Here is a 65,129-nt window from a genome sequence, read left to right on the forward strand (position 1 = left end):
CCCCTGATATCACTGGGGATAACACATTAACCCTTAATGATGAAGCCCCTGATATCACTGGGGATAACCTTCTAACCCTTAATGATGAAGCCCCTGATATCACTGGGGATAACCTTCTAACCCTTAATGATGAAGCCCCTGATATCACTGGGGATAACCTTCTAACCCTTAATGATGAAGCCCCTGATATCACTGGGGATAACACATTAACCCTTAATGATGAAGCCCCTGATATCACTGGGGATAACCTTCTAACCCTTAATGATGAAGCCCCTGATATCACTGGGGATAACCTTCTAACCCTTAATGATGAAGCCCCTGATATCACTGGGGATAACACATTAACCCTTAATGATGAAGCCCCTGATATCACTGGGGATAACCTTCTAACCCTTAATGATGAAGCCCCTGATATCACTGGGGATAACCTTCTAACCCTTAATGATGAAGCCCCTGATATCACTGGGGATTACCTTCTAACCCTTAATGATGAAGCCCCTGATATCACTGGGGATAACACATTAACCCTTAATGATGAAGCCCCTGATATCACTGGGGATAACCTTCTAACCCTTAATGATGAAGCCCCTGATATCACTGGGGAAAACCTTCTAACCCTTAATGATGAAGCCCCTGATATCACTGGGGATAACCTTCTAACCCTTAATGATGAAGCCCTGATATCACTGGGGATAACACATTAACCCTTAATGATGAAGCCCCTGATATCACTGGGGATAACCTTCTAACCCTTAATGATGAAGCCCTGATATCACTGGGGATAACCTTCTAACCCTTAATGATGAAGCCCCTGATATCACTGGGGATAACCTTCTAACCCTTAATGATGAAGCCCCTGATATCACTGGGGATAACCTTCTAACCCTTAATGATGAAGCCCCTGATATCACTGGGGATTACCTTCTAACCCTTAATGATGAAGCCCCTGATATCACTGGGGATAACCTTCTAACCCTTAATGATGAAGCCCCTGATATCACTGGGGATTACCTTCTAACCCTTAATGATGAAGCCCCTGATATCACTGGGGATTACCTTCTAACCCTTAATGATGAAGCCCCTGATATCACTGGGGATTACCTTCTAACCCTTAATGATGAAGCCCCTGATATCACTGGGGATAACACATTAACCCTTAATGATGAAGCCCCTGATATCACTGGGGATAACCTTCTAACCCTTAATGATGAAGCCCCTGATATCACTGGGGATAACACATTAACCCTTAATGATGAAGCCCCTGATATCACTGGGGATAACACATTTACCCTTAATAATGAAGCCCCTGATATCACTGGGAATAACCCATTAACCCTTAATGATGAAGCTTTTTTGTGACATAGAAAGTAAGTCTCTGAATCGTTCATTAACCTCTCTTCCCCTGACCACACTTCAAACTAACAATGTTCCACTGACCACAGCAGCAGAGTACCAAGGTGATTAAACCTCCTCATCAATATAAAACAACAGGCTGATTTATCTGCTTCCTGTCTCTAGTGTCCGGCTACACTAAGAGTCCTGTCAATAACAGCTAACAGCCTCATTAGGGTTTAGAGGCTGTTTACAGGACGAAGCAAGAAGAAGCTGTTTACAGACCGTAGTACGAGGAAGCTGTTTACAGGCCGTAGTACGAGGAAGCTGTTTACAGACCGTAGTACGAGGAAGCTGTTTACAGGCCATAGTACGATGAAGCTGTTTACAGGCCGTAGTACGAAGAAGCTGTTTACAGGCCGTAGTACAAAGAAGCTGTTTACAGGCCGTAGTACGAGGAAGCTGTTTACAGGCCATAGTACGAAGAAGTTGTTTACAGGCCGTAGTACGATAAAGCTGTTTACAGGCCGTAGTACGATAAAGCTGTTTACAGGCCGTAGTACGAGGAAGCTGTTTACAAGCCGTGGAAGGAGGAGAGGACCTAATAGAGACGGGACTGTAGCGTCGGGGCAGAATGGCAGCAGAGTGGCCTGGTGATGAGATGAGACAACATTACTGGCTCTGAACAAACATGTTCATTGGGATGATAGAAAGAGGTCTGACCTGAAGATAAAACACCTCCTACAATGATCAAGCAGCCCTCCTAGTACTAGTACAGCTATAACAGCCCTCCTAGTACTGGTACAGCTATAACAGCCCTCCTAGTACTGGTACAGCTATAACATACCTCCTAGTACTGGTACAGCTATAACAGCCCTCCTAGTACTGGTACAGCTATAACAGCCCTCCTAGTACTGGTACAGCTATCACAGCCCTCCGAGTACTGGTACAGCTATAACAGCCCTCCTAGTACTGGTACAGCTATAGCAGCCCTCCTAGTACTGGTACAGCTATAACAGCCCTCCTAGTACTGGTACAGCTATAACAGCCCTCCTAGTACTGGTACAGCTATCACAGCCCTCCGAGTACTGGTACAGCTATAACAGCCCTCCTAGTACTGGTACAGCTATAACAGCCCTCCTAGTACTGGTACAGCTATAACAGCCCTCCTAGTACTGGTACAGCTATCACAGCCCTCCGAGTACTGGTACAGCTATAACAGCCCTCCTAGTACTGGTACAGCTATAGCAGCCCTCCTAGTACTGGTACAGCTATAACAGCCCTCCTAGTACTGGTACAGCTATAGCAGCCCTCCGAGTACTGGTACAGCTATAAAAGCCCTCCTAGTACTGGTACAGCTATAACAGCCCTCCAAGATGTGGTACAGATATAACAGCCCTCCTAGTACTGGTACAGCTATAACAGCCCTCCAAGTACTGGTACAGCTATAACAGCCCTCCTAGTACTGGTACAGCTATAACAGCCCTCCTAGTACTGGTACAGCTATCACAGCCCTCCGAGTACTGGTACAGCTATAACAGCCCTCCTAGTACTGGTACAGCTATAGCAGCCCTCCGAGTACTGGTACAGCTATAAAAGCCCTCCTAGTACTGGTACAGCTATAACAGCCCTCCAAGATGTGGTACAGATATAACAGCCCTCCTAGTACTGGTACAGCTACAACAGCCCTCCTAGTACTGGTACAGCTATAACAGCCCTCCTAGTACTGGTACAGCTATAAAAGCTCTCCTAGTACTGGTACAGCTATAACAGCCCTCCTAGTACTGGTACAGCTATAACAGCCCTCCTAGATGTGGTACAGCTATAACAGCCCTGCTAGTACAGGTACAGCTATCACAGCCCTCCAAGATGTGATACAGCTATCACAGCCCTCCAAGATGTGGTACAGCTATAACAGCCCTCCTAGTACTGGTACAGCTATAACAGCCCTCCTAGTACTGGTACAGCTATAACAGCCCTCCTAGTACTGGTACAGCTATAAAAACCCTCCTAGATGTGGTACAGCTATAACAGCCCTCCTAGTACTGGTTCAGCTATAACAGCCCTCCTAGTACTGGTACAGCTATAACAGCCCTCCTAGATGTGGTACATCTATAACAGCCCTCCTAGATGTGGTACAGATATAACAGCCCTCCTAGTACTGGTACAGCTATAACAGCCCTCCTAGATGTGGTACAGCTATAACAGCCCTCCTAGTACTGGTACAGCTATAACAGCCCTCCTAGTACTGGTACAGCTATAACAGCCCATCTAGATGTGGTACAGATATAACAGCCCTCCTAGTACTGGTACAGCTATAACAGCCCTCCTAGTACTGGTACAGCTATAACAGCCCTCCTAGATGTGGTACAGCTATAACAGCCCTCCTAGTACTGGTACAGCTATAACAGCCCTCCTAGTACTGGTACAGCTATAACAGCCCTCCTAGATGTGGTACAGCTATAACAGCCCTCCTAGTACTGGTTCAGCTATAACAGCCCTCCTAGATGTGGTACAGCTATAACAGCCCACCTAGTACTGGTACAGCTATAACAGCCCTCCTAGTACTGGTACAGCTATAACAGCCCTCCTAGTACTGGTACAGCTATAACAGCCCACCTAGTACTGGTACAGCTATAACAGCCCTCCTAGATGTGGTACAGCTATAACAGCCCACCTAGTACTGGTACAGCTATAACAGCCCTCCTAGATGTGGTACAGCTATAACAGCCCTCCTAGTACTGGTACAGCTATAACAGCCCTCCTAGTACTGGTACAGCTATAACAGCCCATCTAGATGTGGTACAGCTATAACAGCCCATCTAGATGTGGTACAGCTATAACAGCCCTCCTAGTACTGGTACAGCTATAACAGCCCTCCTAGTACTGGTACAGCTATAAAAACCCTCCTAGTACTGGTACAGCTATAACAGCCCTCCTAGATGTGGTACAGATATAACAGCCCTCCTAGTACTGGGCTATAACAGCCCTCCTAGTACTGGTACAGCTATAACAGCCCTCCTAGTACTGGTACAGCTATAACAGCCCTCCTAGTACTGGTACAGCTATAACAGCCCTCCTAGATGTGGTACAGTTATAACAGCCCATCTAGATGTGGTACAGCTATAACAGCCCTCCTAGTACTGGTACAGCTATAACAGCCCTCCTAGTACTGGTACAGCTATAACAGCCCTCCTAGATGTGGTACAGCTATAACAGCCCTCCTAGTACTGGTACAGCTATAACAGCCCTCCTAGTACTGGTACAGCTATAACAGCCCTCCTAGTACTGGTACAGCTATAACAGCCCTCCTAGTACTGGTACAGCTATAACAGCCCTCCTAGTACTGGTACAGCTATAACAGCCCTCCTAGATGTGGTACAGCTATAACAGCCCTCCTAGATGTGGTACAGCTATAACAGCCCTCCTAGATGTGGTACAGCTATAACAGCCCTCCTAGTACTGGTACAGCTATAACAGCCCTCCTAGTACTGGTACAGCTATAACAGCCCTCCTAGTACTGGTACAGCTATAACAGCCCTCCTAGTACTGGTACAGCTATAACAGCCCTCCTAGTACTGGTACAGCTATAACAGCCCTCCTAGTACTGGTACAGCTATAACAGCCCTCCTAGTACTGGTACAGCTATAACAGCCCTCCTAGACTGGTACAGCTATAACAGCCCTCCTAGTACTGGTACAGCTATAACAGCCCTCCTAGTACTGGTACAGCTATAACAGCCCTCCTAGATGTGGTACAGATATAACAGCCCTCCTAGTACTGGTACAGCTATAACAGCCCTCCTAGTGGTACAGCTATAACAGCCCTCCTAGTACTGGTACAGCTATAACAGCCCTCCTAGATGTGGTACAGTTATAACAGCCCTCCTAGTACTGGTACAGCTATAACAGCCCTCCTAGTACTGGTACAGCTATAACAGCCCTCCTAGATGTGGTACAGATATAACAGCCCTCCTAGTACTGGTACAGCTATAACAGCCCTCCTAGTACTGGTACAGCTATAACAGCCCTCCTAGATGTACAGCTATACTAGTACTGGTACAGCTATAACAGCCCTCCTAGTACTGGTACAGCTATAACAGCCCTCCTAGTACTGGTACAGCTATAACAGCCCTCCTAGTACTGGTACAGCTATAACAGCCCTCCTAGATGTGGTACAGCTATAACAGCCCTCCTAGATGTGGTACAGCTATAACAGCCCTCCTAGTACTGGTACAGCTATAACAGCCCTCCTAGTACTGGTACAGCTATAACAGCCCTCCTAGTACTGGTACAGCTATAACAGCCCTCCTAGTACTGGTACAGCTATAACAGCCCTCCTAGATGTGGTACAGCTATAACAGCCCTCCTAGTACTGGTACAGCTATAACAGCCCTCCTAGTACTGGTACAGCTATAACAGCCCTCCTAGTACTGGTACAGCTATAACAGCCCTCCTAGTACTGGTACAGCTATAACAGCCCTCCTAGTACTGGTACAGCTATAACAGCCCTCCTAGTACTGGTACAGCTATAACAGCCCTCCTAGACTGGTACAGCTATAACAGCCCTCCTAGACTGGTACAGCTATAACAGCCCTCCTAGTACTGGTACAGCTATAACAGCCCTCCTAGTACTGGTACAGCTATAACAGCCCTCCTAGTACTGGTACAGCTATAACAGCCCTCCTAGTACTGGTACAGCTATAACAGCCCATCTAGATGTGGTACAGCTATAACAGCCCACCTAGTACTGGTACAGCTATAACATCCCTCCTAGTACTGGTACAGCTATAACAGCCCTCCTAGATGTGGTACAGCTATAACAGCCCTCCTAGTACTGGTACAGCTATAACAGCCCTCCTAGATGTGGTACAGCTATAACAGCCCTCCTAGATGTGGTACAGCTATAACAGCCCTCCTAGTACTGGTACAGCTATAACAGCCCATCTAGATGTGGTACAGCTATAACAGCCCTCCTAGTACTGGTACAGCTATAACAGCCCTCCTAGTACTGGTACAGCTATAACAGCCCTCCTAGATGTGGTACAGCTATAACAGCCCTCCTAGTACTGGTACAGCTATAACAGCCCTCCTAGTACTGGTACAGCTATAACAGCCCTCCTAGATGTGGTACAGCTATAACAGCCCTCCTAGTACTGGTACAGCTATAACAGCCTCCTCCTAGCCCTCCTAGTGGTACAGCTATAACAGCCCTCCTAGTACTGGTACAGCTATAACAGCCCTCCTAGTACTGGTACAGCTATAACAGCCCTCCTAGATGTGGTACAGCTATAACAGCCCTCCTAGTACTGGTACAGCTATAACAGCCCATCTAGATGTGGTACAGCTATAACAGCCCTCCTAGATGTGGTACAGCTATAACAGCCCTCCTAGATGTGGTACAGCTATAACAGCCCTCCTAGATGTGGTACAGCTATAACAGCCCACCTAGTACTGGTACAGCTATAACAGCCCTCCTAGATGTGGTACAGATATAACATACCTCCTAGTACTGGTACAGCTATAACAGCCCTCCTAGTACTGGTACAGCTATAACAGCCCTCCTAGATGTGGTACAGCTATAACAGCCCTCCTAGATGTGGTACAGCTATAACAGCCCTCCTAGATGTGGTACAGCTATAACAGCCCTCCTAGATGTGGTACAGCTATAACAGCCCTCCTAGTACTGGTACAGCTATAACAGCCCTCCTAGTACTGGTACAGCTATAACAGCCCTCCTAGTACTGGTACAGCTATAACAGCCCTCCTAGTACTGGTACAGCTATAACAGCCCTCCTAGATGTGGTACAGCTATAACAGCCCTCCTAGATGTGGTACAGCTATAACAGCCCTCCTAGTATGTGGCTATAACAGCTATAACAGCCCTCCTAGATGTGGTACAGCTATAACAGCCCTCCTAGATGTGGTACAGCTATAACAGCCCTCCTAGATGTGGTACAGCTATAACAGCCCTCCTAGATGTGGTACAGCTATAACAGCCCTCCTAGATGTGGTACAGCTATAACAGCCCTCCTAGATGTGGTACAGCTATAACAGCCCTCCTAGTACTGGTACAGCTATAACAGCCCTCCTAGATGTGGTACAGCTATAACAGCCCTCCTAGTACTGGTACAGCTATAACAGCCCTCCTAGTACTGGTACAGCTATAACAGCCCTCCTAGATGTGGTACAGCTATAACAGCCCTCCTAGTACTGGTACAGCTATAACAGCCCTCCTAGATGTGGTACAGCTATAACAGCCCTCCTAGATGTGGTACAGCTATAACAGCCCTCCTAGTACTGGTACAGCTATAACAGCCCTCCTAGATGTGGTACAGCTATAACAGCCCTCCTAGTACTGGTGCAGCTATAACATCCCTCCTAGATGTGGTACAGCTATAACAGCCCTCCTAGATGTGGTACAGCTATAACAGCCCTCCTAGTACTGGTACAGCTATAACAGCCCTCCTAGTACTGGTACAGCTATAACAGCCCTCCTAGATGTGGTACAGCTATAACAGCCCTCCTAGACACTGGTACAGCTATAACAGCCCTCCAATATGTGGTACAGCTATAACAGCCCTCCTAGATGTGGTACAGCTATAACAGCCCTCCTAGATGTGGTACAGCTATAACAGCCCTCCTAGATACTGGTACAGCTATAACAGCCCTCCTAGTATGTGTACAGCTATAACAGCCCTCCTAGTACTGGTATAACAGCCCTCCTAGATGTGGTACAGCTATAACAGCCCTCCTAGATACTGGTACAGCTATAACAGCCCTCCTAGTACTGGTACAGCTATAACAGCCCTCCTAGATGTGGTACAGCTATAACAGCCCTCCTAGATGTGGTACAGCTATAACAGCCCTCCTAGATGTGGTACAGCTATAACAGCCCTCCTAGTACTGGTACAGCTATAACAGCCCTCCTAGATGTGGTACAGCTATAACAGCCCTCCTAGTACTGGTACAGCTATAACAGCCCTCCTAGTACTGGTACAGCTATAACAGCCCTCCTAGTACTGGTACAGCTATAACAGCCCTCCTAGATGTGGTACAGCTATAACAGCCCTCCTAGTACTGGTACAGCTATAACAGCCCTCCTAGATGTGGTACAGCTATAACAGCCCTCCTAGATGTGGTACAGCTATAACAGCCCTCCTAGATGTGGTACAGCTATAACAGCCCTCCTAGATGTGGTACAGCTATAACAGCCCTCCTAGATGTGGTACAGCTATAACAGCCCTCCTAGATGTGGTACAGCTATAACAGCCCTCCTAGTACTGGTACAGCTATAACAGCCCTCCTAGACTGGTACAGCTATAACAGCCCTCCTAGTACTGGTACAGCTATAACAGCCCTCCTAGTACTGGTACAGCTATAACAGCCCTCCTAGTACTGGTACAGCTATAACAGCCCTCCTAGATGTGGTACAGCTATAACAGCCCTCCTAGATGTGGTACAGCTATAACAGCCCTCCTAGTACTGGTACAGCAGCTACATAACAGCCCTCCTAGATGTGGTACAGCTATAACAGCCCTCCTAGTACTGGTACAGCTATAACAGCCCTCCTAGATGTGGTACAGCTATAACAGCCCATCCTAGATACTGGTACAGCTATAACAGCCCTCCTAGTACTGGTACAGCTATAACAGCCCTCCTAGTACTGGTACAGCTATAACAGCCCTCCTAGTACTGGTACAGCTATAACAGCCCTCCTAGTATGTGGTACAGCTATAACAGCCCTCCTAGACTGGTACAGCTATAACAGCCCTCCTAGATGTGGTACAGCTATAACAGCCCTCCTAGATGTGGTACAGCTATAACAGCCCTCCTAGTACTGGTACAGCTATAACAGCCCTCCTAGTACTGGTACAGCTATAACAGCCCTCCTAGTACTGGTACAGCTATAACAGCCCTCCTAGATGTGGTACAGCTATAACAGCCCTCCTAGATGTGGTACAGCTATAACAGCCCTCCTAGTACTGGTACAGCTATAACAGCCCTCCTAGATGTGGTACAGCTATAACAGCCCTCCTAGTACTGGTACAGCTATAACAGCCCTCCTAGTACTGGTACAGCTATAACAGCCCTCCTAGATGTGGTACAGCTATAACAGCCCTCCTAGTACTGGTACAGCTATAACAGCCCTCCTAGTACTGGTACAGCTATAACAGCCCTCCTAGATGTGGTACAGCTATAACAGCCCTCCTAGATGTGGTACAGCTATAACAGCCCTCCTAGATGTGGTACAGCTATAACAGCCCTCCTAGATGTGGTACAGCTATAACAGCCCACCTAGTACTGGTACAGCTATAACAGCCCTCCTAGTACTGGTACAGCTATAACAGCCCTCCTAGTACAGCTATGGTACAGCTATAACAGCCCTCCTAGATGTGGTACAGCTATAACAGCCCTCCTAGTACTGGTACAGCTATAACAGCCCTCCTAGACTGGTACAGCTATAACAGCCCTCCTAGATGTGGTACAGCTATAACAGCCCTCCTAGTACTGGTACAGCTATAACAGCCCTCCTAGTACTGGTACAGCTATAACAGCCCTCCTAGTACTGGTACAGCTATAACAGCCCTCCTAGTACTGGTACAGCTATAACAGCCCTCCTAGATACTGGTACAGCTATAACAGCCCTCCTAGATGTGGTACAGCTATAACAGCCCTCCTAGATGTGGTACAGCTATAACAGCCCTCCTAGTACTGGTACAGCTATAACAGCCCTCCTAGATGTGGTACAGCTATAACAGCCCTCCTAGATGTGGTACAGCTATAACAGCCCTCCTAGATGTGGTACAGCTATAACAGCCCTCCTAGATGTGGTACAGCTATAACAGCCCTCCTAGTACTGGTACAGCTATAACAGCCCTCCTAGATGTGGTACAGCTATAACAGCCCTCCTAGATGTGGTACAGCTATAACAGCCCTCCTAGATGTGGTACAGCTATAACAGCCCTCCTAGTACTGGTACAGCTATAACAGCCCTCCTAGTACTGGTACAGCTATAACAGCCCTCCTAGATGTGGTACAGCTATAACAGCCCTCCTAGTACTGGTACAGCTATAACAGCCCTCCTAGACTGGTACAGCTATAACAGCCCTCCTAGATGTGGTACAGCTATAACAGCCCACCTAGTACTGGTACAGCTATAACAGCCCATCTGGATGTGGTACAGCTATAACAGCCCTCCTTGTACTGGTACAGCTATAACAGCACTCCTAGATGTGGTACAGCTATAACAGCCCTCCTAGTACTGGTACAGCTATAACAGCCCTCCTAGACTGGTACAGCTATAACAGCCCCTCCTAGATGTGGTACAGCTATAACAGCCCTCCTAGATGTGGTACAGCTATAACAGCCCTCCTAGTACTGGTACAGCTATAACAGCCCTCCTAGATGTGGTACAGCTATAACAGCCCTCCTAGTACTGGTACAGCTATAACAGCCCTCCTAGTACTGGTACAGCTATAACAGCCCTCCTAGATGTGGTACAGCTATAACAGCCCTCCTAGTACTGGTACAGCTATAACAGCCCTCCTAGTACTGGTACAGCTATAACAGCCCTCCTAGTACTGGTGCAGCTATAACATCCCTCCTAGATGTGGTACAGCTATAACAGCCCTCCTAGATGTGGTACAGCTATAACAGCCCTCCTAGATGTGGTACAGCTATAACAGCCCTCCTAGTACTGGTACAGCTATAACAGCCCTCCTAGAACTGGTACAGCTATAACAGCCCTCCTAGTACTGGTACAGCTATAACAGCCCTCCTAGATGTGGTACAGCTATAACAGCCCTCCTAGATGTGGTACAGCTATAACAGCCCTCCTAGATGTGGTACAGCTATAACAGCCCTCCTAGTACTGGTACAGCTATAACAGCCCTCCTAGTACTGGTACAGCTATAACAGCCCTCCTAGATGTGGTACAGCTATAACAGCCCTCCTAGTACTGGTACAGCTATAACAGCCCTCCTAGATGTGGTACAGCTATAACAGCCCTCCTAGTACTGGTACAGCTATAACAGCCCTCCTAGATGTGGTACAGCTATAACAGCCCTCCTAGATGTGGTACAGCTATAACAGCCCTCCTAGATGTGGTACAGCTATAACAGCCCTCCTAGTACTGGTACAGCTATAACAGCCCTCCTAGTACTGGTACAGCTATAACAGCCCTCCTAACAGCCCTCCTATACTGGTACAGCTATAACAGCCCTCCTAGATGTGGTACAGCTATAACAGCCCTCCTAGTATGTGGTACAGCTATAACAGCCCTCCTAGACTGGTACAGCTATAACAGCCCTCCTAGATGTGGTACAGCTATAACAGCCCTCCTAGATGTGGTACAGCTATAACAGCCCTCCTAGTACTGGTACAGCTATAACAGCCCTCCTAGATGTGGTACAGCTATAACAGCCCTCCTAGTACTGGTACAGCTATAACAGCCCTCCTAGATGTGGTACAGCTATAACAGCCCTCCTAGTACTGGTACAGCTATAACAGCCCTCCTAGTACTGGTACAGCTATAACAGCCCTCCTAGTACTGGTACAGCTATAACAGCCCTCCTAGTACTGGTACAGCTATAACAGCCCTCCTAGTACTGGTACAGCTATAACAGCCCTCCTAGATGTGGTACAGCTATAACAGCCCTCCTAGTACTGGTACAGCTATAACAGCCCTCCTAGATGTGGTACAGCTATAACAGCCCTCCTAGTACTGGTACAGCTATAACATCCCTCCTAGTACTGGTACAGCTATAACAGCCCTCCTAGATGTGGTACAGCTATAACAGCCCTCCTAGACTGGTACAGCTATAACAGCCCTCCTAGACTGGTACAGCTATAAGCCCTCCTAGAGTACCCTCCTAGTACTGGTACAGCTATAACAGCCCTCCTAGACTGGTACAGCTATAACAGCCCTCCTAGACTGGTACAGCTATAACAGCCCTCCTAGTACTGGTACAGCTATAACAGCCCTCCTAGTACTGGTACAGCTATAACAGCCCTCCTAGCACTGGTACAGCTATAACAGCCCTCCAAGATGTGGTACAGCTATAACAGCCCTCCTAGATGTGGTACAGCTATAACAGCCCTCCTAGATGTGGTACAGCTATAACAGCCCTCCTAGTACTGGTACAGCTATAACAGCCCACCTAGTACTGGTACAGCTATAACAGCCCTCCTAGTACTGGTACAGCTATAACAGCCCTCCTAGATGTGGTACAGCTATAACAGCCCTCCTAGATGTGGTACAGCTATAACAGCCCTCCTAGTACTGGTACAGCTATAACAGCCCTCCTAGTACTGGTACAGCTATAACAGCCCTCCTAGTACTGGTACAGCTATAACAGCCCATCTGGATGTGGTACAGCTATAACAGCCCACCTAGTACTGGTACAGCTATAACAGCCCTCCTAGTACTGGTACAGCTATAACAGCCCTCCTAGTACTGGTACAGCTATAACAGCCCTCCTAGTACTGGTACAGCTATAACAGCCCTCCTAGTACTGGTACAGCTATAACAGCCCTCCTAGTACTGGTACAGCTATAACAGCCCTCCTAGATGTGGTACAGCTATAACAGCCCTCCTATAGCTATAACAGCCCTCCTAGTACTGGTACAGCTATAACAGCCCTCCTAGACTGGTACAGCTATAACAGCCCTCCTAGATACTGGTACAGCTATAACAGCCCTCCTAGTACTGGTACAGCTATAACAGCCCTCCTAGATGTGGTACAGCTATAACAGCCCTCCTAGATACTGGTACAGCTATAACAGCCCTCCTAGATGTGGTACAGCTATAACAGCCCTCCCTAGATGTGGTACAGCTATAACAGCCCTCCTAGTACTGGTACAGCTATAACAGCCCTCCTAGATGTGGTACAGTTATAACAGCCCTCCTAGATGTGGTACAGCTATAACAGCCCTCCTAGTACTGGTACAGCTATAACAGCCCATCTGGATGTGGTACAGCTATAACAGCCCTCCTTGTACTGGTACAGCTATAACAGCACTCCTAGATGTGGTACAGCTATAACAGCCCTCCTAGATGTGGTACAGCTATAACAGCCCTCCTATACAGCTATAACAGCCCTCCTAGATGTGGTACAGCTATAACAGCCCTCCTAGTACTGGTGCAGCTATAACAGCCCTCCTAGATGTGGTACAGCTATAACAGCCCTCCTAGATGTGGTACAGCTATAACAGCCCATCTAGATGTGGTACAGCTATAACAGCCCTCCTAGATGTGGTACAGCTATAACAGCCCTCCTAGATGTGGTACAGCTATAACAGCCCTCCTAGTACTGGTACAGCTATAACAGCCCTCCAATATGTGGTACAGCTATAACAGCCCTCCAATATGTGGTACAGCTATAACAGCCCTCCTAGATGTGGTACAGCTATAACAGCCATCCTAGATGTGGTACAGCTATAACAGCCCTCCTAGATGTTGTACAGCTATAACAGCCCTCCTAGTACTGGTACAGCTATAACAGCCCTCCTAGTACTGGTACAGCTATAACAGCCCTCCTAGTACTGGTACAGCTATAACAGCCCTCCTAGCACTGGTACAGCTATAACAGCCCTCCAATATGTGGTACAGCTATAACAGCCCTCCAATATGTGGTACAGCTATAACAGCCCTCCTAGATGTGGTACAGCTATAACAGCCATCCTAGATCTGGTACAGCTATAACAGCCCTCCTAGTACTGGTACAGCTATAACAGCCTCCTAGTACTGGTACAGCTATAACAGCCCTCCTAGATGTGGTACAGCTATAACAGCCCTCCTAGATGTGGTACAGCTATAACAGCCCTCCTAGATGTGGTACAGCTATAACAGCCCATCCTAGATGTGGTACAGCTATAACAGCCCTCCTAGATGTGGTACAGCTATAACAGCCCTCCTAGATGTGGTACAGCTATAACAGCCATCTAGATGTGGTACAGCTATAACAGCCCACCTAGTACTGGTACAGCTATAACAGCCCATCTGGATGTGGTACAGCAATAACAGCCCTCCTAGATGTGGTACAGCTATAACAGCACTCCTAGATGTGGTACAGCTATAACAGCCCTCCTAGATGTGGTACAGCTATAACAGCCCTCCAAGATGTGGTACAGCTATAACAGCCCTCCTAGTACTGGTACAGCTATAACAGCCCTCCTAGATGTGGTACAGATATAACAGCCCTCCTAGTACTGGTACAGCTATAACAGCCATCCTAGTACTGGTACAGCTATAACAGCCCTCCTAGAACTGGTACAGCTATAACAGCACTCCTAGTACTGGTACAGCTATAACAGCCCTCCTAGATGTGGTGCAGCTATAACATCCATCCTAGATGTGGTGCAGCTATAACAGCCCTCCAAGATGTGGTACAGCTATAACAGCCCATCTGGATGTGGTACAGTTATAACAGCCCATCTAGATGTGGTACAGCTATAACAGCCCTCCTAGTACTGGTACAGCTATAACAGCCATCCTTGTCCAGTTTTGGTTTGGTGGTGTTGACTGCATGCTGTGTGGAGCGGTTGCCGTTTATTGGCTGAATAATATCTTCATAGATCCTCCCATTGTCTAATCGCATGCGCTCTGTAATTTCACAAATATCGCGTGCTATGCCTTTCACCTGTATAGTAAAATATAGCGTAACCTGGTCACAAGAAAACTATTCGATAAAATACTCCGGTTGTTTTGTGTCCCATATGTTATGATAGTCACGCTATAAACCCCAGGTGCTTTCACCTGAGAGAGGAGACAGAGGGGTAAACCGGTATATGATATTATTCTGATGGCACATCAGACCGAACACCTATACCTGAGGAATTGTACATCTACGAGACAGAAGGTAAAATATAATCTAATAAAATACATATAATTGTAAATATAAATGTGTATATTTACAGTATCATCCGATTTTGGTTTGACTATTAAGCCAGAAGATATATTCGATTTGGAATAGTTATTTTGATCTGATTTAGTGACTATTTTCCACTGGCCATCTCTGAGAGAAATGATAGACTGTCACATAACCATTTTATTCGATATAATTGATTTGACCCATCGACAGAACAGCATCAATTATTGCGGTAGGAAAACAGAAATGAACACACGTTTATGCACGAATTCTATCATCTCATATGTGTTTCCCGCGTTTACATTTGCACACATAATGATAGAGTAGGCATACATATGTTTTATTTTCATATTTTCATTGCATGAGCTGTCCTGGTACTTTCCTTGAGTTTGTTGAAAAGTTTCATTGCATTCATGCACCTGCTAAAAGGTGCTGCCCATGTTACAGACACGTGATTTGGGTTGCGGGCTCTGCTCGAGCCCCTTTCAGGTTGGAACTCTGCATCCTTCAGACAGTCTGAATGTTCAGGAAGGAATACCTGGAACTATAACTATACTATGTACATACTATAGCATAACTATAACGACCTTGAAGTCTGTAAAACAGAGATACTAAATGTCCTCTGAAATCTGATGCCGGCTGGGCGCCACGTTGTCTGTCTGTCTCTAATTGATTAATCTCCACTTAAACTTTCAGGAGTTTGTTTGCTGCAGCTCAAAGCAATTCCATGTGGAGTGGTGTTTTAATTATTATATAGCGAAAAGTCCATCAATAATTATTATGATGGTATATGGCTCAGTGAATCAGCCTTCTCTTTCTGTGGTTAAACCACTACTACACACTTATTCTCAAAAGAAACCAAGAGGCTATCCTTGCTTCATATATGGCGCCTCTAAAGATTCTATATAGAAGCCCAAAAGAAGCCTTTTGTATCTAAAAGTGTTGGTCCATAATAGTATGCTACCGTGTTGGTTGTCTAATGAGTTCCGTTAGGCAGCACCATCTGGTCAACAGTGCTCCTACTCGCACACTTTATCCTGCACTAATATAGCAACTTCAACAGACCTACTAAAGGCTGATTCAGATTTGATTTGTTAATTCAATTGTTCAGAATTGATTTGTGACCAGTTGTATTTTGGCATGTGCTTTGTTTTTCCCTCCACCTGCAGATTTCTGACTGAGAAACTCTCCTGCGTCAGAAGACGTTTTTCTCTCAACGTCAGGGAGAGGTAGAACTATGTATGTATTGTAGAATATAGCCATGTGATTTAGAGATGTGTTCATAACTAAATAAAATAGCCTAGATATACTGCACGTATGGCCTGACTTTGAAGAAGTACATTAAGGCTACATAATTCAATTCAACCAAAAGGTTTCAGTCCACTTCCAGATGTTGTTATTGTGCTCATGTAGCCAGCAGTATTTTTTTAAATAAAGGCATCATGGTTTTACAATTCAACATGTATGTTTACACACAAATCGGGATGTGTAGCGAGGCCACATCATGACGTCAGAGGCCACCACCACACCCCGTCATTTTATCTGATAGGCTACTTTAATTTGAGACCATAATCAAGCTATGGAAGAAGAATGGAAAAGGTTATTAGGAAACAACACTGACACTTTTCTCAATGAAACACAGATTAAATTAATCTAGATTATACTGCAGGGTAAATCTTCACAGATGAAGACACACATGGTCTTTTAATTTAGTGATAGACTGCAGCATTAAATAAGGATTCAAATCCAGGTCAATTGTGCTCGAGCATTAGCAATAGCCTATGTCACTTCCTAATCTACATATAGCCTAGGCCTACTTGTGATATAACATCAAAATGGCAAAACAGAAAATCCATAGGTCTGCATTATAATTCTCGAACAAAAGCAAATGAAGCCTATTCACTGCTCCCACACGCCCTTCTGCCGCCAAAAGACATGCGGCCTCATCTCTGGCATCAGATGTTGATGATGTTATACTGGAGGAGATCAGATGATGTATTTCAATATGGTAATGACCCACCCCGGGCGCAGTTCATTTGTTGACTGATTTGAAGTTAAACGTCTCCGTATCACTTAGTCTTGTAACTCTTAATTTATAACGTTGTTTCGTATTGACCCTGCGAGGTCAAACAGCTATTCTGTTTTAAACGCATGATTCATTTCACAGTAGGGAGACCGTCACTAACATGACACGTCATGCATTATCAAAATGGACAATGAATTGATTTCGCACTTCAAATGGTCCAGTATAAAATATTGTATTTAGCTCATATTTATATAGTATAATTATCTTCCTTCCACTGGTATTTTGTGGCACACTTCACAGGCCCATCATTACTTCTACACTGGTGCAAAGCGTCCAAATTAAAGTTTCTTAATTGAAAGGAAAATAAACGTAGGCTATTAAAGTGTAAGAGAAATAATACATATTATTTTATGATATTATCTTGACTTAATTTAGCCTATACCTGTAAAATGCTAGTTTTAAATAATCCAATGCATTAACTAGTAGTGGATTGGTTTAATGAAATAGGCTATTCCTATTAAGTGTAGAACTATTCAATACTTAAACATGTATTCCTCCCTGGCTCAATAAATAATTCTCTCTTTTTTTTAAACCATTGTCATTCATATGCGTATACTCACACCCTGAGTGTGTTTCACGGTGTGACGCTACTATACAGCCTACTCTCCTATAGTCCTAGCTGTACTATTCTAACCCTGGACGGTGGGAAGCTCCTGCCGGTTGATGCTGCTGCCTGGCCGCGTGCTCCGGTGCCTCTGCGGAGGCGAGACAAAAGCTCGAGCAATGACATCTAAATTGGTCTAAAGAGAAACAGATGGGGCTCGCCCTGCGTGCTGCTGCCACGACGGTCCGGTTTAGGCCAAAAACGATCTGTTAATATTTATTAAGATGAAGGCAGGGAATATATACAAGCAAAATGATAATTCCATTCCGAAAACAAACGAATTGATTGATAAGTGTAGTATATTTAATATTACATTTAATGTATTTATTTAATAAAATGCTGAATATTATGTGTAATCAAAGTAGTCTAAATGTAAAGGGGTTTATTGTATTGACTGAAATCGCATTTATTTGTATTTATAAATATTGACAAATATTTTATTGGAATATCTAGGCTATATTATACCGTTCTACCATCCCAATGACTAAATATATCCAGTCAAACCTGAACCTCTTGTTGGTTATTCATCCTAGTTGTCGTTAATTAATTTAATTATAATCGGTTTGATCCAGTGTTGATGACGTCATCTCACTACATATCAATACTATTTACATCAATAAACTGTTTAGATAATTGATTAGGTGTTCCGGCTACAAACACTTAATCTGTTTCAGATGAACGGTTTCTCTCTTCCGCCCTGTATCGTTAGTGATGGGATACATGGTGAGACATATGCGGCCTTCTACAATGATGAAAAAATAGCCGCTCTTTATTACCTTTTCTCCCTCATCTTCTCCTCTCATCTCCGCTTGGAAACTTGATGGATGGATTTCTCTGAATGTTGTCTATGTGGTCTTTAACGGCCAATTTACGGAAGCCCTGAAATTAACTCTTCATGATGACGACAATTAGAAACTTGCTAAATACTCACGCCAGAATATATGAAACCAGTTAAGTGATTTTAACAAACTGCATAATTTACCTTACATGTTCACTACCCAGTCAGCTGACAGAAGGCATCACAAGCATTTCACGACACCCGCAATAATATCTGCTAAACACGTGAATTTGACCAATAAAATTGTATTTGATAATATGGCCAATCAAGAAACAGTGAACATTTAAATAACATTTAATTGCTTGGTTCCGCTAGAAGCCTATTGACACACGGTTCATTGTATTCCTGCATGGGAAATCATAAATGTCTTCCATGTATTTGTGAAACAATGTTAATTTACCAGTCATTCACAGGCCTATTCAATGTTGTGATGACGGCCCATATTTGACAAGTCGTACTGTAAATTGAAAACATATCTGGTAGCCTATAAAAGCAAAGTTCGCTGTCTTGGTAGAGAAACGTTTTGAAAGGCAAATATGCTTAGGACAAATAAAATGCAATGTAGAATTACCTGAAGGCATATTGATTAAATGAGTTATAATTGTTAGCCTATACGCGATTTAGGTTAACAAATTGTTTTAGCTTACTCCAGGTTATGTTTGAGTTAGACAGCGCCATGAGTTCTGTGATGTAGGACCGACACCGTGTAAAATAGGCCACAGAGGCATTTTAGTTAGTGACATCGACCTACTTATTGTTCATCTCGTTGTTGGTAAGCCTGCTACATATCTGCTGTTTGTGGATTTGTGAGTCAGAGTCCTCATTCAGATTGGAGGTGTACAGCCCGTCTTTAGCCCGGGGCCAGGCTCCTGCATTAGTCTCTTTAGAGTGTTGAGTGTCAGTTAGTGAAACGTCATTGGCTCCTGGCGGAAAGTATCGAGCTAAAAGAGGGGCAGAGCCACGCGCCAATCACGTCCCGTCCGACACCGCCTGCCTCTAGACACGCGCCTTGTCCTTTAAAGGGAATAAGCCAGAGCGCGCTGCGCACTTACTCATCACCGACTGGTAACTTTCTTTTATAGAACAACATATATTCTCTTCTATATTATTTTATAGAACAACATATTATATCTTCTTCAATATTCGGAATTAATTTACTTCAGTTTTGTAAGGCAGGTGGTTTTTAATGTATCGGTTGTTTTGGGCGAGAGATAAGGGATGTCTTTATTTTCGTAACATTTGGATTTCTGTCATCACGCTATAGAGGAGGTAAGATATCCTAATCTGTCCACAGTGTAACAATTGAGGTTTGACGTGTATTATTGTGTTATTAGCCTACATTATTATTTTTGATATTATTATAATTATTTTTATTATTATTATTATTATTATTATTGTGAGTAGGCCTGTTATTATTATGAGTCTTAATATTAGTTTTGTGGCTATCGGCATCAATGAGCAATAATTATTAGAATTGTGTTATGTTGAAAATGAATTCTGGTCTAAATCTGCTGAAAATCACTAGCATACCGAGCACATTTTGTGATATAATATAGAGCCTTTTATTTTAGAATATCTTGCACAGTAAAATACCTCGACCTTCTCACTGTACATCTTCTGTCAGTAGGCTATCATGTCGTTGACGTGTATCTTTTCTAGGCCCTGCCGGGATGACCCTCACATGTCGGTTTGATCTACAGGTCAACCTGTATTTTGTCCTATAATGTTACGCGTGCCAAATTACATTATTATTCAGCAGAGTTCACACCAAGCCAGGTCATATATTAATATCATACATACTATTAATAATTGGTAATTCTGCCTCTCAGAATGAGGTGTTATATAGCCTCCAGTGTTTTGACCAAACATTTGAAGTACAAAATATGTATTGACATCAACGAAATGGAAGTTCTGTTAAATTACTATTATTTTTATTTTTAATTTCGCCATGTTCAGTTGCAATTCTATATTTTTTTTATCAACGTTGTACATTTGTGGGCTATCAACAAATGACCCCCAAAGTAAAATAACTATTGATCTTTTTTTACGAGTAAAAGCCTAATGATTCTCTATAATTAGCCTCTATAATTCTCCCAGATGTGCATTGTTGAAAACAGTTCGGCTGCTTCTTGTCTTCGATGCGACTTCGTGTCTTTAAGCTTTAAAGTCGAATACGCAGCGGGCTCAGCGGGAGTTGCGTATAACTTACTCTGCAAAATGCGAGGAAATGTTGATCATTTGAAAGTTGAACATTTAGCGCCTACAATACAAACTTAATTGAATGTTTATAATAAAATAATATAAATAAGAAACACAAGAAATCATATGTGGTATTGCTATTCAATCAAGTTCTTCACCATTAGGCATATATTTTATTTTGATAATGGTAATTTGATATAATTAAAATAGTAATAATAATCATGATATTTATTTTAACTGAAAATCTGTCTGACTGATGTGCAGTTTGAACTTAATGTTAATGTGTGTGTGGTTTCCAGCAGAGTATCATCCAGACAGACAGACTGACAGGAGGACTGACTCCACGGTAACACAACCTACTTCCTGGTTACCAACACCAGCTCTACCATGACCACCCCCCCCAGCTCGTTCCAGCAGGAGCCCCTGACCCCCCCCAGACCCCCCCACTCCTCCCTGAAGCCCAACCAGGTGGGTCAAGTGGTTCTGTATGGTGTACCCATCGTCTCCTTGGTGATTGACCATCAGGAGCGGTTGTGTCTGGCCCAGATCTCCAACACTTTGCTGAAGAACTACAGCTATAACGAGATCCACAACCGCCGCGTGGCGCTGGGTATCACCTGTGTTCAGTGCACCCCTGTCCAGCTGGAGATCCTGAGGCGAGCTGGTGCCATGCCCATCTCCTCCCGCCGCTGTGGCATGATCACCAAGCGAGAGGCAGAGCGGCTGTGTAAGTCCTTCCTGGGGGAGAACAACCCCCCCAAACTGCCTGACAACTTCGCCTTTGATGTGTCACACGAGTGTGCCTGGGGTAGTCGTGGTAACTTCATCCCAGCTCGCTACAACAGCAGCAGAGCCAAGTGCATCAAGTGTTCCTACTGCAGCATGTACTTCTCTCCTAACAAGTTCATCTTCCACTCTCACCGTACTCCTGAAGCCAAGTACACCCAGCCGGACGCTGCTAACTTCAACTCCTGGAGACGCCACCTGAAGCTGTCAGATAAAACCCCTCCTGATGACCTGGCGTTTGCCTGGGAGGACGTGAAGGCCATGTTTAATGGTGGCAGCAGGAAGCGGTGTCTACCCTCATCTCACTGCTCCCCCATGGGGCCGGGGAAGGTTGTGAACTCTGGTCTGCCCCACATGATGACCCCTGACCTGGTCCAGAAGAGGAGCCGCTTCGAGGAGGAGGAGGACCTGGATGGAAGCAGCCTGTCTCCCCATAAGAACCCTCGCAGCTACCCGGTGATCCCTGTGCCCAGTAAAGGGTTCGGCATGCTGCAGAAGTTCCCCCCCACCTCCCTGTTCCCCAACCCTTACTCCTTCCCAGCCTTCAGCCTCTGTCAGCAGAAGAAAGATGACAGTGAGGTGGCTGGAGGACAGAAGAACACTGGTCTATCAGGTCTGCTGTGGCCCGGTCGTAAAGACACCTTCTACCCTCCGTTCTGCATGTTCTGGCCCCCTAGGGCCGCTGGGGGCCTCCCAGTTCCCACCTACCTGCAGCCACAGCCGTCCGTCAACACCCTATCCTCATTGGCCGAGAGCCCTTCCCTCAGGCAGGCCTTCCTCGACCTATCAGAGCCCTCACAGCCAAGGGCAGGGCCAGACATGAGGGCCACACCCAGGTCAGGCCTGTTTGACCCTGACTCCTCCCCCCTGACCTCTGACCTGCGCCCTGTGACCTCAGAGGGCTGGCTGAAGCTGCTGGATGTCCCGTCTCTCCAGGCCAGGAAAGCCTCCTACCACTCAGCCTTCCGACCCGTCGTCAAGGATGCAGAGAGCATCGCCAAGCTCCATGGAAACCTGGAGGAGTTTGGTTCGGATCGCCACCTGTCCCCCGCCACCAGCTGCAGCTACGCCTCTGAGAGTGGAGGAGAAGGGGAGGAAGAGGGAGAGGGAGGAGAGAGTGAGGAGGAAGGAGAGGTGGATGTGGAGACCAAGCAGGATGAAGAGGAAGAGGAAAGCTTCAACAGACCAACCCCACCACAGACACACAGCAGCCTGCACCTCCGAGGGCTGACCGAAGGATCAGGAACATGGGAGAGAGCAGAGAAAGAGGCTGTCACCTTCCCCTGCAGCCCTGCAGATCCCAGCCAGGACCAGAGCAGCAGTAGCCTGCCTGCCTCTCCTCCTGCTCCCCCTGCGAGCCTCACACTCTCTCTCCCCAGCCCCACACACACACCACTGCCACTGGAGGACCAGGCCTACAAAAATGTAAATATTCCCTTAAGGCACTTTAACTAATTATTATTTAATTGGCGCTGTAGGCTGGCTGATGTAATATGCATAAAGAGATTGATAGTGGCGTCTCCCTGAAGAAATGAAACAGCCACAGTGCTCTGATCCCTGATAATAAGAACAGTCCGGTATTGTTTAATGGTCACATTATATCGGTTCTCTCCTTGTCACTTTCTGCCTGTTAGCCTTTCTAATCTGGAACCTGTCGACTCCACATTAACAAGGCTAAGGGAGTTGGTCCCCAACCAGGGGAAACAGTCCTGTTGTACTAATACAAGTGAGGAGACATTCACAGTCTAATAACAACACTAATGAAGAGACATTCACAGTCAAATAGTAACGTCAATGAGGGAGACATTCACAGTCTAATAACACTAATGAAGGAGACATTCACAGTCTAATAACAACACTAATGAAGAGACATTCACAGTCAAATAGTAACGTCAATGAGGGAGACATTCACAGTCTAATAACACTAATGAAGGAGACATTCACAGTCTAATAACAACACTAATGTGGGAGACATTCACAGTCTAATAACACTAATGAAGGAGACATTCACAGTCTAATAACAACACTAATGAGGGAGACATTCACAGTCTAATAACACTAATGAGGGAGACATTCACAGTCTAATAACAACACTAATGTGGGAGACATTCACAGTCTAATAACAACACTAATGAGGGAGACATTCACAGTCTAATAACACTAATGAGGGAGACATTCACAGTCTAATAACAACACTAATGTGGGAGACATTCACAGTCTAATAACACTAATGAAGGAGACATTCACAGTCTAATAACACTAATGAAGAGACATTCACAGTCTAATAACAACACTAATGAGGGAGACATTCACAGTCTAATAACACTAATGAAGAGACATTCACAGTCTAATAACAAAACTAATGAAGAGACATTCACAGTCTAATAACACTAATGAAGAGACATTCACAGTCTAATAACAAAACTAATGAAGAGACATTCACAGTCTAATAACACTAATGAAGAGACATTCACAGTCTAATAACACTAATGAAGAGACATGCACAGTCTAGTAACAAAACTAATGAGGGAGACATTCACAGTCTAATAGTAACTGATGAGAGAGACGGTCCTGCTGTATTGATGCTACAGGTTCAGTATGGGAGTGAAACACTTGGAATAGTAACACTACAGGCTTCCCATTGGATAGTAACACTACAGGCTTCCCATTAGATAGTAACACTACAGGCTTCCCATTGGTTAGTAACACTACAGGCTTCCCATTGGTTAGTAACACTACAGGCTTCCCATTGGTTAGTAACACTACAGGATTCCCATTGGATATTAACACTACAGGCTTCCCATTGGATAGTAACACTACAGGCTTCCCATTGGATAGTAACACTACAGGCTTCCCGTTGGATAGTAACACTACAGGCTTCCCATTGGTTAGTAACACTACAGGCTTCCCATTGGTTAGTAACACTACAGGATTCCCATTGGATAGTAACACTACAGGCTTCCCATTGGATAGTAACACTACAGGCTTCCCGTTGGATAGTAACACTACAGGCTTCCCATTGGATAATTAAACTACAAGCTTCCCATTGGATAATTACACTACAGGCTTCCCATCGGATAATAACACTACAGGCTTCCCATTGGTTAGTAAGACTACTGGCTTCCCATTTGATAGTAACACTACAGGTATCCCATTGGATAGTAACACTACAGGCTTCCCATTGGTTAGTAACACTACAGGCTTCCATTGGTTAGTAACACTACAGGCTTCCCATTGGATAGTAACACTATTGGCTTCCCATTGGATAGTAACACTACAGGATTCCCATTGGATAGTAACACTACAGGCTTCCCATTGTTTAGTAACACTACAGACTTCCCATTGGTTAGTAACACTACAGGCTTCCCATTGGATAGTAACACTACAGGCTTCCCATTGGATAGTAACACTACAGGCTTCCCATTGGATAGTAACACTACAGGCTTATATTAAGAGTGTTCATGATAGACAAAATTAGAACAAAAGGAGAATTGTTCCACTCCATTGACTCTTCAAGTCTGTGAAGGCCAGAAGCTATTCTAGTGCACACCAGCATTCTCTATCCCAGGACACCAGTGGTTCTATTGTGGGTAGCATTATTAGACTCCATCTCGGTTTGATATGTACAAGCTAAAACCTCTGTCTTTCTCTGTGTTCTCAGACTCATAAAAGCAGAGACCATGGACTGCCTGTTTACACAACCAAAGAAAACTCCAACATAGCTCGTGAGTAGCATTACCTCCTCATCTTATTGGTTTGAAGACATCGGTTCCTTTCTACCAGTTTTCTGTGTGCAGGTGACCAAATCAACTCAACTCATAAACAGATGAATGAATGTCCTTCTACTCTCCTCTTCCTCTCTCATTCTCCTCTTGATGAAAACAAAGAGCCCAGCAGTTTCTTTGTATCAGAGACAGAATCATCTGGCCCAGAGTACTGGAGAGAGACGACAGGTAAAACCTCTACTATAATATCTAACTGTTTAATCAAGACAGATACAACCTCTACTATAATATCTAACTGTTTAATCAAGATAGATAAAACCTCTACTATAATATCTAACTGTTTAATCAAGACAGATACAACCTCTACTATAATATCTAACTGTTTAATCAAGACAGATAAAACCTCTAATATAATATCTAACTGTTTAATCAAGACAGATACAACCTCTACTACAATATCTAACTGTTTAATCAAGACAGATAAAACCTCTACTATAATATCTAACTGTTTAATCAAGACAGATACAACCTCTAATATAATATCTAACTGTTTAATCAAGACAGATAAAACCTCTACTATAATATCTAACTGTTTAATCAAGATAGATAAAACCTCTACTATAATATCTAACTGTTTAATCAAGACAGATAAACCTCCTCTGCCATATCTAACTTTTCTAACTGATTTATCAAGACAGATAAAACCATCACTATAATAGGACATTTATCTAGACAAGGAGAAGAGCAGACTCATTCTCCTCTCACAGACCATACTGTAGGTTTACGGATTACTAGAGATACATAAATAGATGGAATAGCTGATAGACTGTGCAAAGGAACATCGGCTGTTTCCAGTGTTCCAATGTGGTCCAGAATGTTTTGTAGATTGTGTTCTACAGGGGGCCATTACAGTTCTAGAATGTGTTCTACAGGGGGCCATTACAGTTCTAGAATGTGTTCTACAGGGAGCCATTACAGTTCAACAAGACAATCAGCTCAACACAGGGAAGGTGACAATCTCCATCTCAACAATATCAAACCCATATAATTGCCTTTTCCCTTGGCAAAACCTTTCATTACAAAGATCACATCTTATTGCCTTTTATATCTGTCACAGAGACATTAAAAGGGTTTTATGACATCTATGCCAACATTCTTATTATGTAGCCCATAATGATATCCTCACATAATGTAGAATTTATTTCAAAAAATTACACGAAACAAATTAAATGAGACCACCTTTGTCTGATTGCTAAACGTCTCCCTGGGCGATGGACGACGTGATTAGACGTTCTGATTCCAAAGACTCTCAGACTCTGTCTTAAGGAGAGGGCTGTTTCTTGGGAGAAAAATAATCTAATTTTCCATTTATGTAATGCAAACTGCCTTGGCTTTGACTATTCACGGTTAATTGACTGTCAAACGAGGTTGTTATCCTGAGGCACTGTCTGCTGATTTGCTTGTCAAATGAGACAGAGAGAGGAGAGGAGCGAGAGCGCGAGAGCAGGCCGTTCCAAATGAGGGAAGTGTTGGGAGGCTTAAGGAGGCAAGACATGAAATGACTAGAGAGGGAAAGAGAGAGGGAGAGAGAGAGAGATGGAGAGAGGGGGAGATTATACATACAGAGAGGGAGAGAGCGAGGGGGAGATTATATACACAAATGTGCTGGATCGCTTCATTTAAGCCATTTGATTTGCCACATTGTCAGAATTCAGACACAAACACACAAGACATTTTCAGGTTCATAGATGAAGAAATCAGGCCATAATGGAAACGACACTAACATTGTAGAAGAGTGATAGAACAATATGGTTATCATGGTTACAGGACTACAGTAATACAAATCCACTGTTAAAAAACGCAGCACGGCTACAGACACTATAGACTGCAGACAGAACAATAGCTTTTACAGGCAACATAATAACAAAAATATTGTTTCAAGTGAATGATATTTCAAGCATTTTAGGGAAAGTATTTAATTAACGCATTCACCAAGTGGTTTAATTAGTTATTTACATGATCAAGCATTTTCCATGTTTATTGATTGGTTTATAGCATAATGCAACAACATATTGTCTGATCGATATATTCAGTAAAATGAATAGCGGGCACGATTATAATGAGATTATTAGTGCAGTTTGACATTTAACATTTACAAACATGTGGTTCTATATGGAATGCAATGACCATTGAGAATGTAAATGACAGTAGTTCTCTGAGAACACAGCAGACAGGGCAATAGAAGATCAAAGCCCATCAAGGATCCAGACAGGTGGAAATACGCAGTTAGACTGACACCTACAGGCCAATGGTTACATTGCAATCAGAGGACTACAGCTTATTGGAGGGATAATATAACTCACTGTCCTATTGAGTGCTTGATTCATACTCAAAAGGTATTTTCTTTCCTCCTTTCCAGGGGATCAAACACAAGATGGAAGTTCCCCTGTTCCACTAAAGGAGGATGTTGAGAACATGGAGAAAGAGGAACTCCAGAAGGTTCTATTGGAACAGATCGATCTACGAAGACGACTAGAACAGGAGTTCCACGCTCTGAAGGGAAACTCCCCCTTCCCTGTCTTCCGTAGGTCTACCTCTCTGTCTCTACCCCTAACCCTTCATATCCTAACCCTTCATACCCAAACCCTAACAATTCATACTCTAACCCTTCATACCCTAACCCTTCATATCCTAACCCTTCATACCCTAACCCTAACCCTTCAAATACTAACCCTTCATACCCTAACCCTTCATACTCTAACCCTTCATACTCTAACCCTTCATACTCTAACCCTTCATATCCTAACCCTTCATATCCTAACCCTTCATACCCTAACCCTAACCCTTCATATCCTAACCCTTCATACCCTAACCCTTCATATCCTAACCCTTCATACCCTAACCCTTCATACCCTAACCCTTCATACCCAAACCCTTCATACCCAAACCCTTCATACTCTAACCCTTCATACCCAAACCCTAACCCTTCAAATACTAACCCTTCATACCCTAACCCTTCATACTCTAACCCTTCATACTCTAACCCTTCATACTCTAACCCTTCATACCCTAACCCTTAATATCCTATCCCTTCATACCCTAACCCTTCATACTCTAACCCTTCATACCCTAACCCTTCATATCCTAACCCTTCATACCCTAACACTAACCCTTCATACCCTAACCCTTCATACCCTAACCCTAACCCAAACCCCACATACCCTAATCCTTCATATCCTAACCCTTCATACCCTAACCCTAACCCTTCATACCCTAACCCTTCATATCCTAACCCTTCATACCCTAACCCTAACCCTTCATACCCTAACCCTTCATACCCTAACCCCTCATACCCTAATCCTTCATACCCTAACCCTTCATACCCTAACCCTTCATATCCTAACCCTTCATACCCTAACCCTTCATACCCTAACCCCTCATATCCTAACCCTTCATACCCTAACCCTTCATACCCTAACCCCTCATACCCTAACCCTTCATACCCAAACCCTAACCCCATCAAATACTAACCCTTCATACTCTAACCCTTCATACCCTAACCCCTAACCCCTCATACCCTAACCCCTCATACCCTAACCCTAACCCAAACCCCTCATACCCTAACCCTTCATATCCGAACCCTTCATACCCTAACCCTTCATACTCTAACCCATCATACCATAACCCTTCATAAATTAACACTTCATACCCTAACCCTAACCCTTCATACCCTAACCCCAACCCCTCATACCCTAACCCTTCATATCCTAACCCTTCATAACCTAACCCCTCATAACCTAACCCTAACCCTTCATACTCTAACCCTTCATACCCTAACCCTAACCCTTCATACTCTAACCCTTCATACCCAAACCCCTCATAACCTAACCCTAACCCTTCATACTCTAACCCTTCATACCCTAACTCCTCATACCCTAACCCTAACCCTTCAAACTCTAACCCTTCATACCCCAACCCCAACCTTGACCCCAACCCCTCATACCCTAACCCTTCATATCCTAACCCTTCATAACCTAACCCTTCATATCCTAATCCTTCATACCCTAACCCCTAACCCCTCATACCCTAACCCCTCATACCCTAACCCTTCATACCCTAACCCAAACCCCTCATAATCTAACCCTTCATACCCTAACTCTTCATAATCTAACCCATCATATCCTAACCCCTCATACCCTAACTCTTCATACCCAAACCCTAACCCTTCAAATACTAACCCTTCATAGTCTAACCCTTCATACCCTAACCCCTAACCCCTCATACCCTAACCCCTCATACCCTAACCATAACCCAAACCCCTCATACCCTAACCCTTCATATCCGAACCCTTCATACCCTAACCCTTCATACTCTAACCCATCATACCATAACCCTTCATAAATTAACACTTCATACCCTAACCCTAACCCTTCATACCCTAACCCTAACCCCAACCCCTCATACCCTAACCCTTCATATCCTAACCCTTCATAACCTAACCCCTCATAACCTAACCCTAAGCCTTCATACTCTAACCCTTCATACCCTAACCCTAACCCTTCATACTCTAACCCTTCATACCCCAACCCATCATACCCTAACCCTTCATATCCTAACCCTTCATAACCTAACCCTTCATATCCTAATCCTTCATACCCTAACCCCTAACCCCTCATACCCTAACCCAAACCCCTCATAACCTAACCCTTCATACTCTAACCCTTCATAATCTAACCCATCATACCCTAACCCCTCATACCCTAACCCTAACCCTTCATATCCTAACCCTTCATATCCTAACCCTTCATACCCTAACCCTTCATACTATAACCCCTCATACCCTAACCCCTCATACCCTAACCCCTCATACCCAAACCATAACCCTTCATACTATAACCCTTCATATAACCCTTCATACCCTAACCCCTCATACCCTAACCCCTCATACCCTAACCCCTCATACCCTAACCCCTCACACCCTAACCCCTCACACCCTGACTGTTACCCTCAACACACTAACCTTATTCCATGAATCCCAAATAATTTCCTCATTATCTGGGAGTGTAATTGTGAACTGAATGTACTTTTATCCATCCCAGATCATTTCCAGGACCAGATGAAGCGAGAACTATCGTACAGAGAGGAGATGGTGCAGCAGCTACAGATGGTCAGATCACATACTACTATACCATTACATTTATTCTACACTGTCTGACCCTAACCCCTACTACACTGTCAGACCCTAACCCCTACTACACTGTTACAATCTCTGACCCTAACCCCAACTACACTGTCTGACTCTAACCCCTACTAAACTGTTACACTGTCTGACCCTAACCCCAACTACACTGTCTGACCCTAACCCCAACTACACTCTCTGACCGGAACCCCTACTACACTGTCTGACCCTAACCCCAACTACACTGTCTGACCCTAACCCCTACTACACTGGTACACTGTCTGAACCTAACCCCAACTACACTGTCTGACTCTAACCCCTACTACACTGTCTGACCCTAACGTCTTCTACACTGTCTGACCCTAACCCCTACTACACTGTCTGACCCTAACCCCTACCACACTGTCTGACCCTAACCCCTACTACACTGTCTGACTCTAACCCCTACTACACTGTCTGACTCTAACCCCTACTACACTGTCACACTGTCTGACCCTAACCCCAACTACACTGTTACACTGTCTGACCCTAACCCCTTCTACACTGTCTGACCCTAACCCCTACTACACTGTCTGACCCTAACCCCTACTACACTGTCTGACTCTAACCCCTACTACACTGTCTGACTCTAACCCCTACTACACTGTCACGCTGTCTGACCCTAACCCCAACTACACTCTCTGACCCTAACCCCTACTACACTGTCTGACCCTAACCCCTACTACACTCTCTGACCCTAACCCCTACTACACTGTCTGACCCGAACCTCTTCTACACTGTCTGACCCTAACCCCTACTACGCTGTTACACTGTCTGACCCTAACCCCAACTACACTGTCTAACCCTAACCCCTACTACACTGTCTGACCCGAACCTCTTCTACACTGTCTGACCCTAACCCCTACTACTCTGTTACACTGTCTGACCCTAACCCCAACTACGCTGTTACACTGTCTGACCCTAACCCCAACTACACTGTTACACTGTCTGACCCTAACACCAACTACACTGTCTAACCCTAACCCCTTCTACACTGTCTGACCCTAACCCCTACTACACTGTTACACTGTCTGACCCTAACACCAACTACACTGTCTGACCCTAACCCCAACTACACACTCTGACCTTAACCCGTACTACACTGTCTGACCCTAACCCCTACTACACTGTCTGACCCTAACCCCAACTACACTGTCTGATCCTAACCCCTACTACACTGTCTGACCCTAACCCCTACTACACTGTTACACTGTCTGACCCTAACCCCAACTACACTGTCTGACTCTAGCCCCTACTACACTGTCTGACCCTAACCCCTACTCCACTGTCTGACTCTAACCCCTACTACACTGTCTGACCCTAACCCCTACTACACTGTCTGACCCTAACCCCTACTACACTGTCTGACCCTAACCCCGTCTACACTGTCTGACCCTAACCCCTACTACACTGTCTGATCCTAACCCCTACTACACTGTCTGACCCTAACCCCAACTACACTGTTACATTGTCTGACCCTAACCCCAACTATACTGTCTGACCCTAACCCCTACTACACTGTTACACTGTCTGACCCTAACCCCAACTATACTGTCTGACCCTAACCCCAACTACACTGTCTGACCCTAACACCTACTACACTGTCTGACCCTAACCCCAACTATACTGTCTGGCCCTAACCCCAACTATACTGTCTGACCCTAACCCCTACTACACTGTCTGACCCTAACCCCTACTACACTGTCTGACCCTAACCCCAACTATACTGTCTGGCCCTAACCCCAACTATACTGTCTGACCCTAACCCCTACTACACTGTTACACTGTCTGACCCTAACCCCAACTACACTGTCTGACCCTAACCCCTACTACACTGTCTGGCCCTAACCCCAACTATACTGTCTGGCCCTAACCCCTACTACACTTTCTGACCCTAACACCTACTACACTGTCTGACCCTAACCCCTACTACACTGTCTGACCCTAACCCCTACTATACTGTCTGACCCTAACCCCAACTATACTGTCTGGCCCTAACCCCAACTATACTGTCTGGCCCTAACCCCTACTACACTGTCTGACTCTAACCCCTACTACACTGTCTGACCCTAACCCCTACTACACTGTCTGACCTTAAACCCTACTACATTGTCTAACCCTAACCCCAACTACACTGTCTGACCCTAACCCCAAATACACTGTCTGACCCTAACCCTGTCTACACTGTCTGACCCTAACCCCGTCTACACTGTCTGACACTAACCCCAACTACACTGTCTGACCCTAACCCCTACTACATGGTCTGACCCTAAGCCCTACTACACTGTCTGACCCTAACCTCAACTACACTGTCTGACCCTAACCCCTACTACACTGTCTGACCCTAACCTCAACTACACTGTCTGACCCTAAACCCTACTACACTGTTACACTGTCTGACCCTAACCCCTACTACACTGTCTGACCCTAACCCCTACTACACTGTCTGACCCTAACCCCTACTACACTCTCTGACCCTAACCCCTACTACACTGTCTGACCCTAACCCCTACTACACTGTCTGACACTAACCCCAACTACACTGTCTGACCCTAAACCTTAATACATGGTTTGACCCTAACCCTTACTACACTGTCTGACCTTAGCCCCTACTACACTGTCTGACCCTAACCCCTACTACACTGTCTGACCCTAACCCCAACTACACTCTCTCACCCTAACCCCTACTACACTGTCTGAACCTAACCCTTACTACACTTTCTGACCCTAACCCCTAATACACTGTCTGACCCTAACCCCTACTACACTGTTACACTGTCTGACTCTAACCCCAACTACACTGTCTGACCCTAACCCCTACTACACTGTCTGACCCTAACCCCATCTACACTGTTACACTGTCTGACCCTCACCCCTACTACACTGTCTGACCCTAACCCCATCTACACTGTTACACTGTCTGACCCTAACCCCAACTATACTGTCTGGCCCTAACCCCTACTACACTGTCTGACCCTAACCCCTACTACACTGTTACACTGTCTGACCCTAACCCCAACTATACTGTCTGGCCCTAACCCCTACTACACTGTCTGACCCTAACCCCTACTACACTGTCTGACCCTAACCCCTACTACACTGTCTGACCCTAACCCCTACTACACTGTCTGACCCTAACCCCTACTACACTGTCTGACCCTCACCCCTACTACACTGTCTGACCCTAACCCCTACTACACTGTCTGACCCTAACCCCTACTACACTGTTACACTGTCTGACCCTAACCCCAACTATACTGTCTGGCCCTAACCCCTACTACACTGTCTGACCCTAACCCCTACTACACTGTCTGACCCTAACCCCTACTACACTGTCTGACCCTAACCCCTACTACACTTTCTGACCCTAACCCCTACTACACTGTCTGACCCTAACCCCTACTACAATGTCTTATCCTAACCCCTACTACACTGTGTGACTCTAACCCCTACTGCACTGTTACAATGTCTGACCCTAACCCCAACTACACTGTCTGACCCTAACCCCTACTACACTGTCTGACCCTAACCCCTACTACACTGTCTGACCCTAAGCCCTACTACACTGTCTGACCCTAACCCCAACTACACTGTTACACTGTCTGACCCTAACCCCAACTACACTGTCTGACCCTAACCCCTTCTACACTGTCTGACCCTAACCCCTACTACACTGTCTGACCCTAAGCCCTACTACACTGTCTGACCCTAACCCCAACTACACTGCCTGACCCTAACCCCTACTACACTGTCTGACCCTAACCCCTACTACACTGTTACACTGTCTGACCCTAACCTCTACTACACTGTCTGACCCTAACCCCTACTACACTGTCTGACCCTAACGCCTACTACACTGTCTGACCCTAACGCCTACTACACTGTCTGACCCCAACCCCACCTACACTGTCTAAAACAAACCCCTACTACACTGTTACACTATCTGACCATAACCCCTACTACACTGTCTGACCCTAACCCCTACTACACTGTCTGACCCTAACCCCTACTACACTGTCTAACACTAACCCCTGCTACACTGTCTGACCCTAACCCCTACTACACTGTCTAACCCTAACCCCTACTACACTGTTACACTATCTGACCATAACCCCTACTACACTGTCTGACCCTAACCCCTACTACACTTTTACACTGTCTGACCCTAACCCCAACTACACTGTTACATTGTCTGACCCTAACCCCAACTACACTGTCTCACCCTAACCCCTACTACACTGTCTGACCCTAACCCCTACTACACTGTTACACTGTCTGACCCTAACCCCAACTACACTCTCTGACCCTAACCCCTACTACACTGTCTGACCCTAACCCCTACTACACTGTCTGACCCTAACCCCTACTACACTGTCTGACCCTAACCCCTACTACACTGTCTGACCCTAACCCCTACTACACTGTCTGACCCTAACCCCTACTACACTGTCTGACCCTAACCCCTACTACACTGTCTGACCCTAACCCCTACTACACTGTCTGACCCCAACCGCAACTACACTGTTACATTGTCTGACCCTAACCCCTACTACACTGTCTGACCCCAACCCCAACTACACTGTTACATTGTCTGACCCTAACCCTTACTACACTATCTCACCCTAACCCCTACTACACTGTCTGACTCTAACCCCAACTACACTGTCTGACCCTAACCCCAACTACACTGTTACACTGTCTGACCCTAACCCCTACTACACTGTCTGACCCTAACCCCAACTACACTGTCTGACCCTAAACCCTACTACACTGTCTGACCCTAACCCCAACTACACTGTTACACTGTCTGACCCTAACCCCTACTACACTGTCTGACTCTAACCCCAACTACACTGTCTGACCCTAACCCCTACTACACTGTCTGACCCTAACCCCTACTACACTTTCTGACCCTAACCCCTACTACACTGTCTGACCCTAACCCCTACTACACTGTCTGACCCTAACCCCTACTACACTGTTACACTGTCTGACCCTAACCCCAACTACACTGTTACACTGTCTGACCCTAACCCCTACTACACTGTCTGACCGGAACCCCAACTACACTGTCTGACCCTAACCCCTACTACACTGTTACACTGTCTGACCCTAACCCCTACTACACTGTTACACTGTCTGACCCTAACCCCTACTACACTTTCTGACCCTAACCCCTACTACACTGTCTGACCCTAACCCCTACTACACTTTCTGACCCTAACCCCTACTACACTGTTACACTGTCTGACCCTAACCCCTACTACACTGTCTGACCCTAACCCCTACTACACTTTCTGACCCTAACCCCTACTACACTGTTACAATGTCTGACCCTAACCCCTACTACACTGTCTGACCCTAAACCCTACTACACTGTCTGATCCTAACCCCTACTACACTGTGTGACTCTAACCCCTACTGCACTGTTACAATGTCTGACCCTAACCCCAACTACACTCTCTGACCCTAACCCCTACTACACTGTCTGACCCTAACCCCTACTACACTGTCTGACCCTAACCCCTACTACACTGTCTGACCCTAACCCCATCAACACTGTTACACTGTCTGACCCTAACCCCAACTACACTGTCTGACCCTAACCCCTTCTACACTGTCTGACCCTAACCCCTACTACACTGTCTGACCCTAAGCCCTACTACACTGTCTGACCCTAACCCCAACTACACTGCCTGACCCTAACCCCTACTACACTGTCTGACCCTAACCCCTACTACACTGTTACACTGTCTGACCCTAACCTCTACTACACTGTCTGACCCTAACCCCTACTACACTGTCTGACCCTAACGCCTACTACACTGTCTGACCCTAACGCCTACTACACTGTCTGACCCCAACCCCAACTACACTGTCTAACCCTAACCCCTACTACACTGTTACACTATCTGACCATAACCCCTACTACACTGTCTGACCCTAACCCCTACTACACTGTCTGACCCTAACCCCTACTACACTGTCTAACCCTAACCCCTGCTACACTGTCTGACCCTAACCCCTTCTACACTGTCTAACCCTAACCCCTACTACACTGTTACACTATCTGACCATAACCCCTACTACACTGTCTGACCCTAACCCCTACTACACTTTTACACTGTCTGACCCTAACCCCAACTACACTGTTACATTGTCTGACCCTAACCCCAACTACACTGTCTCACCCTAACCCCTACTACACTGTCTGACCCTAACCCCTACTACACTGTTACACTGTCTGACCCTAACCCCAACTACACTGTCTGACCCTAACCCCTACTACACTGTCTGACCCTAACCCCTACTACACTGTCTGACCCTAACCCCTACTACACTGTCTGACCCTAACCCCTACTACACTGTCTGACCCTAACCCCTACTACACTGTCTGACCCTAACCCCTACTACACTGTCTGACCCTAACCCCTACTACACTGTCTGACCCTAACCCCTACTACACTGTCTGACCCCAACCGCATCTACACTGTTACATTGTCTGACCCTAACCCCTACTACACTGTCTGACCCCAACCCCAACTACACTGTTACATTGTCTGACCCTAACCCTTACTACACTGTCTCACCCTAACCCCTACTACACTGTCTGACTCTAACCCCAACTACACTGTCTGACCCTAACCCCAACTACACTGTTACACTGTCTGACCCTAACCCCTACTACACTGTCTGACCCTAACCCCAACTACACTGTTACACTGTCTGACCCTAACCCCTACTACACTGTCTGACTCTAACCCCAACTACACTGTCTGACCCTAAACCCTACTACACTGTCTGACCCTAACCCCAACTACACTGTTACACTGTCTGACCCTAACCCCTACTACACTGTCTGACTCTAACCCCAACTACACTGTCTGACCCTAACCCCTACTACACTGTCTGACCCTAACCCCTACTACACTTTCTGACCCTAACCCCTACTACACTGTCTGACCCTAACCCCTACTACACTGTCTGACCCTAACCCCTACTACACTGTTACACTGTCTGACCCTAACCCCAACTACACTGTTACACTGTCTGACCCTAACCCCTACTACACTGTCTGACCGGAACCCCAACTACACTGTCTGACCCTAACCCCTACTACACTGTTACACTGTCTGACCCTAACCCCTACTACACTGTTACACTGTCTGACCCTAACCCCTACTACACTGTCTGACCCTAACCCCTACTACACTGTCTGACCCTAACCCCAACTACACTGTCTGACCCTAACCCCTACTACACTGTCTGACCCTAACCCCTACTACACTGTCTGACCCTAACCCCTACTACACTGTCTGACCCTAACCCCTACTACACTGTCTGACCCTAACCCCTACTACACTGTCTGACCCTAACCCCTACTACACTGTCTGACCCTAACCCCAACTACACTGTTACACTGTCTGACCCTAACCCCTACTACACTGTCTGACCCTAACCCAACTACACTACACTGTCTGACCCTAACCCCTACTACACTGTCTAACCCTAACCCCTACTACACTGTCTGACCCTAACCCCTACACTACACTGTCTGACCCTAACCCCTACTACACTGTTACACTGTCTGACCCTAACCCCTACTACACTGTCTGACCCTAACCCCTACTACACTGTTACACTGTCTGACCCTAACCCCAACTACACTGTTACACTGTCTGACCCTAACCCCAACTACACTGTCTGACCCTAACCCCTACTACACTGTCTGACCCTGTCTGACCCTAACCCCTACTACACTGTTACACTGTCTGACCCTAACCCCTACTACACTGTCTGACCCTAACCCCTACTACACTGTCTGACCCTAACCCCTACTACACTGTCTGACCCTAACCACTACTACACTGTCTGACCCTAACCCCTACTACACTGTCTGACCCTAACCCCTACTACACTGTCTGACCCTAACCCCTACTACACTGTTACACACTGTCTGACCCTAACCCCTACTACACCTAACCCCAACTACACTGTTACACTGTCTGACCCTAACCCCTACTACACTGTCTGACCCCTACTAACCCCAACTACACTGTCTGACCCTAACCCCCTACACTGTTACACTGTCTGACCCTAACCCCAACTACACTGTTACACTGTCTGACCCTAACCCTGACCCTAACTACACTGTCTGACCCTAACCCCAACTACACTGTCTGACCCTAACCCCTACTACACTGTCTGACCCTAACCCCTACTACACTGTTACACTGTCTGACCCTAACCCCTACTACACTGTCTGACCCTAACCCCTACTACACTGTCTGACCCTAACCCTACTACACTGTCTGACCCTAACCCCAACTACACTGTCTGACCCTAACCCCTACTACACTGTCTGACCCTAACCCCTACTACACTGTCTGACCCTAACCCTACTACACTGTCTGACCCTAACACTGTTACACTGTCTGACCCTAACCCCTACTACACTGTCTGACCCTAACCCCTACTACACTGTCCGACCCTAACCCCTACTACACTGTCTGACCCTAACCCCAACTACACTGTTACACTGTCTGACCCTAACCCCTACTACACTGTCTGACCTAACCCCAACTACACTGTCTGACCCTAACCCCTACTACACTGTCTGACCCTAACCCCAACTACACTGTTACACTGTCTGACCCTTACCCCTACTACACTGTCTGACCCTAACCCCTACTACACTGTCTGACCCTAACCCCTACTACACTTTCTGACCCTAACCCCTACTACACTGTTACACTGTCTGACCCTAACCCCTACTACACTGTCTGACCCTAACCCCTACTACACTGTCTGACCCTAACCCCTACTACACTGTTACACTGTCTGACCCTAACCCCTACTACACTGTCTGACCCTAACCCCTACTACACTGTCTGACCCTAACCCCCTACACTGTTACACTGTCTGACCCTAACCCCTACTACACTGTTACACTGTCTGACCTGTCTGACCCTAACCCCTACTACACTGTCTGACCATAACCCCAACTACACTGTCTGACCCTAACCCCTACTACACTGTCTGACCCTAACCCCAACTACACTGTCTGACCCTAACCCCCTACTACACTGTCTGACCCTAACCCCTACTACACTGTCTGACCCTAACCCCTACTACACTGTCTGACCCTAACCCCTACTACACTGTCTGACCCTAACCCCCCTAACCCCTAACTACACTGTCTGACCTAACCCCTAACACTGTCTGACCCTAACCCCTACTACACTGTCTGACCCTAACCCCTACTACACTGTCTGACCCTAACCCCTACACTACACTGTCTGACCCTAACCCTAACACTGTTACACTGTCTGACCCTAACCCCTACTACACTGTCTGTTAACCCCAACTACACTGTCTGACCCTAACCCCTACTACACTGTCTGACCCTAACCCCAACTACACTGTCTGACCCTAACCCCTACTACACTGTCTGACCCTAACCCCTACTACACTGTCTGACCCTAACCCCTACTACACTGTCTGACCCTAACCCCTACTACACTGTCTGACCCTAACCCCTACTACACTGTCTGACCCTAACCCCTACTACACTGTCTGACCCTAACCCCTACTACACTGTCTGACCCTAACCCCTACTACACTGTCTGACCCTAACCCCTACTACACTGTCTGACCCTAACCCCTACTACACTGTCTGACCCTAACCCCTACTACACTGTCTGACCCTAACCCCTACTACACTGTCTGACCCCAACCCCAACTACACTGTTACATTGTCTGACCCTAACCCTTACTACACTGTCTCACCCTAACCCCTACTACACTGTCTGACCCTAACCCCAACTACACTGTCTGACCCTAACCCCAACTACACTGTTACACTGTCTGACCCTAACCCCTACTACACTGTCTGACCCTAACCCCAACTACACTGTTACACTGTCTGACCCTAACCCCTACTACACTTTCTGACCCTAACCCCTACTACACTGTCTGACCCTAACCCCTACTACACTGTCTGACCCTAACCCCTACTACACTGTTACACTGTCTGACCCTAACCCCAACTACACTGTTACACTGTCTGACCCTAACCCCTACTACACTGTCTGACCGGAACCCCAACTACACTGTCTGACCCTAACCCCTACTACACTGTTACACTGTCTGACCTAACCCCCTACACTGTAACCCCTACTACACTGTTACACTGTCTGACCCTAACCCCTACTACACTGTCTGACCCTAACCCCTACTACACTGTCTGACACTAACCCCTACTACACTTTCTGACCCTAACCCCTACTACACTGTTACACTGTCTGACCCTAACCACTATTACACTGTCTGACCCTAACCCCTACTACACTTTCTGACCCTAACCCCTACTACACTGTTACACTGTCTGACCCTAACCCCTACTACACTGTCTGACCCTAACCCCTACTACACTTTCTGACCCTAACCCCTACTACACTGTTACACTGTCTGACCCTAACCCCTACTACACTGTCTGACCCTAACCCCTACTACACTGTCTGACCCTAACCCCTACTACACTGTCTGACCCTAACCCCTACTACACTGTCTGACCATAACCCCAACTACACTTTGTGACCCTAACCCCTACTACACTGTCTGACCATAACCCCAACTACACTGTCTGACCCTAACCCCTACTACACTGTTACACTGTCTGACCCTAACCCCTACTACACTGTCTGACCATAACCCCAACTACACTGTCTGACCCTAACCCCTACTACACTGTTACACTGTCTGACCCTAACCCCTACTACACTGTCTGACCCTAACCCCTACTACACTGTCTGACTCTAACCCCTACTACACTGTCTGACCCTAACCCCTACTACACTGTCTGACCCTAACCCCTACTACACTGTCTGACCCTAACCTACTACTACACTGTTACACTGTCTGACCCTAACCCCTACTACACTGTTACACTGTCTGACCCTAACCCCTACTACACTGTCTGACCATAATCCCAACTACACTGTCTGACCCTAACCCCTACTACACTGTCTGACCATAACCCCAACTACACTGTGTGACCCTAACCCCTACTACACTGTCTGACCCTAACCCCTACTACACTTTCTGACCCTAACCCCTACTACACTGTCTGACCCTAACCCCTTCTACACTGTCTGACCCTAACCCCTACTACACTGTCTGACCCTAACCCCTACTACACTGTTACACTGTCTGACCCTAACCCCTACTACACTGTCTGACCCTAACTCCTTCTACACTGTCTGTTAACCCCACTGTCTGACCCTAACCCCTACTACACTGTCTGACCCTAACCCCTACTACACTGTCTGACCCTAACCCCTACTACACTGTCTGACCCTAACCCCAACTACACTGTCTGACCCTCACCCCTACTACACTGTCTGACCCTAACCCCTACTACACTGTCTGACCCTAACCCCTACTACACTGTCTGACCCTAACCCCAACTACACTGTCTGACCCTAACCCCTACTACACTGTCTGACCCTAACCCCTACTACACTGTCTGACCCTAACTCCTTCTACACTGTTACACTATCTGACCCTAACCCCAACTACACTGTCTGACCCTAACCCCTACTACACTGTCTGACCCTAACCCCTACTACACTGTTACACTGTCTGACCCTAACCCCTACTACACTGTCTCACCCTAACCCCAACTACACTGTTACACTGTCTGACCCTAACCCCTACTACACTGTCTGACTCTAACCCCAACTACACTGTCTGACCCTAACCCCTACTACACTGTCTGACCCTAACCCCTACTACACTTTCTGACCCTAACCCCTACTACACTGTCTGACCCTAACCCCTACTACACTGTCTGACCCTAACCCCTACTACACTGTTACACTGTCTGACCCTAACCCCAACTACACTGTTACACTGTCTGACCCTAACCCCTACTACACTGTCTGACCCTAACCCCTACTACACTGTCTGACCCTAACCCCTACTACACTGTTACACTGTCTGACCCTAACCCCTACTACACTGTTACACTGTCTGACCCTTACCCCTACTACACTTTCTGACCCTAACCCCTACTACACTGTCTGACCCTAACCCCTACTACACTTTCTGACCCTAACCCCTACTACACTGTTACACTGTCTGACCCTAACCCCTACTACACTGTCTGACCCTAACCCCTACTACACTTTCTGACCCTAACCCCTACTACACTGTTACACTGTCTGACCCTAACCCCTACTACACTGTCTGACCCTAACCCCTACTACACTTTCTGACCCTAACCCCTACTACACTGTTACACTGTCTGACCCTAACCGCTACTACACTGTCTGACCCTAACCCCTACTACACTGTCTGACCCTAACCCCTACTACACTGTCTGACCATAACCCCAACTACACTTTGTGACCCTAACCCCTACTACACTGTCTGACCATAACCCCAACTACACTGTCTGACCCTAACCCCTACTACACTGTTACACTGTCTGACCCTAACCCCTACTACACTGTCTGACCATAACCCCAACTACACTGTCTGACCCTAACCCCTACTACACTGTTACACTGTCTGACCCTAACCCCTACTACACTGTCTGACCCTAACCCCTACTACACTGTCTGACTCTAACCCCTACTACACTGTCTGACCCTAACCCCTACTACACTGTCTGACCCTAACCCCTACTACACTGTCTGACCCTAACCCCTACTACACTGTTACACTGTCTGACCCTAACCCCTACTACACTGTTACACTGTCTGACCCTAACCCCTACTACACTGTCTGACCATAATCCCAACTACACTGTCTGATCCTAACCCCTACTACACTGTCTGATTCTAACCCCAACTACACTGTCTGACCCTAACCCCTACTACACTTTCTGACCCTAACCCCTACTACACTGTCTGACCCTTACCCCTACTACAATGTCTGACCCTAACCCCTACTACACTGTCTGACCCTAACCCCTACTACACTGTCTGACCATAACCCCTACTACACTGTCTGACCCTAACCCCTACTACACTGTCTGACCCTAACCCCTACTACACTGTCTGACCCTAACCCCTACTACACTGTCTGACCCTAACCCCCTACACTGTTACACTGTCTGACCCTAACCCCTACTACACTGTCTGACCCCAACCCCAACTACACTGTTAACCCCATACACTGTCTGACCTTAACCCCTACTACACTGTCTGACCCCAACCCCAACTACACTGTTACATTGTCTGACCCTAACCCTTACTACACTGTCTCACCCTAACCCCTACTACACTTTCTGACTCTAACCCCAACTACACTGTCTGACCCTAACCCCAACTACACTGTTACACTGTCTGACCCTAACCCCTACTACACTGTCTGACCCTAACCCCAACTACACTGTTACACTGTCTGACCCTAACCCCTACTACACTTTCTGACCCTAACCCCTACTACACTGTCTGACCCTAACCCCTACTACACTGTCTGACCCTAACCCCTACTACACTGTTACACTGTCTGACCCTAACCCCAACTACACTGTTACACTGTCTGACCCTAACCCCTACTACACTGTCTGACCGGAACCCCAACTACACTGTCTGACCCTAACCCCTACTACACTGTTACACTGTCTGACCCTAACCCCTACTACACTGTTACACTGTCTGACCCTTACCCCTACTACACTTTCTGACCCTAACCCCTACTACACTGTCTGACCCTAACCCCTACTACACTTTCTGACCCTAACCCCTACTACACTGTTACACTGTCTGACCCTAACCCCTACTACACTGTCTGACCCTAACCCCTACTACACTTTCTGACCCTAACCCCTACTACACTGTTACACTGTCTGACCCTAACCTCTACTACACTGTCTGACCCTAACCCCTACTACACTGTCTGACCCTAACCCCTACTACACTGTCTGACCCTAACCCCTACTACACTGTCTGACCCTAACCCCTACTACACTGTCTGACCATAACCCCAACTACACTGTCTGACCCTAACCCCTACTACACTGTTACACTGTCTGACCCTAACCCCTACTACACTGTCTGACCATAACCCCAACTACACTGTCTGACCCTAACCCCTACTACACTGTTACACTGTCTGACCCTAACCCCTACTACACTGTCTGACCCTAACCCCTACTACACTGTCTGACTCTAACCCCTACTACACTGTCTGACCCTAACCCCTACTACACTGTCTGACCCTAACCCCTACTACACTGTCTGACCCTAACCCCTACTACACTGTTACACTGTCTGACCCTAACCCCTACTACACTGTTACACTGTCTGACCCTAACCCCTACTACACTGTCTGACCATAATCCCAACTACACTGTCTGATCCTAACCCCTACTACACTGTCTGATTCTAACCCCAACTACACTGTCTGACCCTAACCCCTACTACACTTTCTGACCCTAACCCCTACTACACTGTCTAACCCTAACCCCTACTACACTGTCTGACCCTAACCCCTACTACACTGTCTGACCATAACCCCAACTACACTGTGTGACCCTAACCCCTACTACACTGTCTGACCCTAACCCCTACTACACTTTCTGACCCTAACCCCTACTACACTGTCTGACCCTAACCCCTTCTACACTGTCTGACCCTAACCCCTACTACACTGTCTGACCCTAACCCCTACTACACTGTTACACTGTCTGACCCTAACCCCTACTACACTGTCTGACCCTAACTCCTTCTACACTGTTACACTGTCTGACCCTAACCCCTACTACACTGTCTGACCCTAACCCCTACTACAATTTCTGACCCTAACCCCTACTACACTGTCTGACCCTAACCCCAAATACACTGTCTGACCCTCACCCCTACTACACTGTCTGACCCTAACCCGTACTACACTGTCTGACCCTAAACCCTACTACACTGTCTGACCCTAACCCCAACTACACTGTCTGACCCTAACCCCTACAACACTGTCTGACCCTAACCCCTACTACACTTTCTGACCCTAACCCCTACTACACTGTCTGACCCTAACTCCTTCTACACTGTTACACTATCTGACCCTAACCCCAACTACACTGTCTGACCCTAACCCCTACTACACTGTCTGACCCTAACCCCTACTACACTGTTACACTGTCTGACCCTAACCCCTACTACACTGTCTCACCCTAACCCCAACTACACTGTTACACTATCTGACCCTAACCCCAACTACACTGTCTGACCCTAAACCCTACTACACTGTCTTACCCTAACCCCAACTACACTGTCTGACCCTAACCCCTACTACACTGTCTGACGTTAACCCCTACTATACTGTCTGACAGTGAGGAGTAAAATGCTAGGAACTGCTGTAATGTGATTATTAGTTTTTGAACTTGGTAGTTTATATTAATTTTCAAAATATGATATCATTATTATATGATCATACTTTTAAAACTATGTTATTTAATGAAAACATTTCAATATATCAATAATCCCATTCTGATGAATCCAATTCTGATGAATCCTATTTTGATGAATCCTATTCTGATGAATCCTATTCTGATGAATCCTATTCTGATGAATCCTATTCTGATGAATCCTATTCTGAATACTCCTAATCTGATTAAACCTATTCCGATTAACCCTATTCCGATTAACCCTATTCCGATTAACCCTATTCCGATTAATCCTATTCTGATTAAGCCTATTCTGATTAATCCTATTCTGATCAAGCCTTTTCTGATCAAGCCTTTTCTGATCAAGCCTTTTCTGATCAAGCCTTTTCTGATGAATCCTATTCTGAATACTCCTAATCTGATTAAACCTATTCCGATTAACCCTATTCCGATTAACCCTATTCCGATTAATCCTATTCTGATTAATCCTATTCTGATTAATCCTATTCTGATTAATCCTATTCTGATTAAGCCTTTTCTGATCAAGCCTTTTCTGATGAATCCTATTCTGAATACTCCTAATCTGATTAAACCTATTCTGATTAATCCTATTATGATTAAGCCTATTATGATTAAGCATATTCTGATTAAGCCTATTCTGATTTAGCCTATTATGATTAAGCATATTCTGATTAAGCCTATTCTGATTAATCCTATTCTGATTAAGCCTATTATGATTAAGCCTATTCTGATTAAGCCTATTCTGTTTAATCCTATTCCGATTAATCCTATTCTGATTAATCCTAATCTGATTAATCCTATTCTGATTAATCCTATTCTGATTAAGCCTATTATGATTAAGCCTATTCTGATTAATCCTATTCTGATTAAGCCTATTATGATTAAGCATATTCTGATTAAGCCTATTCTGATTAAGCCTATTATGATTAAGCATATTCTGATTAAGCCTACTATGATTAATCCTATTCTGATTAATCCTATTCTGATTAAGCCTATTCTGATTAATCCTATTCTGATTAAGCCTATTATGATTAAGCCTATTCTGATTAAGCCTATTCTGATTAATCCTATTCCGATTAATCCTATTCTGATTAATCCTAATCTGATTAATCATATTCTGATTAAGCCTATTCTGATTAATCTGTTATTGATTAACCTGTTAAGCGGGATTGATTTGACAACATCCAGTGAAATTGCAGAGCGCCAAATTCAAACTACATAAATATCAATTGAAGATTCACGAAAATATAAATCTAATACATCACAATAAAGTTTAACATCTTGTTAAAATCCAACCCCAGTGTCAGATTTCAAAAAGGCTTTACGGCGAAAGCAGACCAAGCGATTATCTGAGGACAGCGCCCCGCATACAAACACATGAAAATAATTTTCAACCAGGCAGATGGCGACACAAAAGTCAGAAATAATGATATAATAAATGCCTTGCCTTTGAAGATCTTCTTCTTTTAGCAATCCCATATGTCTCAGTGACACAATGAATGTTCGATTTGTTCGAGGATGTCCTTCTTTATATCCCCAAAATGTGAATTTATTTGGCGCGTTTGATTCAGAAATGCACCGGTCCCAACTCGCCCAACATAACTATAAAGTATCTAATAAGTTACCTGTAAACTTGGTCCAAACATTTCAAACAACGTTCCTACTCCAACTTCAGGTACCCTAAAATGTAAATAATTGATCAAAATTATGACGGGATAACTGTTTCCAATACCGGATAAAAACCATGTTGTTACGACAAATGAGTGAGGAGGTGTGGAGTCAGGTGCAGAGAGCAAAAGATGTGGGAAAAAACATGCTTGTTTGAAATGTTTGGACCAAGTTTACAGGTAACTTATTAGATACTTTATAGTTATGTTGGGCGAGTTTATAGTTATGTTGGGCGAGTCCCGGAAAAGTAACATGAACAAAAGTAGGAAAACAAATGATCAGAAATATTAACGGACAGCGCGAAACCCAAAATACAAACAAAATACACTCAAACATAGAACAGACGAACAAGCCTGCACGAAACAGAAGCGGGCTGAACAAACTATATATAACCCGACCCTAACAACCAAACAAGAAACAGGTGATACCAATCAGACAAAACCAAAGGAACACAGAACAACGGATCGGTGATTGCTAGTAGACCGGCGACGACGACCACCGAGCGCCACCCGAACAAGAAGGGGAGTCACCTTCGGTAATATTCGTGACACATGTGAAGCGCGTTCCAGTCCACCTGGAGTGACACTTACAAAGAACAGCCATACTTCTTCATTTCTCAAAAGAAAAACATTGAACAATTTCTAAAGACTGTGGACATCTAGTGGAAGCCATAGGAACTGCAAGCAGGTTCCTATTAATCAGGGCTTCCCATATAAACCATTGGGAAATACTATGACCTCAATTATTTTTTCCCTGGATGGTTTGTCCTCAGGGCTTCGCCTGTCAAATCAGTTCTGTTATACTCACAGACATTATTTTAACAGTTGTAGAAACTTTAGAGTGTTTTCTATCCAAATCTACTTATATGCATACCCTAGGTTCTGGGCCTGAGTCGCAGGCAGTTTACTTTACGCACACTTTTCATCCGGATGTGAAAATACTGCACCCTATCCCTAAGAAGTGTTTAATACTTTTCTGATTGTCCCATCCTGTATTTCATTGTATTTAAGACATATATCAAACAAGCATCTGACATGACTTTCAAGGCTAGGAAGTTCATTTGTAGCAGTAGTCAATGAGATGAACAGTTGAACATATTGGCATCAGTCACACTCTGCATCTGCTTGTCAGTTACACAGTACCAGTCAAATGTTTAGACACACCTACTCATTTAAGGGTTTTTCTTAATTTTTTTCCATTTTCTACAGTGTAGAATAATAGTTAAGACATTAAAACTATGAAATAACACATATGGAATCATGTAGTAACCAAAAAAGTGTTAAACAAATCAAAAAATAGTTTATATTTTAGATTCTTCAAAGTAGCCACCCTTTGCCTTGATGACAGCTTTGCACACTCTTGGCATTCTCTCAACCAGCTTCACCTGGTATGATTTTCCAACAGTCTTGAAGGAGTATTCTGAGCACTGCTTTTCCTTCACTCTATGGTTCAATTCATCCCAAACCATCTCAATTGGGTTGAGGTCGGGTGGTTGTGGAGGCCAGGTCATTTGATGCATCACTCTCTGTTATTTCATAGTTTTGATGTCTTCACTTTTTTTCTACAATGAATCAAATATTAAAATAAAGAAAAACCCTAAAATGATTATGTGTGTCCAAACTTTTGACTGGTACTGTATATAGCTGTTTATATCCTGTTCTCCAGTTATATATATAGCTGTGTTCTCCAGTTATATATAGCTGTGTTCTCCAGTTATATATATAGCTGTGTTCTCCAGTTATATATAGCTGTGTTCTCCAGTTATATATAGCTGTGTTCTCCAGTTATATATAGCTGTGTTCTCCAGTTATATATAGCTAGCTGTTATATATCACTGTTCTCCAGTTATATATATAGCTGTGTTCTCCAGTTATATATAGCTGTGTTCTCCAGTTATATATAGCTGTGTTCTCCAGTTATATATAGCTGTGTTCTCCAGTTAAATATAGCTGTGTTCTCCAGTTATATATATATATAGCTGTGTTCTCCAGTTATATATATATCACTGTGATCTCCAGTTATATATATAGCTGTGTTCTCCAGTTATATATAGCTGTGTTCTCCAGTTATATATAGCTGTGTTCTCCAGTTATATATAGCTGTGTTCTCCAGTTATATATCGCTGTGTTCTCCAGTTTATATATATATAGCTGCGTTCTCCAGTTATATATATATAGCTGTGTTCTCCAATTAAATATAGCTGTGTTCTCCAGTTATATATAGCTGTGTTCTCCAGTTATATATAGCTGTGTTCTCCAGTTATATATAGCTGTGTTCTCCAGTTATATATAGCTGTGTTCTCCAGTTATATATAGCTGTGTTCTCCAGTTATATATATATAGCTGTGTTCTCCAGTTATATATCACTGTGATCTCCAGTTATATATATAGCTGTGTTCTCCAATTATATATAGCTGTGTTCTCCAGTTATATATAGCTGTGTTCTCCAGTTATATATATATAGCTGTGTTCTCCAGTTATATATATAGCTGTGTTCTTCAGTTGTATATAGCTGTGTTCTCCAGTTATATATAGCTGTGTTCTCCAGTTATATATAGCTGTGTTCTCCAGTTATATATAGCTGTGTTCTCCAGTTATATATAGCTGTGTTCTCCAGTATATATCCAGTTATATATATATAGCTGTGTTCTCCAGTTATATATAGCTGTGTTCTCCAGTTATATATAGCTGTGTTCTCCAGTTATATATAGCTGTGTTCTCCAGTTATATATAGCTGTGTTCTCCAGTTATATATAGCTGTGTTCTCCAGTTATATATAGCTGCGTTCTCCAGTTATATATAGCTGTGTTCTCCAGTTATATATATATAGCTGTGTTCTCCAGTTATATATATAGCTGTGTTCTCCAGTTATATATAGCTGTGTTCTCCAGTTATATATAGCTGTGTTCTCCAGTTATATATAGCTGTGTTCTCCAGTTATATATAGCTGTGTTCTCCAGTTATATATAGCTGCGTTCTCCAGTTATATATAGCTGTGTTCTCCAGTTATATATATATAGCTGTGTTCTCCAGTTATATATATATAGCTGTGTTCTCCAGTTATATATCACTGTGATCTCCAGTTATATATATAGCTGTGTTCTCCAGTTATATATATATAGCTGTGTTCTCCAGTTATATATATATAGCTGTGTTCTGTGTTCCCCAGTTATATATAGCTGTGTTCTCCAGTTATATATAGCTGTGTTCTCCAGTTATATATAGCTGTGTTCTCCAGTTATATATAGCTGTGTTCTCCAGTTATATATAGCTGTGTTCTCCAGTTATATATATAGCTGTGTTCTCCAATTATATAGCTGTTCTCCAGTTATATATATTCTCCAGTTATATATCACTGTGATCTCCAGTTATATATATAGCTGTGTTCTCCAGTTATATATAGCTGTGTTCTCCAGTTATATATATATAGCTGTGTTCTCCAGTTATATATATAGCTGTGTTCTCCAATTAAATATAGCTGTGTTCTCCAGTTATATATAGCTGTGTTCTCCAGTTATATATAGCTGTGTTCTCCAGTTATATATAGCTGTGTTCTCCAGTTATATACAGTATATCCTGTTCTCCAGTTATATATAGCTGTGTTCTGCAGTTATATATATAGCTGTGTTCTGCAGTTATATATATAGCTGTGTTCTCCAGTTATATATAGCTGTGTTCTCCAGTTATATATAGCTGTGTTCTCCAGTGATATATAGCTGTGTTCTCCAGTGATATATAGCTGTGTTCTCCAGTTATATATATATAGCTGTGTTCTCCAGTTATATATATATAGCTGTGTTCTCCAATAAAAATGTAGCTGTGTTCTCCAGTTATATATATATAGCTGTTTTCTCCAATTAAATATAGCTGTGTTCTCCAGTTATATATAGCTGTTTTCTCCAGTTATATATAGCTGTGTTCTCCAGTTATATATAGCTGTGTTCTCCAGTTATATATAGCTGTGTTCTCCAGTTATATATAGCTGTGTTCTCCAGTTATATATAGCTGTGTTCTCCAGTTATATATAGCTGTGTTCTCCAGTTATATATAGCTGTGTTCTCCAGTTATATATAGCTGTGTTCTCCAGTTATATATAGCTGTGTTCTCCAGCTATATATAGCTGTGTTCTCCAGTTATATATATATAGCTGTGTTCTCCAGTTGTATATATATAGCTGTGTTCTCCAGTTATATATATATAGCTGTGTTCTCCAATTAAATATAGCTGTGTTCTCCAGTTATATATAGCTGTGTTCTCTAGTTATATATAGCTGTGTTCTCTAGTTATATATAGCTGTGTTCTCCACTTATATATAGCTGTGTTCTCCAGTTATATATAGCTGTGTTCTCCAGTTATATACAGTATATCCTGTTCTCCAGTTATATATAGCTGTGTTCTCCAGTTATATATAGTATATCCTGTTCTCCAGTTATATATAGCTGTGTTCTCCAGTTATATATAGCTGTGTTCTGCAGTTATATATATATAGCTGTGTTCTCCAGTTATATATAGCTGTGTTCTCCAGTTATATATAGCTGTGTTCTCCAGTTATATATAGCTGTGTTCTCCAGTTATATATAGCTGTGTTCTCCAGTTATATATATATAGCTGTGTTCTCCAGTTATATATATAGCTGTGTTCTCCAGTCATATATAGCTGTGTTCTCCAGTTATATATAGCTGTGTTCTCCAGTTATATATATATATAGCTGTTTTCTCCAGTTATATATATATAGCTGTTTTCTCCAGTTATATATAGCTGTGTTCTCCAGTTATATATAGCTGTGTTCTCCAGTTATATATAGCTGTGTTCTCCAGTTATATATATATATAGCTGTGTTCTCCAATTAAATATAGCTGTGTTCTCCAGTTATATATAGCTGTGTTCTCCGGTTATATATAGCTGTGTTCTCCAGTTATATATAGCTGTGTTCTCCAGTTATATACAGTATATCCTGTTCTCCAGTTATATATAGCTGTGTTCTCCAGTTATATATAGCTGTGTTCTCCAGTTATATAAAGCTGTGTTCTCCAGTTATATATATATTGTTCTCCAGTTATATATATCGCTGTTTTCTCCAGTTATATATATATTGTTCTCCAGTTATATATAGCTGTGTTCTCCAGTTATATATAGCTGTGTTCTCCAGTTATATATAGCTGTGTTCTCCAGTTATATATAGCTGTGTTCTCCAGTTATATACAGTATATCCTGTTCTCCAGTTATATATAGCTGTGTTCTCCAGTTATATATATATTGTTCTCCAGTTATATATCGCTGTTTTCTCCAGTTATATATAGCTGTGTTCTCCAGTTATATATAGCTGTGTTCTCCAGTTATTTATAGCTGTGTTCTCCAGTTATATATCGCTGTGTTCTCCAGTTATATATATATATATATTGTTCTCCAGTTATATATAGCTGTGTTCTCCAGTTATAAATGGCTGTGTTCTCCAGTTATATATATATTGTTCTCCAGTTATATACAGCTGTGTTCTCCATTTATATATCACTGTGATCTCCAGTTATATATATAGCTGTGTTCTCCAGTTATATATAGCTGTGTTCGTTTTTAGTCTGTAATGATGTATCTGATTCAGAGGAGGAGCTGATGGTTCTGTCTATAGTTTACAGTCTGTAATGATAGATCTGAACACCCTTAAGTATGAGGTTGTGTTATGAGTATCTAACCCTAGAGTGAAGGGAGTTTCAGAACAATCAATTTATATTTGTTTGCAAATCAAATGCGCTAAATAAATGTCAATGACTGCATAACAAGGTATATCTACACTGTAAGTACACTGGACTAATGTCATTTTTCTACCTTGTTCTTCAGATGCCAAACATCATCCGGAAAGAAAAGATCACATCACATCTTAACAAAAAGAGCTAAATTGTAAGTACCTTCTTGATGGTTTTAGAACATTCAGTGTTTTGTGAAAGCAATGGAAAATATGTTGTTGTGGGGGAGTTTAAAATAGGGGGGAGGGGTTCTAAGCTGATGTGGACTTGTTTTAAGATGGTCATACTAAGGATAATTTTGCTATTTGATTTACAATTTTAGGACCCCTAAGAATAAAATTATATATACACAAATTATTTAAAATAAGTATTGAATTTGGCCTTTACAAAAATAACCCAGAGAATAGCATAGAATAACACAGTTAAAACATTCATCATAATGAGCAAGGTTTTGAAGTGTCTGTCCTAAATAAAGGATATCTAAAAAAACTCAGCTATATATGTATACAGTTAAAGTCGGATGTTTACATACACTTAGGTTGGAGTCATTAAAACTCATTTTTCAACCACTCCACAAATTTTTTGTTAACAAACTATAGTTTTGGCAAGTCGGTTCGGACATCTACATGACACAAGTCAAACTATAGTTTTGGCAAGTCGGTTCGGACATCTACATGACACAAGTCATTTTTCCAACAATTGTTTACAGACAGATTATTTCACTTAATTCACAGTATCACAGTATCACAATTCCAGTGGGTCAGAAGTTTACATACACTAAGTTGACTGTGCCTTTAAACAGCTTGGAAAATTCCAGAAAATGATGTCATGGTTTTAGAGGCTTCTGATAGGCTAATTGAAACCATTTGAGTTAATTAGAGGTGTACCTGTGGATGTTTTTCAAGGCCTACCTTCAAACTCAGTGCCTCTTTCCTTGACATCATGGGAAAATCAAAAGAAACAGCCAAGACTTCAGAAAAAATTGTTGACCTCCACAAGCCTGGTTCATCCTTGAGAACAATTTCCAAACACCTGAAGGTACCACGTTCATCTGTACAAACAATAGTACGCAAGTATAAACACCATGGCACCACAAAGCCGTCATACCGGTAGGGAAGGAGACCCAATTTTCTCCTAGAGATGAACATACTTTGGTGTGAAAAGTGCAAATCAATCCAAAAGAACGTTAGCAAAGGACCTTGTGAAGATGCTGGAAAAAAAGGTAAAAAAGTATCTATATCCACAGTCCTATATCGACATAACCTGAAAGGCAGCTCAGCAGCTCAGCAAGGAAGAAGCCCTGCTCCAAAACTGCCATAAAAAAAGCCAGACTACAGTTTGCAACTGCATATAGAGACAAAGATTGTACTTTTTGGAGAAATGACCTTTGGTCTGATGAAACAAAAATAGAACTGTTTGGCGATAATGACCATTGTTATGTTTGGAGGAAAAAGGGGGCGGCTTGCAAGCCGAAGAACACCATCCCAACCGTGAAGCACGGGGGGGGGGGGCAGCATCATGTTGTGGGGGTGCTTTGCTGGAGGAGGGGCTGGTGCACTACACAAAATAGATGGCATGATGAGAAAGAAAAATTACGTAGATATATTAAAGCAACATCTCAAGAAATCAGTCAGGAAGTTAAAGATTGGTTGCAAATGGGTATTCCAAAAGGACAATGACCCCAAGCATACTTTGTGCAAAATGGCTTAAGGACAACAAAGTCAAGGTATTGGAGTGGCCATCACAAAGACCTGACCTCAATCCTAAGGAAAATGTGTGAGCAGAACTGAAAAACGTGTTTGTGAGCAAGGAGGCCTACAAACCTGACTTCATTACACCAGCTCTGTCAGGAGGAATTGGCCAAAATTCACCCAACTTATTGTGGGAAGCTTGTGGAAGGCTACCCAAAATGTCTGACCCAAGTTAAACTATATAAAGGCAATGCTACCAAATACTAATTGAGTGTATGTAAACTTCTGACCCACTGGGAATGTGATGAAAGAAATAAAATCTGAAATAAATAATTGTCTCTACTACTATTCTGACATTTCACATTCTTAAAATAAAGTGGTGATCCTAACTTTTTTATTTTTTTATTTTACCTTTATTTGACTAGGCAAGTCAGTTAACAACAAATTCTTATTTGCAATGAAGGCCTAGGAACAGTGGGGTTAACTGCCTGTTCAGGGGCCTAAGACAGGGAATTTTTACTTGGATTAAATGTCAGGAATTGTGAAAAACTGAGTTTAAATGTACTTTGCTAAGGTAAGGTATGTAAACTTCCGACTTAAACTGTATATTTTGGTTTGTTTTTTTAACACATATTTAAAACGTTTTTGGGTAGGCACAAAACTACCTTCATACTTCCATTCATTTTTTAAACCATTACTGGTTATCTTCAGACGGGTCTAGTGACAGCGATTTCCGGCTGTAGTTCTGCCACCTTTCACCGCAGATGCGGAAGTGCAACATGACGTAGGTGGATGCGGTGGATTGAGACAAACCGGTGCGTTCAAAAAGTATCCCCTTGACTTTTTCCACATTTTATTGTGCCATAATGGTTTTAATTGTTCTTTTTTTTGTCAACGATCTACACAAAATACTCTAAAGTCGGAAGAAATATGCTAACATTTGTAAATCATTTATGAAAAATTAAAGACTAATATATTTTGATTAGATAGCCAATACATGAAGCATGGGGGTTGAGGGACGAGGTCACGTGTTGTATTGTCAAACATCTTCACGTCCTTTTTTTGTCCTTTTTCATAGTTGTCTGTCTTAGTATTGAGCCAATACATGTTACAATCATTTTGGCAGCAATTACAACTGTGAGTCTTTCTGGGTAAGTCTCTAAGAGCTTTGCACATCTGGATTGTGCAACATTTGCCCATATAAAAAAAAAAATCTTCAAACTCTGTCAAATTGGTTGTTGGTCATTGCTAGACAACCATTTTCAGGTCTTGCCATAGGTTTCCAAGCAGATTCAAGTCTAAACTGTATCTCGGCCCCTCAGAAAAAACGGTCTTCTTAGTAAGAAACTCCAGTGCAGATTTGGCCTTGTATTTTAGATTACTGTCCTGCTGAAAGGTAAACTTGTCTCCCAGTGTCTGGTGGAAAGCAGACAGACCCAGGTTTTCCTTTAGGATATTGCCTGTGCTTATCTCCATTCCATTTCTTTTTTTATCCTGAAAAACTCCCTAGTCCTTGCAAATGACAAGCATACCCATAACATTATGCAGCCACCACTATGCATGAACATATGGAGACTGGTACTCATGGATGTGAACTGCCCCAAACATAGCACTTTGTATTCAGGACAGAACGTGTATTGCTTTGCCACATGGTTTTTGCAGTATTACTTTAGTGCCTTGTTGCAAACAGGATTCATGTTCTGGAATATTTTTTATTCTGTACAGGCTTCCTTCCTTTCACTCTGTCAATTAGGTTAGTATTGTGGAGTAACTACAATCCTCAGTCTTCTCCTATCACCGCCATTCAACTCTGTAACTGTTTTAAAGTCACCATTGGCCTCATGGTGAAATCCCTGAGATGTTTCCTTCCTCTCCAGCAACTGAGTTAGGAAGGACACCTGTATCTTTGTAGTGAATGGGTGTATTGATACACCATCCAAAGTGTAATTAATGACTTCAACATGCTCAAAGGGATATTCAACGTCAGATTATTTTTTACACATCTACCACCATCTAGCCTTCTTTGCAAGGCTTTGAAAACCTCCCTGGTCTTTGTGTTTGAATCTGTGTTTGAAATTCACTGCTCAACTGAGGGGCCTGACAGATGTATGTGTGGGGTAGAGATGTGGTAGTCATTCAGGAAATCATGTTAAACACTATTATTGCCCACAGAGTGAGTCCATGCAACGTGTTTATTTTTACTCCTGAACTTATTTAGGCTTGCCATAACAAAGGGGTTGAATACTTATTGACTCGACATTTCGGCTTTTAATGTTTAATTCATTTGTAAAAATGTTGAAAAACATAACTCAAAGTTAGCTATTTTGGGGTATTATCTGTAGGCCAGGGACAAAAAAAATAAATTTTAAATTCAATTGCATTTTAAATTCAGGCTGTAACACAACACAATGTGGAAGAAGTCAAAGGGGGTGAATAGTTTCTGAATGCACTGTACACACTGGAGTCTGAAAAGATTAACACCCTTGATAAAGATGAGTACAAATTACTGTGTAAAATAAATTATTTGCAACCTTTTACCTTAGAGGCTACTGCCCTGTATACAGACTTGGAATCACTGGCCACTTTAATGACGGAACACTAGTCAATTTAATAATGTTTAAATAAAGTTTACATCCTGCTTTACTCATCTCATATGTATATACTCTATTATATTGTACTCTATTTTAGTCAATGCCACTGACATTGCTCGATCTAATATAAACACATTTCTTAATTCAATGTTTTTACTTTTAGATTTGTTGTGTATTGTGTTGTTGTGAATTGTGAGTTGTGAGATACTACTACATTGTTTGAGCTAGGAACACAAGAATTTAGTTAGATACTACTGTACTGTTGGAGCTAGGAACACAAGCATTTAGTTATATATTACTACACTATTTTGGGGTATTATCTGTAGGCCAGGGACAAAAAATAAATTTTAAATTCAATTGTTGGAGCTAGGTCTGATAAAAGAACACAAGCATTTAGTTAGATACTACTGTACTGTTGGAACTAGGAACACAAGCATTTAGTTAGATACTACTGTACTGTTGGAGCTAGGATCACAAGCATTTAGCTAGATATTACTACACTGTTGGAGCTAGGAACACAAGCATTTAGTTAGATATTACTGCACTGTTGGAGCTAGGAACACAAGCATTTCTCTACACCCACAATAACATCTGCTAAATATGTGTATGTGACCAAAAACATTGTATGTGAATTCAAATTCTAAACTACATTTTATGCTCAAAAACATGTATTGTATTTATTATACTTTAATTATATTATATTTAATATAATAATAATAATAATAATAATAATAATAATAATTATTATTATTATAATAATAATTATTATTATTATATATTATATTTTATTATTTACTGTATTAATACAATTGCTCAGAAAAATACAATTTTTATAACAAGTAATATTTTTTTCTCCCTAAATGTAGGGGTGAAAATTATTGACACCCCTGTTTTCAATACCTTTCAATACCTCACCTGACCATGTCAATCATTTTCGACCCCACTGTAGGTAATATAATATAGTAAACATGATACACATGGTATAATATGATAGTCATGATGTCATAACTTTGACTCACCAGGGAACTTGGAAGTCCTGAACCATCTGGACAAGAACCTGAGGTCCTATGAACCTTAGGAGTGAAATGGAGGTGGAGTGAAACCAACTAAAACAGACAACTATGAAAAAGGACACAAAAAAAGACGTGAAGATGTTTGACAATACAACATGTGACCTCGGCCCCCAACCAATCCTTGACAGTCTCTGACATGGACCACGGAGGCAACAAATAAAGACTTTGTCTACTACTCTGACGCCAGGTCCAAACCTAGAACAATTTAAATAATACTGCAGTGAATTACTACAGCAGACAGCCTGTCCACCTGTATATATTCCACCTGCCATCCCAGGATACACACATAACCAATCAGCTATGAAGGACTCAGATCTTTGTTGGTGTCCCAATACAATGATTGAACTCTTTTCATCACAATGTATCTATATGTGTTTGTTTATCTGATCTGATTAAATGACTGATTACATTACTATGATCCTGATCATGACATGTCACATGTTAAAGAAGGATGTGAAGTACATCAACAGAGAACAGTAGAAACAGCCCCTCACCCCTCCTAGTTAAGAACATATCATGGATCAATTGTCATGAATACAAAATCTATAATGTTATTATTATAAACTGTTCATGTATTTAAATATGTCATTGTTGTTTCTATACTATTTATGTGGATAAATAAAAAGTCTATACAATAATTAAACAAAGTACTGTGGATTCTTAATTACTACTTTGGTGTTAGGGTTGGGTTAGGGTCGAGTTAGGGTCAGGTTAGGGTTAGGTTAGGGTAAGGTTAGGTTAGTGTTAGGTCAGGGTAGGGTTAGGGTTAGTTTAGGGTTGGGTTAGGGTTGGGTAAGGGTTAGGGTAAGGTTAGGGTTGGGTTAGGGTCGAGTTAGGGTTGGGTTAGGGCTAGGTTAGGGTAAGCGAGGTTAGGGTTAGTTTAGGGTTGGGTTAGGGTTGGGTAAGGGTTAGGGTTAGGCTACAGTTAGGGTTAGGGTACAGGCTAGGTTATGGTTAGGGTTAGTGTTAGGGTTAGGGTTGGGTAAGGGCTACATTAGGTTAGAGTTAGGTTTGGGTTAGGGTTGGGTTAGGTTAGGGTTAGGGTAAGGGCTAGGTTAGGTTAGGGTTAGTCTTAGGGTTAGGGTTAGGGTTGGGTCAGGGTTAGGTTAGGGTTGGGTAAGGGTTAGGGTTAGGTTAGTGATAGGGTTGGGTTAGGTTAGGGTTAGGTTAGGGTCGGGTAGGGTTAGGCTAGGGTTAGGGTAAGGGCTAGGTTAGGGTAGGGTTTGGGTTAGTTTAGGGTTGGGTTAGGGTTGGGTAAGTGTTAGGGTAAGGTTAGGGTTGGGTTAGGGTCGAGTTAGGGTTGGGTTAGGGTTAGGTTAGGGTAAGCTAGGTTAGCGTTAGGTTAGGCTAGGGTTAGGGTTAGTTTAGGGTTGTGTTAGGGTTGGGTAAGAGTTAGGGTTAGGCTAGGGTTAGGGTTAGAGTAAGGGCTAGGTGTCACGTTCTTTCAAAATCGAACCCAGAAGCAGACCAGGACAAGGAGAGTAGGAAGAAGGTGAGTATTTATTTACAAGTGAATATGAATGGGTAGATTTATCCAGGTGGCGTAGCGGGCAGCGGTGGTGAGTTGATGGGAGTAAATAGGTGGATCCAATGGGGTAGCGGAATTCTCCGACGACCAGGCAGGAATGGGGTAAATGATCCGGGTGAGTAACTGAAGACAGAACAAACGGAGGTAAGTTTAAGGCAAGCATTACCTAAAAAACAACAAAACAAATTCTATGGCACGACATACTGTTCATGGCTAACGATCCGGCAGGGAATGGATGTCAGGTCCGGGCTTATGAAGAGGAGAGATGATCAGGACCAGGTGTGCAGATAGCTGATGGGATACAGGTGCGGGTAATCAGAACTCCCAACTGGCTACATTGCCCGGCAACCAGACAGGGTGCGTTCCGGGATGCCGGAAAAAACACTCCAGGACAGAACACAGGCAAAAAACAGACTCAGGAAACGGGATTCGTGACAGTACCCCCCCCTCCGACGAACGCCACCGGGCGGACTACCCGGAGCGCCAGGGTGGAGGCGGTAAAAGTCACGAAGCAGGTCATCGTCAAGGATCTGACGCCGAGGAATCCAACTCCTCTCCTCAGGACCATATCCTTCCCAATCCACTAAATACTGGAACCCTCGACCCCGCCGTCTGGAGTCCATGATGCGGCGCACTGTGTAGACAGGACCACCTCCGATCATCCGAGGAGGAGGGGGCAACAGAGGGCTGAGGAGAACCGGCTTGAGGCAGGAGACATGAAAGGTGAGATGTAGCAGGCAACTTGAGTCGGACCACAACAGGATTAATGATCTTCTCCACTACAAACGGACAAATGAACTTCGGTGACAGTTTCCTCGACTCAGTCCGTAGAGGAAGAACCCGTGTAGCCAACCAAACCCTATCTCCGACGGTATAAGCGGGGGCAGGAATACGGCGACGATTCGCCTGGATCTGATACCGGTCAGAAACCTTAAGGAGGGCCTTCCTGGCCCGATGCCAGGTGCGGTGGCAACGACGAATGTGGGTCTGGACAGAAGGAACCGAGAGATTCCGCTCCTGAAGGAAACAAGGGAGGTTGGTAACCGTACAGGCACTGGAAGGGAGACATCCCAGTGGCAGATGAAGGGAGAGTATTATGAGCATACTCGACCCAGGGTAATTGAGAGGACCAAGAGGTGGGATCAGAGGAAACAAGACAGCGCAGCGTGGACTCCATCTTCTGGTTGGCTCTCTCCGCCTGCCCATTAGATTGGTGGTGAAATCCAGATGTGAGACTGACTGTAGCTCCAATGGCCAAACAAAAGGATTTCCAGACAGCAGAGGTAAACTGAGGACCACGGTCAGAAACAATGTCACAGGGCAACCCGTGGACCCTGAACACCTCCCTAACCAGGATTTCGGACGTCTCAGTGGCAGAAGGCAGCTTGGAGAGGGGAACAAAATGGGCAAACTTGCTGAATCTATCCACAATTGTCAGAATAACCGTGTTACCAACAGAAGAGGGCAACCCCGTGACAAAATCCAGGGCCAGATGCGACCAAGGTCGCCGGGAATAGGTAGGGGGTGAAGAAGCCCAGAGCTGGCCCGATTGGTACTCTTATTCTGCGCACAAACAGGACAAGCGGCAACAAACCTCCGGGTATCTTCTCCCATGGCAGGCCACCAAAATCGTCTGCGCAGTAGCGCCATAGTCCGAGCAACACCAGGGTGACAAGCTATCTTGCTGGCGTGGGTCCACTGAAGGACAGCAGAACGAACCGACTCAGGCACGAACAACCGACCGGGTGGACCGTTACCGGGCCCGGGCTGTGTCCGAAGAGCCGCCATCACCTCCTCCTCAATCCTCCATGTAACGGCTCCCACGACAACGTTCTGGGGAAGAATCGTCTCAGTCTTGGCCCCACTCTCCTCCGTCTTGGAGAACATCCGGGACAGGGCGTCCGCCTTCCCATTCTTCGACCCAGGTCAGAACGTCGGGGAAAAATTGAAGCGTCCAAAAAACAAAGCCCACCGGGCCTGACGGGAGTTGAGACGTATAGCCGATTGCACGTAAGCCAGATTCTTGTGGTCAGTCCAGACCACAAACGGTTGCTCCGTTCCCTCCAACCAGTGACGGCACTCCTCCAAGGCAAGCTTCACAGCGAGAAGTTCCCGGTTACCCACATCGTAGTTTCTTTCAGCTGGAGAAAGACGACAAGAGTAGAAGGCGCAGGGATGGAGTTTACCGTCAGTGGAGCTACGCTGGGACAGGATGGCGCCCACCCCCACATCAGACGCATCCACCTCCATGAACTGACGGGAAGTGTCAGGTTGAGAGAGAATCGGGGCGTTGGTGAATTGGCTCTTCAAATCTAGAAATGCTCGGTCTGCCTCAGGAGACCAACAGAACTTTCTGGTGCAAGACGTCAGTACAGTTAAAGGGGCGGCCACCCGGCTGTAATCACGGATAAACCTCCGATAAAAATTCGCAAACCCCAGGAATCTCTGGAGCTGCAATCTCGTAACGGGCTGGACCCAATCCCGAACCGCCCGAACCTTCTCTTGGTCCATCTTGATCTCTCCCCTGGAGATGATGTACCCGAGGAAGGACGTCGTGTGTCAATCACCACCTTCGTGAGTCGTGAGTCAATCACCACCTTCCGGAGACACCTGAAACCCCACCTCTTCAAGGAATACCTAGGATAGGATAAGTAATCCTTCTCACCCCCCCCTTAAATGATTTAGATGCACTATTGTAAAGTGGCTGTTCCACTGGATGTCAGAAGGTGAATTCACCAATTTGTAAGTCGCTCTGGATAAGAGCGTCTGCTAAATGACTTAAATGTAATGTAAATGTAAATGTGTGGGCGTGAAAATCACACTTCTCGGCCTTCACGAACAGACTGTTCTCCAATATCCGCTGCAGGACCTGCTTTACATGCTGAACGTGGCTAGAAAGCTCCTTCGAGAAGATGAGGATATCATCCAGGTAAACGAACACAAAAATACCAATCATATCTCTCAGAACGTCATTCACCATACTTTGGAACACAGCAGGAGCGTTGGTCAGTCCAAAAGGCATCACCTGGTACTCGAAATGTCCCATCGGAGTATTGAACCCAGTCAAACACTCGACCCCCTCTTTGATCCGAACCAAATGATAAGCATTACATAAATCAAGCTTCGTAAAAACCGTAGCACCCTGTAAAGAATCGAAAGCCGAGCTCATCAAGGGCAGGGGATACTTGTTCTTGACCGTAATATCATTCAAACCCCGATACTCAATACACGGTCGAAGAGAGCCATCCTTCTTGCTCACAAAAAAAAATCCTGCTCCCAGAGGTGATGACGAGGGCCGAATGAGACCTGCAGCTAGAGACTCCTTGATGTAGGTCTCCAAGGCCTCACGTTCAGGTCGAGAGATACTGTATAACCGTCCCTTGGGAAAGGCAGCTCCAGGAAACAGATTAATCGCACAGTCATAAGGTCGGTGGGGAGGAAGGGACAGAGCCTTCTGTTTACTGAATACTTCACCCAACTCGTGATATGTTTCTGGAACCAGGGACAAATCAGGAGGAGCAGAGTCACTGACCTGACTGGAAACGGCAGGAGAACAGGCAGTCCTAAGGCAGTTAGCATGACAATCAATGCTCCAACTAGTTACCTTACCCATCACCCAATCAAATGAGGGATTGTGTTCCTTCAGCCAGGGGTAACCAAGAACCAGAGGAACATGGGGCGACGACAGAATGAAGAAGGAGATAAACTCTGAATGATTTCCCGACAACAACATCTTAACCGGTTCAGTCCTCATAGTGATCCGTGCCAGACTACTGCCGTTCAGAGTGGTTGCTTCAATGGCTTCCGGTAATTGCTCCTTGGAAAGCCCCAGTTGTTCCACTAAGTCGGCATCAATGAAGCTGTCATCGGCACCTGAATCGATGAAAGCGTTAATCGCTAAACTCTGATTCTTATTTATGAGGGTAGCAGGAAAACGAGGTCTGACAGGGCTCTTGAGAGGTTGAAACTGGCTCGCTAACATTCCTCCCAAAATTAGCGAGCCGGGCAGTTTAACGGGCGCTGTGGACAAGCGGAGATGTAATGTCCCGAGCTACCACAGTAGAGACAGCTGTTGGTCTCACGTCTACGTTGTTGCATTGGTTCAGGATCTGGTGGCAAGACCCCTCCACTAATCCCGTGCGGGGAATAACGATCAATACGTTCTGGTTCACTTCCTGAACCGAATGGTAACCGAGTTGCTGATTGATTGGATGGGCCCCACTGCTTCTCCCTCCTCTCTCGGACTCTATTATCTACCCAAATAGATAAAGTGACCAAGCTGTCTAGGTCACTAGGCTCTGGATAGGATATCAGCTCGTCCTTGAGTTGCTCCGACAACCCCTGGTAAAAAGCCGCTTGTAGTGACTCCTCATTCCAACCACTCTCCACAGACAATGTCCTGAACTCGATCATAAAGTCTACCACACTGCGAGCTCCTTGGCGAAGAGTGAACAAACGTTTAGCTGCGTCCTTACCTCGGACTGGATGGTCAAAAAGCTTTCTCATCTCTCCCGTGAACTCCTGGTATGAAGCCATGCAGGTCTCCTGTCGTTCCCAAACGGCTGAAGCCCATTCCAGAGCTCTTCCACGCAGCAGTTCAATAACAAAGGCTATCCTAGCCTTGTCAGTGGCGTAAGAATGGGGCTGCAGATCAAACACTAACCCACACTGCATAAGAAATGAACGGCATCTTCCCAAATCCCCTTCATATTTATCAGGCATCGGTACCTTGGGTTCACGGAAGGAAACCGCACCAGACACGGCAAAT

The 65,129-nt window shown here is 44.4% G+C and overlaps 1 protein-coding gene across 1 annotated transcript; it reads left to right on the forward strand.

Annotated features, from left to right (window-relative positions):
- Positions 1-21,316: 21,316 nt before the first annotated feature.
- LOC135516940 (SKI family transcriptional corepressor 2-like) lies at positions 21,317-53,636 on the forward strand. The gene is made up of 6 exons (XM_064941005.1): positions 21,317-23,140; positions 25,377-25,437; positions 25,588-25,668; positions 27,860-28,024; positions 30,540-30,607; positions 53,573-53,636. The coding sequence occupies exons 1-6, from the start codon at positions 21,317-21,319 to the stop codon at positions 53,627-53,629; spliced, it is 2,256 nt and encodes a 751-aa protein (XP_064797077.1). The 3' UTR covers positions 53,630-53,636.
- The last annotated feature ends 11,493 nt before the right edge of the window (positions 53,637-65,129 follow it).

This window comes from Oncorhynchus masou, chromosome 28 (genome assembly GCF_036934945.1).
Source record: "Oncorhynchus masou masou isolate Uvic2021 chromosome 28, UVic_Omas_1.1, whole genome shotgun sequence".
NCBI classification, from domain to species: domain Eukaryota; kingdom Metazoa; phylum Chordata; class Actinopteri; order Salmoniformes; family Salmonidae; genus Oncorhynchus; species Oncorhynchus masou.

Excerpts from the sequence above, each read along its gene's own strand:
- LOC135516940 (XM_064941005.1), top strand. The coding sequence starts at position 21,317 with ATGACCACCCCCCCCAGCTCGTTCCAGCAGGAGCCCCTGACCCCCCCC. Across the intron at positions 28,025-30,539 it reads CTCCCCCTTCCCTGTCTTCC|ATCATTTCCAGGACCAGATG; the intron begins GTAGGTCTACCT and ends TATCCATCCCAG. Across the intron at positions 30,608-53,572 it reads TGGTGCAGCAGCTACAGATG|ATGCCAAACATCATCCGGAA; the intron begins GTCAGATCACAT and ends CTTGTTCTTCAG.